The sequence below is a fragment of the Jatropha curcas genome, chromosome 11, assembly GCF_041381405.1.
Source record: "Jatropha curcas cultivar XTBG-Jc1 chromosome 11, XTBG_Jcur_1.0, whole genome shotgun sequence".
In the NCBI taxonomy this organism is placed as follows: domain Eukaryota; kingdom Viridiplantae; phylum Streptophyta; class Magnoliopsida; order Malpighiales; family Euphorbiaceae; genus Jatropha; species Jatropha curcas.
The window spans coordinates 13,140,170-13,190,856 of NC_143161.1; the positions used below are offsets into that span (position 1 = coordinate 13,140,170).

The 50,687-nt window shown below is 30.1% G+C and overlaps 1 protein-coding gene and 2 pseudogenes across 2 annotated transcripts; all 3 read left to right on the forward strand.

The window, feature by feature from the left end:
* Window positions 1-25,427: 25,427 nt before the first annotated feature.
* On the forward strand, window positions 25,428-26,332 carry LOC149492607 (germin-like protein subfamily 1 member 13). The gene is made up of 2 exons (XM_089715990.1): window positions 25,428-25,590; window positions 25,672-26,332. The coding sequence occupies exons 1-2, from the start codon at window positions 25,467-25,469 to the stop codon at window positions 26,232-26,234; spliced, it is 687 nt and encodes a 228-aa protein (XP_089572116.1). The 5' UTR covers window positions 25,428-25,466; the 3' UTR covers window positions 26,235-26,332.
* A 13,259-nt stretch (window positions 26,333-39,591) lies between these two features.
* Window positions 39,592-40,612, forward strand: LOC149492608 (germin-like protein subfamily 1 member 13; annotated as a pseudogene). Its single transcript, XR_016318868.1, has 2 exons — window positions 39,592-39,714; window positions 39,796-40,612. The product of XR_016318868.1 is annotated as a germin-like protein subfamily 1 member 13 (transcript).
* A 5,802-nt stretch (window positions 40,613-46,414) lies between these two features.
* On the forward strand, window positions 46,415-49,868 carry LOC149492609 (uncharacterized; annotated as a pseudogene).
* The last annotated feature ends 819 nt before the right edge of the window (window positions 49,869-50,687 follow it).

The window sequence follows — 50,687 nt, forward strand, 5'->3', positions numbered from 1 at the left end:
ATTCTTAATCTTAACCCAGAAAAATGATCAACAATGGGTAAATCGAATTTTAATCAAATCAAGTCAATTAATCTATTGTGATTGTGGTATTTTTTAGATTTAATATTTGTTATTCCTTTTAATTATATTACTAAATCCGGTTTGTGGCCCGCCTTTAACCATAAGGCAAGAGCGGGTCTTTTAATTTTATTTGACACGTATGGTGGATGAATGATGGATGTGATGCTTAATTTTTGAATGAATGCAATGGATGAGTTTACTTGGGATGATCAAATAATTTTCCACATAGGAGCTCGTTTCGATTTGTTCGGGTTGGGTTTAAATAATTGGCTTTTCTAAAAATAAAATCAATTAGAAATCGTAGGTTAAAAGAGGCCAGTTTTCCGGGCGTTGGCTTCCAACGGGCCGACGTACCTAACTCCCTTACCTAGAATCGTACTTGGTACGCCTGACCAGTTTTCTTTCAAATGATTCGGCCTTAAATAAAATTGGGTTAAATGAAGTCACTTTTATAAAATAAAATTTGGAAACGGTCCCATTGCCGAAATAATGGGTGGCGACTAAAATGATTTATAAGACCGATTTATCGGCATCGCACATCCAAAAAAGGTTTTATCACCTCTTTTTCCAAAACGAAATAACAACCAAATAAAACCAAACCAAAAATTTTCGTGTTTTTTTTTGGGGGAAAACAAAGACAAGTTTAAAAAGTGTTATTGTGGATATGTTTAAATGGATATAAATGGGAAAAACTTGTTGGAAATTTCGGGAAAAAGTGTGAAATTGGTTTAGATAATGCATGATGAGGATTGAAATGGATACTTTGGTGAATAAGAGTTATGTTAGCATGATTGATTGGAGAAGAAAATTCCTCCCCTTGGTTTTCATTAAGAGGTCGAACCACCTTAGGGTAGTAAGGTTTACTAAACTACCCTTTAGTTGCTTTATATGTCAACTCCTCAATTATTGAGCAACACTTTTTCTTTTCTTCTTCTCCATGTTAACGCCAACTCCCTCTTCTTCTTCTCTTTGTTTTTCTTCACTCCCTACTCACTAGATCCACCAAATCTTTTCCACCCAACTTGATTTAAGTTATAAATCCTAGAGAATTAAGGTTGAGAAGTGGTTTTTGGTGACTAATTTCAAGAAATTTGGAGATTATCTACTTGAGCCAAAGGTTGAGGAAACCTTCTACCAAGGTGTAAGGCAAAGCTAAGGTTTAGGCGGTTCTAGGACTATTGTGTATATAAGTAGGAATTTATCTGTTTTGAAGTGAGTGTATAATTTAAGTTAAATACATACCATATTGGTTTGAATTGGAAACAACCAGCCATTGGAGAAAGGTGTCGAGGTAAGCAGAGTATATATGGAGGCTACTACTGATGATTAATGGTTATATCTTTCTGGATCATTTGAATGAATTATTCATGGAGGAAATTGTCAGAGAATAATGGATAGGGATTCGATGTAGTGGTTATTGGAGCTGAGATATTATTAAGGCGTTAGGGATTTATGTTCTTTTTCTTGAGTTGATATAATTTCTAAGTGTTATAAGTATATTTGAGATTTGACTTTTGAAATATAAATTTTAATTTTGAAATTGATTTGTATCCATGCTATTGATAGCATGAGTCACTTGTGGAAAGGTTTGTTTATTTTGAATCCATAAAAAGCATGTTTCTTTTATGTTGCTTATGGATAAATGATTTTGCTATGAGGATTTTCCCTTATTTTGAACACTTTGGAGTAAAAAAAAATAAATTAAATTTTCAAGTATGGTTTTATAAAGTTTTGATAAATGAAAAGATTGTTTTATAAATGAAAATGAATTCATTTGTATAGATTCATGAATTGTGAAGTATATTGGTTTACGAATTAAACATGAAAATAACATTTACATATAATTTAAGTGTGTAAGATGAAGTGTGAAGTTGTATTGTTGTGTGCACAAGAAGATATGTTAAGTTATGCATGATTAAGGTTATAAATGTTAAGGTGAAGTTAAATGATGAAAGCATGCTATTTTTATTGAATACTTGTTGAATGTGAAATGCATACATCAAATACATGAATGTATGTACATGAGCCTGTGGAAGGAGTATGTTGAGAATGAGTTGCTATTATTATCTAATAAGAGAACTCAATAATTTGGACTCAAGGACATTAGAATTTATTTAATTAGAGTATTGATTTTAGTATATGTTCATGACTATTGAGATAAGCATTTTTCTAGATAGAATATATATATTAATTGGTGTATTTACATAAATGATAATTATAAGGTTTAAATGATGAATGATTTGATGTGCTTTGCTAAAATAATGGGTGATGAGTAGTTTTCATAAGAAATAATGTTGGTGGAATGAAACATTATTTAAAGTCATTTATGAGAAGTGATTTCTATTTATGAGAAATAATTACTACTTGGTGGATTAGAGTATGTTATGGTATTCATCAGCTATTTTTCAAATGTATGAATATCGGGAATAATATGAATTACTATGGTTCTAAGAAAATTAAATTGTGATTCGTAGTCAGAAATAAATTGCTTTAATCTTGATGTGCCTAGTAGTGGATCTTGTATGAATTGTGACACCTTATGGTTTAATATGGTATAATTAATAATTAAATTCAACGAGATTTAGTCTTTTGATGTTTAAAGTATTTTTTTAGTCTTTTGATCCGAGAAAAAGTACATGACTCCTATAAAGAAATGAAGAGAATTATGTTATATAAATATTGGACCATGACAGTTAAGTGAATTGAGTAATGACATCGGACATGGAGAGATAGTTGTCCAATTATTGAATTGATTTTATACCAATAAATTAGATAAGTAAGAATGGATCTAGTCATGTTATTGCATGAATATTAAAAAAAGAATCAATGACAGAAATGTGAAGGAGTATGAATTAGTATGATGGAAATGAGATGAGAGTCATTATTTAGAGTTTTTGAAAAATTAGGAATCATGGTTATTAAGATTTGATGGCAATAGAAATAATGATGCATCATAGTATTTACATGATAAGAATTTCTATACTTTGGGATTTCATGAATATGTAAAAAAAATTGTGGTTCGTGTTGATCTCACTCTGCTTATATGAGAATAAATTCTAAGCCAAAATGATCAAGAGTTTATAAGTGATCATTGTAAGATAGAAAATTTTCCTTAATAGTTAATAGAAGTATTTACAAGTCATAGAAGGTTTATGGATTTATGTGAGATATCTATGATTAAAAAAAAAAAAGTGGAACTGCTATGACTTAGTGAGCTCTATTTGGATGGAACTACCAAATCATTAGGAATAAATGGTCAAGTTGAGATAGTCTATATGGCACATTGCATGATTTGCATAACTTCGTGATTGTGTTTTTATGTATTGAGATTTGGACCTTTGGTTTAATTTTTTTTCTCATGAGTGGAACGTGCAAGTATGCATGTATGAATATATGTATATATGTATGCTTTATGAGAATTTACGTTATGCAAATCTTTGAATATGATATTTAAATGAAATGCCTTGATATGTATCTGATATGACAATATATTTGGTATGGGAGTTATATAAGTTATTGGATTGAGTGCTAGATAGAATAAGAGACGTTTATGGATTTTTCTTGTAAGGGAATTTAAGAGGATATTAAGGATCTAATCGGTTTGTATGCAAAATAAGTTTATGCTATAATTATGAGATTAAAATTTTTAAATATGGAATGGTTAAATTTGCTATTATGGATGTTCATTTGGAAGAATCAAGTATAGAATACAAGGATAGCAAGTGCTAGCCGATTAAGGAAGAATAAATTAAGTCAGAAAAATATTATGAGATTTGTAATTGCTTAATTCAAGTGAATTTCGAGGAGGAAATTCTTTAAGGGGGGTAGAACTGTAACGCCCCATTTTTCTATGTCTAAAATAATAGTTTTACCGGTCTGTGAATAGTACCACCGGTTTGTGAATAGTACCATCGGTCCGGGAATAAGTATTATTTTGGTCCGAAAAAATTAATATCTATGTGTCATATTTTATTTAATATTTTTGAAGTATGCATACATGATTTTTATGGGTAGAAAATAAGTAATGAATATTTTTGGAGAATTTAGATAATTAGTGAATAGCGAATTATGGTGTTATATTAAGTAAGGAAATTTAATGTCAAAAAAAAAAGTAAGGAAATTTGAGGAATTATTTTTAAGGATTAAATTTGAGAATTTTATGGAGATAAATAATATTTTGAAGGAATTTAATTGGAGATTATTTGTAGCCATTAGAACTTTCGTATGTTTAGAGTTTTAAAAAAAAAAAGGATATTTAAGGTGTACGTGCTTTAATTTTGAATAAGGAAAGTATGATTTTATATGATAAGAAATTATTTATGATAAATTTCATTATGACTTTAAAAAAAAAGTTTTAAAAGAAAAGGAATTTATGAGAAATTTCCTATATTAAGTAATTCTGTTTAAGAATGACGTTTTCATGAGTCTAAAGTAAGCTTACATTTATGATTTCATATGATAAGAAATTTTCTATATTAAGTAATTATGTTTAAGTATGAAATTTTTATGAGTTACTTACGTTCTAAAGTAAGCTTAGATTATGAATTTAAGAAGACTAAAGAATAAGACAAGTTTTATGAGAAGTGTTATGAATTAAGAATTAAAACAAGGATTTTGGGCTCTAATATACTTGGTGTGAATTTGATGCGTGATTTGATTTTATGATGTATGATGAGCATGCTCGGCATTTGATGCCATTATGATAAGAAGCTATGATCATATGCTAGGCACGTGGGTGTCTTATGTTAGGGCGGACACCTTCTATATGTTATGAAAAGGTTGGCAACCTAAGGCCATTATGAATAAGTTATGAAAACCTATCTGCTTCTCTTTCTCCAAAGTGTATGCGAGCCTTTAGAAAATATTTGTAAGGCAATTAAACAAATGAGATCATATTCTTTTAGTAAACCTTACTTTGGAAATTTATGATTATGTTATTAAATGAATTTTCAAAGAATGATATTTCGGTACATGGTTTTAAAAATAAATAGTATATGTATTGGTATAATAAATGTCCAAGTAATGAATTCATGATTTGGAAGAATTAAATTAGTTATGTTATTAATTATAAGTTTATTTGATATTTCTTTTGCTATAAATATTAATGTATGTTCTTTTGCTGAAAATTTATATTTTAAGTGTGTTGCCAGTGCAACATTGGTAAGTTTGTCATTTATAAGCACCACTAAGTTTTATACTCAGCGCATTGATTTTTATCACGCGCAGGTTGAAGTCCGTGGTTGCTACTTGAAGATCAGAAGAGTAGCTTCAGAACAGAAGAGACTATTTTAGTAGTGGTAGAATTAGTTTGATGTACTTAAGAATCATGGCATGTATAATTATTACATTTTCGGAGATTATGTTATTTGAATTATAACTTAAGCATGTAATGATAAATTAGTTTGGTGTATATATTTGGAGATAAGGATGAGATTTTATTTAATGTTTGGATATAAAATATGTTTAAGATAGTTGGTATGATTAAGAACATAAGGACTTGATATATAGGTATATATATATAATGAATGCATTTAATTGATGATCATTAAAATGCTATTGAGGGTTTCTATAGTTATGAAGGTATAGAAGTGTTGTTGTGTTCCTATGATGATTACTGGAGTTTGCTGGGGGTTTAGAGTTTAAAATTAGGAGTGTTTTGTATTCACATGTTTGGCGAGCTTGGTTTTTAAAGGGAAACTCTTGCAGTTTTGCTATAAGATTTTTCCTAAATTGTTTTCATAAGTTAAATATATATATTTGAATAACAAATATAAAAAAATTACTCATTAAACTTGTAAATACTTAATCACTTCCAATTCATAATCTAATTTTATGATTTATATGTTATGTTAGGACGGTGTCTCCGACACCGAATGTGGCATCCACCGTCGGGTCTCTTGGGGCTAAACGGTGGGTGTTACATTGGTAGTTTAGAATCACTTAGCATGGTTCTGGCCATTTCTTGAAGTGTTCTATTCTTGCGTTCCACTACTCCATTTTGCTGAGGTGTTCTAGTGCTGAGAAGTTATGGAAGATTCCTGACTCGTTGCAAAAAGCATCGAATTTCTGATTTTCAAATTCTCCTCCATGATCACTTCTAATTGCCTTGATGTTGTATCCTTTCTCATTTTGTATTCTCTTGCAAAGATGAACAAACATGTCATATGACTCATCCTTATTTCTAAGGAAGAGTGTCCAGGTGAATCTAGAGTAATCATCTACAATAACAAATGCATAGAATTTTCCTCCAAGACTAGAAGGAGTAATTGGACCGAATAGATCAAGGCGTAGCAATTCTAAAGGTCTAGAAGTAGAAACCATGCCCTTGGATTTAAAAGATGTTCTGGTTTGTTTGCCCATTTCACAAGCATCACAAATGTGATCTTTTTCGAATTTCAACTTTGGCAAACCTTGAACCAAATCTTTCTTAGACAATTTAGAAATAAGGTGCATGCTTGCATGTCCAAGTCATCTATGCCATAACCAACTAGAATCATCAACAGAAACTAAACATATATCCTAGTTATGCATATCAGAGAGATCTACTAGGTATATATTTCCAAACCTTTTTCCAACGAATAAGGTTTTATTATCATACATGTTCTGAACTTCACAATGAGAAGGTTCAAAGATCACTCTTCTATTTTTATCACAAATCTGACTAACACTTAACAAGTTATAATGTAATCCTTCTACTAAGCATACATCTTCTATTGAGGGATTAGAACCTACCACACCAATACCAACGATTTTACCTTTTGCTTTGTCTCCAAAGCTTACTGTACCTCCCTTTTTCTTTTCTAATCTGGTGAACTTCTTTCTGTCACCAGTCATATGCCTAGAGCAAGCGCTGTCCATGTACCACATTTCTGTTTTCAGCTCACTCCTTAGGCACACCTGAAATGATCAAGCAGATTTAGGTACCCAACTCATATTGGGTCCTGGAGGGTTAGTGGTAACAGGTGCATTTAGCTTACTATGATTTTTCTTTATGTTGAAACTTTGATATTCTAAAGTCACAACATTAGAAACAGCATTTTTCTTATTTGAAACACAATTCAGTTTAGAATGTTATCATAGCTAGAACTTGTCTTTTCTTTAGAAAACGATTCTGAAATTGATTTTAGAATTCTAATCTCAGTTTTCAAAGATTCATTTTCAAAATTCAGATTTTTACATTTTTCTTCAAGATGTGTCAGATTTTCAGAAAATCGATTATTACAATTTTTAAGATCTTTGATTTATGTGATGAGATCTTTGCATGTAACTTCTTGATAAAAAGCATCTTTTAAATTATTACTTTCAGATTTTAGCTTTCTGAAATCTTTCTTTAGAACTTTATGCTTTCTAACAAGCTTTTCAAACTTATTGCACAGATTGTTGTAAGTATTTAGAAGATCATTTCTGATTCAGTTCAGAAATACTTACAATGCTTTCTTCATTCTTCTGGACCATTGCATTTGTTTCATTGATTTCAGCTTTCTGTGTTGAAGTCAGAGTACTGATTTCTTTGGAGTCAGAATCAAGAGTAGCCATTAGACAGATATTAGCAATTTCTTCTTGATCACTGTGGCTTTCAGAATTAGAATTATCTGAATCACTCTAAGCAGCTATGAAAGCCTGCTTCAGCTTCTCTTTCGTTGACTTCTTTTTCAATTTAGGACAATTAGGCTTGATATGTCCAGGTTTGTTGCATTCATAACAAACCACTTCAGAAGGTTCTTTCTTAGGTAAGTTACCATTTTTGGGTGGAAAGTTCTTTTTGTTAAACTTTTTCTGTGGCCTTCCACTCTTTCTATAGAACTTTTTGAATCTTTTAGCAACAAGTGCTAAATCAAGATCGGAAGAACTTTCTTCACTAGAATCTACTCTCAAAGCCAGTCCTTTCTTTTTCTTATCTTCTATAATCAAAGAAGATTTCATTTCTTCTGAAACAAGAGCTCCTATAAGATAATCATAAGTGACAGGAGTCTCTTTGTAATTCATGACAGTTCCTATAGAATCTCATTTTTTAAGTAGAATTCTAAGGATTTTCTTAACAAGCTCATCTTCTGAAATTTCCTTACTGAGAGTTCTCAAAGGATTAACTGTATTAGTAAATCTAGAATTTAACTCTGCAATAGTTTCTCCTTCCTTCATACTAAACATTTCATATTCTCTCCAAAGGATATTTATTCTGAATTCCTTTACTCTATCTGTACCCTCATAGGTAACTTTAAGTTTTTCCCAAACTTCTGTCACAGATTTACATCTAGACACTTTGTTTTATTCAGTTGCATCTAAAGCACAATGAAGAATATTAATAGCTTTTGCATTTATAGCAATATCATTCCAATCAGCATCTGTATATTCTTCTTCTGTTTTTCTAACACTCTCATCTCCTACAATCTTCATGGGAATACGAGGACCAGCAATAACATTCCTCCAACAGTTTATATCAACTGATTTCATGAAGTTTTCCATTCTAGTTTTCCAATAAGAGTAATTAGAACCATTGAATAAAGGAGGTCTAGAAACAGATTGACCTTCTAAAGAAGTAAGAGGAAGTGGGGTTGCCATGGGATCTTATCTCTTAAGCAGTTAAGCTTCGGTAAGTCAAGAGCCAATGCTCTGATACCAGATTGTGGGTCCCGTATATGTATGGCACAACCCAAGAGGGGGGGTGAATTGAGTTTTCTAAAAATATAAATTTTAGAATTTAAAACAAAATATAGAATTCTAAGTGCAACGAAAAAATAGAGAACTTGTGAGAATAAATTATGGATTAGAACTTCCTCATAATGTTCTATTCATAAAAAAAATAGAAAGATTATGCAAAGTACAGCTATTAATTAGAACTACTTCACAATGTCTTATTCAATATTAGAACTGCTTTATGACGGAAAGCTATTGTAATTAGAACTTCCTCATAAAGTTTAAAAAATCATATAAGACTGTGTGAGAGACAGTTATTGAAATTAGAACTGATTCACAAAGCTTTAATCAAGTTTAGAAAATTGATTAGAAACCCAAGTAGTGAAATATACTGTAAATAGAAGAACAGTTTAGAACTTGGTATATTCACTTATCAAAATTCCAGAGTTCTAATATTCAAAGAAGATAAGACTTATTTCAGTTTTAGAACATTAAATCCATTAACACTTTTAGCATTTCTAAAATATAAACAAAAGTGTAAGTAAAGTAGTATCAAGCAAAACTTCAGAAATCAAAAAGATTAACATAGTGATTTATAGTGGTTCGGCACTAACTCGCCTACATCCACTCCCCAAGACTCATCTTGAGATCCTCAACTATGTTATCTCTTTTCAAGGGTAAGAGACAAACCAACAGTACAAGGCAATAGATCAACACCTAGATCTACCCTTTATCCCACTAGATTTTCCAAAGGTTCTAGTTAACCTCAACCCTTTCTGTTTTTGGCAGAGTACAGAAACTCAATTCAAGACATTAGAATCTCTCTTACGGAGAAAGTTGCTTGATAACCTCTTTCACAATACCTTTTCACCTAAGCTATTACACAAATGTTTATCAAATAAAAACATGTCTACTACAGATTACAGAATCTAAATAGACGGATAGAAATGCAAATATAAGCACAGAAAAAACAGTTTTCAGATTAGAAAAAACGTTTAGAACACAAAACCGTTTTTCAAAAGTAGTTATAAAATTCTTTTCTCTTTAAAGATAAAAACGTGAAATGTAAAGATGAAAAGAAAAATGGGGGTAGAGAGTAAGTTTTGAGAGATAAAAGATGTTATCAATAGGTGAATACTCTTAAAACGAAAACTCTTTCTTCCACTTAGTTCAAAGCGTGAAAGCTCCTTTTTATAGAGAGATTTGTGACTCTCATTTTTAGAAAGTGGATATTTTATTTTGAAATCAGAATATTTGCTTTCCTTATTTAGAAGATATGAAAATCTTAGTTATCAAAAATTTGTTCTACCCTTTTGGTAAGAAAATAAAAGACGATCTTCCTTTCCTTTAAATATAAAGATTTTTTGAAAGCAATTTATTTGAGGAATATTTTTCGAAAAGATACTACTTACCAAAACAAAAAGATAAGATCTTCGTTCGTTTTAGGTAAGAGAATAAATTAAAATCCTTTAGATCTTCAAAGAGAATTTCCGAAAAAGAAAGCATACGATTTAATTTTAGGTAATTGAATCATTTTTATTTTTAAAGAATATTTTCAAAAACGAATTTTTGACAAAAGAATTTATTTTTGAAGAATCTAATTTCGAAAAATATTTTTGATGAGAGAAAGATTAGTTTTTGTGCTTATAGATGAATTTTCTCTCTATCCTACAATGTATCCTAAAAACCTAACCACTAGGATCTTCGGATATCTTCACACACTATGTAGGACTTGCCTTGTTCGTTTTCTTTCCATTAGAATTCTGCATAAAATAATATTAGCAGAAATAATATAATTTAAATTTATTTGTTTTATTTTAATCATCAAAATTCTGAGATTAGAATTTGACTCTTGAGCTAACAAATTAGTTTCATAAAAAAATATTTATTAATGAATAAAAGTTTGGACCTATTTATTAATGAATAAAACTTTTAATTTTCACCTATATTAATAAAAACTATTTATTATAATATATAATTTCTATCTATACTGTGTATAATGTGGAATATGGGGAAATAATGAGATTTTCGATATCGCCCTTAATAAAATTTGAAATATCTAAAATAGCATTAGTCATAGTCAACTAAAAAATTAAAGTTTATTAGTTGATTGGATATAATTTATAAAAAATACTTTTTAAATAAGTACATATAGATAATTAAGAATTTCAAAATTTTAAGTTTTATCTTTTTTAAATTTATTTTTTAATAAATATATATGATAATGAACTTTTAAAAAATTTTATATTTTATTTTTTAAATATTTTGATTATAATTTAAAATATTTTATTTAGGGGAGAGATAAGAAGAGAAAAAAGTATATATATATTTTTGTTTATGTTTATATAATTTGAGATATTTTAAAAAAGAAATTTCAAATCGAATATATATAATATTTTATTTATGAGAGAGATAAAAAAGAAAAAACTATATTCATTTTTTTTTTTTTGTATGATTGGAGGGAAAATTGAGGACTTATTTGGAAAGAATAGAATGTTTCTTTTATGTAATTTTTTTTATTAATTAACATATAGATAATTAAGAATTTCAAAATTTTAAATTTATTTTTTTAAAATTTATTTTTTTAATATATATATGTGTGTGTGTGTGTGATAATGAGACATTTGAAATTTTCTATATTTTATTTTTTAAATATTTGATTTTATTTTGATTATATTTAAAATATTTTATTTCGGAGAGAGATAAAAAATAAGAAAGTGTATTATTTTTTTAATATTCTTTTTTTTTTATGTACATATGGTTTAATCGAATATAATTTTTAAAAAATAAATTTTCAAATAGAATATACATAATATTTTATTTAGGAGAGAGATAAAAAAGAAAAAAAATATTTTTTTTGTATGGTTGTAAGGAAAATTGAAGGTTTATTTTGAAAGTTTATTTGGAGAGGATAGAACGTTTCTTTTATATAATTTTTTCATCAATTAATTAACTTATTTATTTATTTTAACTTATAATTTAAAACGATAAAGAAACAAAATATTTGAATAAACTCATTAACTAACTAATAGTGGATCCTACTATGATTTACTTTGTAATTTCCATGATTTACTCATTAGCTCATTAAATTTCAGCAAATTATGACATTTCCAGTTGAAGGAGGGGTTAATTTTTGAAATTCAAATTGGTAATTTTTTAATATAATTTGTTTCTTATTATATGTTGAGTTATAAAAAGAGTTTTATTCTTAATATTAATTTTTTCTTTTTTATTTTATTTTTCATTACTAAATTAATTTTTAACTACTATCACTTTAATTTAGTAAGAGATTTATATCTTCCTTCCCTGATGATTAAGTATTTTTAATTTTCTTAATATTTTTCTCTTAAATTCTAAATCTGTTTGGCTTGAAAGAAAATAGTATTTATGAAATTGGAAGAAAAACTAAAACTATGTGTTTCTGTTTTTGTCACTTTTTGAAGTTTCAAGATTTTGTGTATATGTGCATGTATTCCTTCCTCTAATGCACTAGGTAATTAATACTGCCACTACAACAAAGTAATTATCATTATCAATTCATATCATCTTTGCATTTTTTTTTTTTTTAACCTTTGTATAGAGATATTGATTTGAGGTTGAGAGCAGGAGGTTAGAGATGAGAGATGCCTTGATTTTTTTTTTTTTTTTTTTGGACACCTGTTAGGGTTTTAAGAATCTGCATTCATAAATTAGGGACTGAATGATTAGGTTTAGGGATGGGGTTAAAGTTTATTTTGAGATGACTTTCATTATATAAAAATAAATTAAGTATATAAAAAATAACATTACAAGTAGCTTATACGATAAAGTTTAATAGAAATTTACCAATTATATTTATTTTAATCTAAACAAAAACTTATGTTGTAATATTATATAGATAAAAAAAATTAAAAGAGTTTTACAAAATAAGTATATAACGAGCATAATAATCAATCATGTACGTCATAAAAAGACTAGTGTGTATGTGTGTGTATATATATAAGGGTGAATAGAGAATATTGAGTTCCTAAAATGTCCCTGCTAAGTTTATAAATTGTCAATAATATCATTGATGACTTATATTTTATTGGTTTTGAAAATTTTATTTTGATTGGTTATGTTAATTTCCTATTTAAATCTAAACTCTATTGGAAAGTTTAATCAAATCATATTCTAATTATAATATCAATTTATTATTTTTATTATATTAATATTATAAGTTTAATCTCATTCTAATTAGAAATTTGTCTTATCATATTAGTTTATATATGTTTAGTTTTAATTGCTTTTAACTATCAAGAATTTGTTCATTTTAACTATCAATAATTTGTTCCTTTTCACTATCAATAATTATTAAATCAATAATTTAGAATTATTGAGTTTGTAATCATGTCTTCTTGTTGCAACAAGTATAATCTTAACTCTCTCTATTACAAATTGGCTAAATCATTAAAAATACCCCAAACTTTGTAGGTGGTTTTAATTGTACCCTAAATCCATCTTTCTTCTCTTCGTACCCTGAACTTCAATTTTAGTTATAATAGCATCCTAATTTCAAATTGTATTTAATTTAATGAATAAAATATTATTTTCGTTGGACCTATACTCTCTCTTATAGTCAAGTTAACTAAAAATTTACTGTTTAACCAGGCTCTAATTAATATTGGTTAGGAATGCAAATTCCTAAAAATCTAAGTAAAACAATAAATTTTAGTTAGTTTTTATTTTGCTATTTTTAAGCTTGAAATTCTGTTTATACTCAGGTTAAATCTTTATAAAAATAGATTTTATTCATTATGGCGTCATTTTATTTTTAGAAAATCATTATTTGTGGTCAAGATTAAATAAATAAATAAAATTATTTTGTTTTAAGATGAATAGATTATTTTTATTTTAATATTTATATAAATAAATATAAATATTTATTTTATGCATGGTGGTGGAAAATGAGCTCAATTTGGGGAAAAGATTAAACCAGGTCCTACAAAATAACATATTATTCATTAATTTGGGTATAATTTGAAATTAGGTTGCTATTGTAACTAAGATTAAAGTTTGGGATACTAAGAGAAGAAAGTTGAATTTATGATACGATTAAAACTACCCGCAAAGTTTAAGGTATTTTTAATGATTTAGCCTTACAAATTAATAATGGAATATTTTTTATTTATATTTCTTATAATTTAGTAATCCCTTATTATGTTTAGATTTATAGATTAAACTTTTTAAATTCGTTTACTGTTTGGGAGGTTTTTGAAGCGTTGAACTTTTGAATATTTACTTTTCCATGGTTCTTGTAATCATTTATCTATGAGAGAGTATAATAAATTCTTAGAAACAAATATACCAAATTATAAAATTTGATTCAGATTATAAATTCTTTAGATTGAAGGCTCTCAAGGTTGAATTTTTCAGCTTTTTTAGTATTTATTTTCCTCAAAAAATTTTTGTAAATCTTTAATAATCGTGAATAATTATCTACCATGGGTAAGTGTTACCATAAAAATACCTTTGATCTCTGTTCTTAACTTACATGCACGTTGGAATATTTAGTTAGTATAAATTCTTCAGTTACAAATTTGAACACCATTTATGTTTCTTTAGTTATAAATTTAAACACCACGTGGAAATTCCTATTCTAATTACATTTTATTTTTAGGAAGTTTAGTACCATTTTAATTATGACACTAATTAATTTATTTTTATTATTTTAATGTTAGAAATTATTTCTATTCTAATTAGGAAGTTGTTATGTCATACCATCATATATACGTTTAGTTTTAATTGCTTTTGACTATCAAGTATTTATTTCTTTTGACTGTCAAAAATTATTATATCAAGTTTTTGTCAATTTTGAATTATTGAGTTTGCAACCATATCTTTTTTTGCGCTAAGTATAATTTCATTGCATGAATTGATGATTTTTTTTCTTTAATTATAGAATTGTGAGTTTGTTTTTGTTCTTTGTTCATTTATTTATAATCTATCTACTATAGTATATATAAAAATATGAATACAGAACATTGGTTTCCTCAAACGCCCCTACTAAGTTTATAAATTGACAAAAATGTCATTAAAACTTTTAATTTGATTGGTTGAAAAATAAAGACATTCTAATTTTTTATCGGCCATATTAATTTCCTACTTAAATTTAAATTCTACCGGATAAAATAAGAAATTATATTACATAATATGTAAGGTATATATTAAATATGATATGAAAAATATAATATATTTAAGGATTTTGATTTTATTGGTTAAAAAAATAAAAAAAAAATTCTTTAATTGAATAAACTAATAATTTAGATGAAAATACATTCCTTAAAGATATATTATGAGTTTTTTATAATTGATTTGGGTGAATCCAATCATATTCTTCACTAATAAAATTAAAATTAAATAGTCAAAATAAAAACTAATAATTCGTACACTTATTTGGATCTCAAATTAGGAAATAATAGCAACTAATAATGATGGGTTTATTTGATATAATTATTGCTATTAATTTGTATAACTTTTATTTTGATTAGGAATTTTTATTTTAATCAAGACTTTAATTATTATAAAACTTCTCAATTAAATTACAAATTAATTGAAATAAACAAATTATTTTATAAGGACTTAGATTATGATTTTAATAATTATTCACTAAGATATTCTTATTATATTAATTAAAAGAGTTTCTATTTATATTTAAATTAGGAATTTTACTCTATAATAATAATAATATATATAAAAGTAGGAATAGGAAAGGGAATGTTGGGTGACTAAGATACCCAATTGAATTTAAAGATGATAAAAATATTGTTAAATATTGTAATTTTATTATTTGAAAAATTAAAGCATAAATAATAAAAAATAAAAACTTGGTAAAAATAATTAAAGAAGGTATTCCTACTTATATAAGAAATAAACCCGAATCGTAATTAATTATTTATACTACTTCTACAATGAGTTTATTTCATTTTGACTAATATAAATAGATTGTTTAATGACTTAGACCTGATTTTTTTAGACTCTTTTGAGCCTAAAGAAAAAAGATTCTTCTACGCAACCATGGAATACATAATCTCTAAGTCATGACATATATTATTTTTTTAGGCGGCAATGAACATTATGTAAAATGCATGTAATATATAATTTTTATTAATTATTATAATTGAATTCTCTCTTTTTCTTGACTATTATATATATTTTGATTTGTTCCAGTTTGTTTTTTTTTAAAAAAAAAAAAAGAAAAGGAGAGCTACAGTTCTAAGTAGAGATACAAAGCCTAGGATAGGCTACCCTTATAGAATCATGCATAATCCATTGACATGGCCCATTGGGAGGATCTTGCAGAAAATGAGATCCAAAAGGAAAACTTCCTGCAAACTTTGACAACTAGTCTGCACACCAGTTGGCTTCCCTGTAAACATGAACAACCCGACATTGCCAATCACTGTTGAGAATGTTTTGAATTGCAAGCACTAGTTTTTGAACAACACCAGAGGACTGAGTTTGGCCCTCAGCTAACTGGACTGCGACTGTGTTATCGCACTCAATAAGAAGATGAGATACACCCTGGCCCTTAGCTAGATACAAGCCCTCTAGCATCCCCCACAGCTCAGCGACTGTGTTATCTATGAGAGAGTATTATTATTATTATTATTATTATTATATTATTTTGCTCAAACAAAAACAAAATCTCCATTCAAAAAGTTTTAGGAAAGCAGCCAATGATGACTCGGCCACAAAAGCTATCCAATCAAATGTTTAATTTCTCCATTGAGCTAATAATATAATTGCTTAAAATAAAACCTTCACCAGGTAATCAGATGACATTATATATATAAATATTTTATTTATTAATGTTTCAAACATACATAAATAGAAACTTAATGAAAATTTGAAAATAAAAGGTAAACTATTGATGTGGAATCTAAACCACTTGTTCTTTGTCCAATAAATAGGCTAAATACCTAAATTTACACTTTAATTTTTTTTAAAAAAAAATCAGTGATATTATCCTTTAACTTTTAGATTCATCTGATAAATCTTTAGTTATTGAATTTACACTTATTATATACATTAACTTAAAAAATTATATATATTGAACGTAATTTTAAATAATTTTTCAATTATTAAATGGATTGTTTAATAAATACGGTGCTTTATGCATATATTTATAAATTATTGGATGATAATTTTATATTTGCAATAACCAATAAGTATATATATATATATAAAATACAATTTCACACATTAAAGTGCTCAATAGTTATAATTTTGTAAGTTAAAATATTTAAAAAGATGTAATTCTAATAATTGAAGAGTTGAACAAATTAAGCTAAAAGTTGATAATGCCACTAAATTTTTTTTATAAAGTTCTTTTGGCCCCAAGAAATGGATAAGAAATTATAATAAGGGTGCACTACAAAATGAAATTAAACCAAGTACACAAAATTCAGTATCCTATATTTGTTGCAAAAAAATTGTAACACTCTAAATTTTATTGGAGATCTATTATATCTTAAAGTTATGATTTTTGCTAATATTGCATATCTCTTGATACTAATAAAGAATTTTGATTTTTATATGCAAAATATTGATTTGATATGTGGTTTGCAAAATAATAATTTTCACATATTTAACTATTTAATAAGTATTTAATAAATTGATCAAATTGGAATTGAAGTGTTTAATAAACGATTTTACGAGTTGATTTTTTAATATGTGCAACTTTATTAATAGAGGTTTTCAACTCATCAAAGTAAAAAATTAAGGGTGTCATAAATTTTTGCAACAAATATAAATGATGAGTTTTACATAAATGTGATAGAGTTAAATAACTTCTCATGGAAAATAGATTTGGGAGATTGTTTCACATGAGTTGCTTCGGAGACAAATGACAACTCACATGTTTAATATATAACCCATCAACATTTAATCTTTATTTTAAACTGTTTAGTAATACTCATTTTTATATTATTTAAATATTTTTATTATTTTAAAATATATTTAAAATTATAACCAAGTGATAGATTTTGATAAATCCATCCATAAAAGCTACAAGAAATGAACGGAAAAAGGAAAGAGGAGAAGAGTTCTAGGCTTGAAACTATAACGGATATGTGATGTGTCAGCAACTATTTGCATTTTGTATTGTAATCCCGTTAGAATAGCTCTCCTAACTCCCGTTAGAATAGCTCTACTAACGCACACTCCTCATCTGTTAGGACTGTGTCTAATTATGTATAAGTAATCATAATAGCTTGAATAGAAAAAGGATAGAAATAAAAAAAGAACACAGAGGTAGCTTTCAAGTGGGCTCCTCTTTCATAAATGAATTTAACTTTATACTGGCTGCTTTAATCCTCATAATGGTATCAGAGCCTGGTTGGTAAATTTTGATTTCCAGTTTTTTTTTCCCTTCTTTCTTTCTTTGATCCACGATTTCAATATGATGAGTCCAGACGATCTCGCGAAAATTCTCGCAGCTATTACTACAAAAAGTAGTGCAGATGATCCGTATTATGTGAGCAATTCTGAAGCTCCTGGATTTAGTTTGGTGAGTGTACCTTTGAAAGGGCCAAATTACCTTTCTTGGAGTAAGTCAGTTCAAATAGCTCTTCGAGCTAAGAAAAAGCTAGGGTTTATTGATGGGAAGATTAAGGCTCCGGCGACTGATTCCGATGACTATGATAAATGGTTGACAGCAGATAGTATGGTGGTGTCTTGGTTATTGAATGCCATGTCAAAGGATATATCTGATGCCTTCGTATTTTGCAAGAATGCCAAGGCTCTTTGGGATGAATTGAAGCAGCGTTATGGTGAGAGCAATGGACCAATGATTTATCAGATTGAACGAGATATTGCTAGTTACAGACAAGGTAATAATTCAGTAACTGAATATTATACTAATTTAAAGAAGCGATGGGACGAGTCGTTGTGTTTAGCTCCGTTACCTATTTGTTGTGATACCGGCACTGCGATTACAGATTATGATAATAATCGTAGATTGATGCAGTTTTTGATGGGATTAGGAGATGAATATGATAACGTCAAGAATCAAATTCTTCTCCAAGATCCGTTGCCATCTATCAATAAAGCCTATTCAATGATCATGAGCATTGAGAAGCAGAGAGAGGTGCAGACTGATAGCACAGCCTCTACTGAAACAGCTGCAGTAATGCTTGCTCGACGGAATACCACAGGAGGTCGAAGTAGTGGCGGGTCTGGAGGTAATCGGAATTATTCTTCTTTACGCAAAGAAGATAAAAGGAAGCAGTACTGCACTAAATGTAAAACAGGGGGTCATACTGTGGATGATTGTTTTCTTGTTCATGGGTATCCAGACTGGTTTCTTGAATTATAGCAGAAGAAGGGTATTGACATTAGTAAATATCATAGAGCAAACAATGTTATTCGTGGTACAATAGCAGAAACACCTTTGCAGGTTATGCAGCAGCAGAAGGGCACCGATAGGATAGATAAAGGAATGACTGATTTTCTACATCATGAATATCAGAAATTTATTCAATCCAAGAGTAGCAGTGCAGATCACGAAGATGGAGATATCAGAAACGTGAATTTTGCAGGTACTTTACTCAATTCTGTATTTACTAGCATCAATTTTAATTGCAAGGACAATTGGATAATCGATACTGGTGCAACTGATCACATCACACCCCATCTTCATTTTTATGACCAAGTCATTAAATTGAACCCTCCTAAGACTATTCGCTTGCCTGATAATTCAACCAGATTGGTCATCTACATTGGTACTATTAAGCTCAACTCTAGAATCATTTTGTATAATGTTTTATATGTACCTTCGTTTAGGTGCAATTTGTTGTCTGTGAGTTTGCTTACTCGGACCTGTGGAATGTCAGTACACTCATTTCCTGAATATTGTTTGTTCCAGGATTTATAGACTGAAGAAGTTTTGGCCAAAGGAACAGTGATTGAAGATCTTTATTATTTGAGAAAAGAGTCTTTTAATAATATCAGCTCTTGTAATTCTGTTAGTCATTGTTCTAAGCATAATAAACATTTAGCAATGTTTTGGCATGCTAGGCTAGGACACGTCTCTTTCAAGAGACTGAAACATGTGGATGGGGTAGTTAAGTGTGATTATACAGAGTTAATGTGTCCTGTTTGTCCAGTTGCAAAACAAACTCGGTTATCATTTCCTACTAGCATTATTGCTTCTAAGACTGCGTTTGATCTCATCCATGTTGATTTATGGGGGCCTTATGGGTTGAAATCAATTACAAATGCCGTTTATATGCTCACAATTGTCGATGATTTTAGTCGTTTTTGCTGGACATATATGTTGAAAACGAAAGACCAAGTGTTGCTTGCTTTGAAATCATTTTTCAATTATGTGCTTACCCATTTTGACAAGAAAGTTAAGATTATTCGTACTGACAAAGGGACTGAGTTTGTCAATTCAGCATGTAGTTCTTTTCTACAGGAACAGGGCACCTTACATCAGCGAACTTGTGTTTACACTCCACAACAAAATGGAGTCGTTGAACGGAAACACCGAACCTTGTTGAATATAGCCAGAACCTTGTTTTTCCAATCCAAACTTCCTTCTTATTTTTGGTCTGAATTGTTACTAGCTGCTACCCATATCACAAACCGATTACCATCAGAAAATTTGCAGTGGCTAACTCCTTTTGAGCGGTTACATAATAAACCTGTCATATATGATTATTTTCGGACTATTGGTTGTCTTTGTTATGCCACCAATACCATACCACACAAGAAAAAATTTGATCCTTGAGCTTTCCCATGTGTCCTATTAGGATATGCCCAAAACCAAAAAGCATACAAACTTTATTGTCTCACTACCAAGGTTATTATTTATTCTCGTGATGTTGTTTTTATGGAAACTGTTTTTCCTTTTCACCATGCTAAACCCACAGATGTCACTACTTTTGCTTTACCCACTTGTCTTTCCCATGCTGATTATACATCTCCACCACTTCTATTAAATTCACCTACACCAGTTTCTGAACCTCGTACAGACCCTTTATTCTCTTCCATTGAATTCCAAGATTTGCCTTTGGATAATGACCTTCCTGTGGATAATGATACTGAGCTGCCATTACAGGTTCCTGATGTTTTACCGCTGGCTCGGCGTAGTACAAGGGTTACGAAAACACTTGCTTGGTTTGATGATTATGTTACTAATCCCACTACCAATTCTCGTGTCAATTTTTCCTCTTCTCATATAACCTTTGTTGCACAATTATCTAAAATTAAAGAACCTTGCAATTATAATGATGCTAAAAATAATGTGAATTGGGTGAATGCTATGCGTGATGAATTAACTGCTTTGGAACAAAATAATACTTGAACATTAACTGTTTTGCCTCCTAATACTAAACATGTTGGTTGTAAGTGGGTCTACAAGGTTAAATATAATGCAGATGGAAGTGTTGATAGATATAAAGCAAGGCTCGTCGCCAAAGGGTACAATCAGTTACTGGGCCTGGATTATAATCAGACTTTTTCTCCGGTTGCCAAGCTTGTTACTGTAAGGGTTTTCTTTCCTGGTCTGTCAAGCAACTTGATATTAATAATGCTTATTTACATGGTTTCATTGATGAGGATATTTATATGCAAGTTCCTCCTGGTTATGATAAAGCTGAAACAGGGCAAGTTTGCAAATTGCAGCGCTCACTTTACAGGTTAAAGCAAGCTGGTAGACAGTGGAATAAAGAATTAACTTCGAGTTTATTATCCCAGGGATTCAAGCAATCCTCTTCTGATCATTGTCTTTTCACGAAAGGTACTGGGAAAACTTTTATTGCCTTGCTGGTTTATGTCGATGATTGTCTGATAACTAGTCCATCTGTTACACTTATTTCTGATCTGAAGCATTATTTAGACAAGAAATTTTCTGTTAAAGATCTTGGTGATATTAGATATTTTTTGGGCATTGAAGTGGCACGTACAGACGCTGGTATTATGTTAACTCAACATAAGTTTATCTCTGATATTATTTCTGATACTGGCTTGCAAGATGCCAAGATTGCAGCTAGTCCTTATATACAAGGTGTTAAGTTAACAGCAGATATGGGACACCCATTGTCCGATGTAGAAAGTTATAGGCGGCTTGTTGGTCGGTTACTTTATTTGTCTATGACCCGGCCTGACATAAGTTATGCAGTCCAGCAACTCAGTTAATACATGCAGGTTCCGCATACTCAACATCTCAAAGCAGCTCTTACAGTTTTGCGCTACCTGAAGGGTACTAGTTATCTTGGTTTGTTTTTACCCGCTACAAATGATTTAAAGCTTCGAGCTTTTTCTGATGCTGACTGGGCATCTTGTACGGATTCTCGCCGCTCAGTTACTGGTTATTGTATTTTTCTTGGCACTTCCTTGGTTTCTTGGAAGACTAAAAAGCAGTCTACGGTTAGTCGATCCTCTGCTAAATCGGAATATAGAGCCATGGCTACTACGGTTTGCGAGATTCAGTGGTTATCTTCCTTATTGACTGATTTTCATGTTCCTGTTCATCGACCTATTCCTTTTCATTGTGATAATAAGGCAGCTATTCATATAGCTGCAAATCCGGTGTTTCATGAACGCACCAAGCACATTGACATTGATTGTCATGTGGTTCGGAATCAAATTCAAGCTGGGTTCCTTAGCACTCCTTTTCTTCCTTCTACAATGCAGCTGGCTGATATGTTTACTAAGTCTCTGCCATCTTATTCATATCGTGATTTTGTTCTCAAGCTTGGGTTAGTTGATTTCTCACCAACTCCAGCTTGAGGGGGGGGGGGGTATAACGGATATGTGATGTGTCAGCAACTATTTGCATTTTGTATTGTAATCCCGTTAGAATAGCTCTCCTAACTCCCGTTAGAATAGCTCTACTAACGCACACTCCTCATCTGTTAGGACTGTGGCTAATTATGTATAAGTAATCATAATAGCTTGAATAGAAAAAGGATAGAAATAAAAAAAGAACACAGAGGTAGCTTTCAAGTGGGCTCGTCTTTCATAAATGAATTTAACTTTATACTGGCTGCTTTAATCCTCACAAGAAACTACGTTGATGCTTAAGTCAATAAAAGAATAATAAACAATCGTAATTGAATAGATGACCTGTCACATCTTGCGTCCCTGAATAGGGAGTTTGATCCCCTTTATATAGAGGTAAAAAGACTTTGATTAGACTTGGAGTTAGAATTATTGTTGGATACGTATTTGGAATTACTAATTAAATAAGTATTTTGAAATGATGACGTCAATTGAGTGTTTGTGGAGGAATAGAAATGAAATATTGTAATCCTATTCTCATTCTATGGAAAATATAATATTTGATCCTAAAGTAAAATTAGATCTTATTGAATCACGGTTAAGTCTCTAATAAATATTTATATTCTATCACCAAGTATTTTAACTTAAAACTTGCACTAAATAAATCTGTTGTATTAATTATAATTTAGAGGGACATTTTATTTTTCTATTGTTCAACTCCTTTCTTCTAGCCGACTATCCCTTTCTTTCAAACCCTAGATGCTCTCTTTTCTTTTTCTACTGGCGGCCACCGTTGAGCTCTCACTGGTGGTCACCCATTTCTCTTTTTCATTTTTTTTTTGTTTGTTTCTTAAATAATCATCAGATCTATAGATTTGTGTTACTATTGCTAAATATTGGGATTTATTATTACTCATATTTTAGGATTTTATTCTTAGATTTAGTTTTAAGTTATTCTTGTCACCATTATGGTGATTTTGTCTAGTGTGTTTTGTTATTTGGACAGTTATGCAGAAAGAAGTGCAAATCTCTTCTCTAGTAGAAGGAAGAAATTTGAAAGTGACCAGATCAGATCAGACTTGTAGAAAGACTATGGAGTCGAACAATGGCCATGAATCGCTACTAAGTAGAGTAAGCGATCACCTATGGCATAAGTACTCTGTCAACTTAATCAGATACTTCAAATCAAGATTGTCTGTTTTTTTTTTTTTTTTTTTTTTTTTTTTTTTTTGTATAAGTGGTTATTATTAGACTTTCTACATAAAAGTATAGAAACATATTGATCTGTATCTCATATTTGTATACAGTTTTCACTTAAGGAAATTTCTAGTTTGATTTCTTTAAAAAAAATTGCACTAAATAAACAAATTGATAGATTGTTAAATAAATATGATCAGGAATTTATGTTCAAGTTTTCTGATCCATAAATATATAATGCATATTCTTTCATAATATGGTAACATTTATGCCTTATGAATGGTAGAATGTTATACAAATCATCACTTATTTGCCTCTCATTGTTGTTGTGGAATAATAAATCTATATGGAATTTACTTTATTGAAAATAAATTTGGTAAAAACTTTATTTGTAAAATGGAATTTTATATTTAATAAATTATAAAAATCATTCTTAATATATAGTTTTACTCCTCTGTACTTAAAAAATTAGCCATTTGCAGTCACGATGAATAAAAGAGCTCAGAATTTGATGATTATGGGCAATTCCAGTTGGACAGCAGAGACTTCTGTGAGTGGTGACGTGTCAGCGATCAGCAGGGAAATTCGATTTTGATTAAGGTCTCATAAGTCAAAGAAAACTGCATTGAGCTATTTACTAGTATTGGATATTATATAGCTTTCAAAGCCAAGTTAATTAAGCTGCCTGATTGGTGGTTTGTGATTGGATAGCAAAATCAAACTTTAAATAATATTAAATATTTTTAAAATTAACTCTTAGTTATTTTTAAAGATTAAAAATCTATAAATTAAACCAAACAGAATTGAAAATATTATTTGATGAATTCTCAAAATTCAGTTTACTGTATAAATTTTTTCAATCTTTCTAGAAATATTCAATGAATGAGGAACTGAATTCAACTCTTCACTTACCATAAAATTTACTTTAACAATAAATATAGCTAATTCAGTTTACTCAAAATTTTCTAATTTTTACTTGAATAATAAATTAACTAAAAAATAATATGAGATATTTTATAATAGCAACAACAGTCTACTTTGAGCTCAGTAACAATTAAATCAAATAGTCCGGCATTTAGTTTAATTAATTCATGCAGATGATAGTTTATTTGTACTTAATAACTAATTAAGTTTTGGGTGTTTGATAAGCACATTTTGGAGTTTTTTTTTAATAGTTGATGACTGATTTGTATTTATATTATATTTGAATTTCATTACTATCATACAAATAATTGCTAATAAATTTATTCTTTTAAAATTAATATTTTTTATGACAATTTAATCGTACTTATTTAAAAATAAATTTTTTATTAAGTATTATTTTAAAAAATTTAATTAATATTTTTATTTATGGAATACAGTAAAGTAAAATAATACATTCACCTTAAATTAAAAGAAATATAAAAAACAATTATGCTTTGTTGTTTTATATTTTAACAATAACAGCTGTCAAAATTTTACCAAATACGAACATTTATCAATTAACCACTATCAATTATAAGCATGAAAAACTAACTCATGGAGTAATGGAACACCAATATACTTACCCAAACTCCCTACTAATGGCTTGCACTGTCAAACAAATACAAATCGATTACCTTTGGCGGCCGTAAAGTTACAGTACTGTAACTATTTGTAAAGCAGCCCACGTACTTTGAAAATCTAATTTTAGCTTATCAAATATGGCGACAATTGTCTCTTTGCTTATCAAATATTTATATTAAAAAAAAAAAAAAAGAACTAAAAGCCTTCATCTATAAATAGCCATGCAAGATTTCTCACACCTCATCGAAGCAAATAACAAGTTGTAGAATTATAATTAAGCAAAAATGAAAACTGCTAATTTCCTCGTAGCTCTTGCAGTCTTGGCTCTGGTATTCTCTTCTGCCATGGCTTATGACCCTAGTCCTCTCCAGGACATTTGTGTTGCAACCAATGATACCAAACATGGTGGTAAGTGTGAGCTAATTGTGTTTCTTTCTTTCTTTTTTCATTGTCTCTAAGTATATAACTAACTCCATTACTTTGATGCAGTGTTCGTTAATGGAAAATTTTGCAAAGATCCAGAGAAAGTGACAGCAGACGATTTCTTTATTACAGGGCTTAACGTTCGTAAACAAACCTCAAAACAATTAGGAGTACGTCTCACCCTCTCAACCGTAGATCAAGTTCCAGGACTCAACACTAATGCCTTATCCATAGTCCGCATTGATTTTGCTCCAAATGGCAGTCTAAACCCACCCCATATTCACCCTCGAGCAGCAGAAATACTGACTGTCTTAGAAGGAACTCTTTATGCGGGTTTTATTAGAGGAAATCCTGATCACCGCCTTTTCGCCAAAATCTTAAAGCCAGGAGATGCACTTGTGTTTCCACATGGACTCATTCACTTCCAGTTAAATATTGGCAAGACTCCTGCAGTCGCTCTAGCTGTATTGAATAGCCAAAACCCAGGAGTTGTTACTATTGCAAATACAATTTTTGGAGCTACCCCATCAGTAAATCCTGATGTTTTGACAAGAGCATTCCATCTTGATAAGGATTTAGTGACTAAACTTCAAAAAGAAGAATGGGTTGATCCAGATCAGCTTTATTAATTGAGTTTTTCTCCAAGCAGAAAGTTAATTAATATCCTCATAATAATTCACTACATTGTAGTAAATAAAAAGAGTTTCTCTTTTTCTTTTTCTTTTTCTTTTCTTTTCTTTTTTTTTAATCTCAAAAGAGAGTATTGTAGCATAATAAGGATGAGTATGGTTAATATATGCCTCTCTCACCAAGTTCATGTTACATTAAGTGATGTGTACTATTGCAAGTTATTTAATTAATATATATTTGAATTTTTGGTTTAATATGACTTGATTAGTTGATTAGTAGCTCGCCCAAGCTCAAAAAAGAAATCCAAATTTATTATATTAATTCAGTTGGACTTTTGTTTTTTTTTTTTTTTAACTCTAACATAGTAACATTGAATTATTGGTTATGGCAGTGATTATTTCAAAACTTATTAAGTGTATGGCATAAATATGTAAAAAGAGTAATGAAAATATATGTTAAAATCACTATTTAGAAAAAAGAAAAAAAAAAAAAAAAACTGAACATCTAAGATTGATTGAAAATGGTGGACTAACAAAGGCAAAAGAGATAGGGAATGTAAAACTTAAAAATAAGATTAGTTTCATACCAAAAGAGTACAAATCTGGAAAGAAAAATAAAATGACAGAAACAGCTTTTGCCCCAATAGTAATTTGTATTTGTCATGGAACTTATGCCTAAGCTCTTGATTCGTATTTCTGATACATTTATCTTTTAATAAGTTGAGGATTATGAAGACAAAAACTAATAGCAAATGGTGTATATTGACTCTTGAGGCCTTGGTTGTAATGTTGTCATAAAAATGGTACTTTCCTTCTTCATTTAATTTGGATCAAGATTCCACAGTTTCTTTTTTCATTTTTATTTTTTTTAGAAAAATCAATATTATGATCGATGATGGCCCAGCTCTGAATGTATGTCCATTTAAACTTCTGTCAAAGTTTAAGTTTGAAGTGTCAGATCTAGAACTATCAGATGTTGTTATCAAGGCTTACAATGATTCCAACAGACAAGTAGAGGGCATATTCAAGGCAGTTGTTAAAATTTCTATTTTAACACTTTTGGATTGTTTTAGGAAGAATCATTAACACAAAGCTGATTTTAACATTTTAAGAGGGCTTTTTATCAAAGATTAAACATTCTAATTTTAGTGTTTCACATAGATTAATTAAATTTTTTTTGACAATCACATCCATTTTTTTCGTTGAATTCAGCTATTTAAATATCTAATGTTTTTCGTTTGTCATTTTAAGTTAAATAGCTAACTAAACAACTATTTTATCAATCACTTCTAATTTAAACAGCTACAAGCTAATAACTAATAGCTAATATTGCCGAAGCCCTAAGTTGAGAATAAATTTATGCTTTTATTGCAATTGCTTAATTCAATAATCAATATGTAAGAATGCAGTCGAATTGTCGAAATTCTTTGTTGTCATACGTGGTTAAGATTCATATTTACTTGTTCTCTCACATTTAAAATTTATATATCCTTATCTTTGAAAGTTTATTTACTTGGTTAATCAAATGTCAGGCATGATCGTTGGAAAATTTTGTCCGAAGATAAACCATCTTGATTCTCTACTTCACGACGTTATTATGCCTTAAAGCATGCTTTATGGGTCTGATTTTTTATTAGTAAATAAAGCTAATTCTATGGCCTATTTTGAGTTCTTGGAATCTTCTTAGTTGTATGGCTAGGGACGGAAGTGAGACAAATATTTTAGGGTACCCGTTCCGCTCCGATCCGTTGGATGAGAGTACCCATTTATTAGTAAAAAATACATTTTAAATATGTTTGGATTTAGATAGATTAAAATGTAAGGATATCCTACTCATACGGGTAGTAAAATTTTAAATAGGTTCAGATATTTAAATGAATATTTAAACAAGTTTGGAACGGATACAGATAATAAAATTCTAAACGGATATGGTTACGGGTAGTTCAAAATTTGCGAATAGTCATTGCGCTTCCATCCCTATGTATGGCGTATTTAAATATTATGTGTTCTTAAAATTGTAGCGACTCTTTGAATTTTTTGTATGCAGTGTTGTCATTAAGTGCTATATTGGGTTTTCAATCTTTTTTATTTTTACTTTTTAAACAAAGAAGAGTTTTTAATTAAGTTTCTTATTGTGCCCCTGTATTATTGCTATTAATAAAGTCATTATTGTTGCCATTGATATTAGCCAATTTATAACTTTTACTCTCTTGACTATTACATTTTTTTTAATAAATATAATACAGGAAAGACATGACCACTCTTCTGAAGACCAGATATATAATAAAACTATTATAACTAGAATAATTATTGTTCGCTGATGTAATAAGAAATCCTAATGAAAATTAAAAGAAAATAAGTTGCAAAGGTGCAATGTAACAAAACAAAAAATTAAAGTTATTGGAAATTATTTTCTTTTACATATAATTTAATATATTTTGATTGAATAAATTAAATTGCAATATAAAATTATGGGTATTTTGATCTTTTTAGTGATTTTTCATTCTATTCTTCCCATTCTTATAACAAAATATAAGAATATTTTTATTTTTATCTTGGTGGTGATGGAGTGGTGCATGGTAGTGTGATTGTTGGTAGTAGCAGTGTGTTAATTACATTACATATTCACAAACAAATATAAAAATGAGATAATGATGATTATATTTTATAAATTTTTTCAATTACATGACTAAACATAGTAATAGAATGTTAATTACATTTCATTATAATATCTTTTTCATTACATTATACCTTTGATTAAATCACGTTATATTTAAATATATATGTTAAGGACAGAAAACATAATAGGTTATAAGAAAATCACAAACATGAGATATGAGATAAAGAATTTGAATGAGCATCTTAGAAGAATGTGTTAGAAACCCAAGCCTAATCTTAATCCTACTTCAACTTGTCACCGGTAGTTTTTGGATTGTAAATTTATTTTAAATTCTAGACCGAATATTTCGATCAAGTGAGTTAGCAAGCAAGTAAACGGGATAGGAAGCAAATACATGGGAGCGCTCATACTCTTACTAGGGCCTCCTACCAGTATGCTCGGTTTCAAATTTGAGATAGCATTCCAAATTATATGTAGATTATTATTCCCTAAGACAATGAAGATTTCGTTCTTTCTTTAAGAAAAAAAAATTGTACAAGTGGCTTTTGTAATTTCCAATTTTTAAAAGATCTTGTCATTACATTTTTATTAATTATATTTATACATATATATGTTTTTTCCGTTTTGTAATTTCCGTTTTTTCACATTTTGATTTCTTGTTATTACATCCAAGTATCTAAAAGGGCAAATACATAAATGAAAAAAAATATATATATTTAATTAAGAGAACAATTAAACTTAGCAAATTTGTATGAGAGAGCAAACTTAGATTAAGTTAACTGAAGGTCCAAGTGTGGTTCCAATAAAAATATATTTTGTATTTGCAATTTAAGTTCTAATTACAATTAAGAGTGTTATTGTTACAGAAGATTAAAGTTTTGGATAAAATTGACATAAAAATTAAATTAGGATGAGATTGAAATATAATAGAAAGTTAATGGTGAAACAATCCATCAAAGGCTTATCCAGTTGAATTTGTTAAATTATAAAATTATTAAATATTTTAATTTGTAAAATTGCTCTATTAACATTCCAACTTATGAAAGTTGCACTAATTAAATATTTACTGGATATTCAATAATATGTAAATATCATTGTTGAAAACTTGTGCTAAATAATGCGTAAAGAGTTAGATTTATTGATTACACATTATGCATTCGAAATATTTAAATTTATGTTTCATTAGCAAAAATTTATTATAAGTTAAAATTTTTAATATATGTAATTTTATAAATTCAATTATTTAATTAATCAAAAATAAAAATTACGCATCTTTTTCAGTTCTGAATCCTTTAAGTTGGGATATATATGATATTTCTTGGTATAAGTCCATGTCTAGTTAATCCTTTGAGAGTTTATTTATATTTCTTTTGGGTTTCATCCCTTCCTCTATATTCAAAAAAAAAAAAAAAAAAAAAAATTAAAGTTGTGTTACTCAACTTTTATAAAGTTACAAACTATGAAGAAAAATTATTAGATGAATGTATAATATAATATTACAGACTATTTGACTATGACCATTGACCAATACAAATTATAATATGAATAGAAATATGGATACAATATTATTATTATTATTATATTATTTTGCTCAACAAAAACAAAATCTCCATTCAAAAAGTTTTAGGAAAGCAGCCAATAATGACTTGGCCACAAAAGCTATCCAATCAAATGTTTAATTTCTCCGTTGAGCTAATAATATAATTGCTTAAAATAAAACCTTCACCAGGTAATCAGATGACATCATATATATAAATATTTTATTTATTAATGTTTTCAAACATACATAAATAGAAACTTAATGAAAATTTGAAAATAAAAGGTAAACTATTGATGTGGAATCTAAACTACTTGTTCTTAGTCCAATAAATAGGCTAAATACCTAAATTTACAATTTAATTTTTTTTTTAAAAAAAAATCAGTGATATTATCCTTTAACTTTTAGATTCATCTGATAAATCTTTAGTTATTGAATTTACACTTATTGTATACTTTAACTTAAAAAAATTATATATATTGAACGTAATTTTAAATAATTTTTCAATTATTAAATGGATTATTTAACAAATACGGTGCTTTATGCATATATTTATAAATTAGTGGATGACAATTTTATATTTGCAATAACCAATATATAATAATAATAATAATAATAATAATAATAATAATAATAATAATAATACAAGTTCACAAATTAAAGTGCTCAATAGTTATAATTTTGTAAGTTAAAATATTTAAAAAGATGTAATTCTAATAATTGAAGAGTTGAACAAATTAAGCTAAAAGTTGATAATGCCACTAAATTTTTTTTATAAAGTTCTTTTGGCCCCAAGAAATGGATAAGAAATTATAATAAGGGTGCACTACAAAATGAAATTAAACCAAGTACACAAAATTCAGTATCCTATATTTGTTGCAAAAAAATTGTAACACTCTAAATTTTATTGGAGATCTATTATATCTTAAAGTTATGATTTTTGCTAATATTGCATATCTCTTGATACTAATAAAGAATTTTGATTTTTATATGCAAAATATTGATTTGATATGTGGTTTGCAAAATAATAATTTTCACATATTTAACTATTTAATAAGTATTTAATAAATTGATCAAATTGGAATTGAAGTGTTTAATAAACGATTTTACGAGTTGATTTTTTAATATGTGCAACTTTATTAATAGAGGTTTTCAACTCATCAAAGTAAAAAATTAAGGGTGTCATAAATTTTTGCAACAAATATAAATGATGAGTTTTACATAAATGTGATAGAGTTAAATAACTTCTCATGGAAAATAGATTTGGGAGATTGTTTCACATGAGTTGCTTCGGAGACAAATGACAACTCACATGTTTAATATATAACCCATCAACATTTAATCTTTATTTTAAACTGTTTAGTAATACTCATTTTTATATTATTTAAATATTTTTATTATTTTAAAATATATTTAAAATTATAACCAAGTGATAGATTTTGATAAATCCATCCATAAAAGCTACAAGAAATGAACGGAAAAAGGAAAGAGGAGAAGAGTTCTAGGCTTGAAACTATAACGGATATGTGATGTGTCAGCAACTATTTGCATTTTGTATTGTAATCCCGTTAGAATAGCTCTCCTAACTCCCGTTAGAATAGCTCTACTAACGCACACTCCTCATCTGTTAGGACTGTGTCTAATTATGTATAAGTAATCATAATAGCTTGAATAGAAAAAGGATAGAAATAAAAAAAGAACACAGAGGTAGCTTTCAAGTGGGCTCCTCTTTCATAAATGAATTTAACTTTATACTGGCTGCTTTAATCCTCATAATGGTATCAGAGCCTGGTTGGTAAATTTTGATTTCCAGTTTTTTTTTTCCCTTCTTTCTTTCTTTGATCCACGATTTCAATATGATGAGTCCAGACGATCTCGCGAAAATTCTCGCAGCTATTACTACAAAAAGTAGTGCAGATGATCCGTATTATGTGAGCAATTCTGAAGCTCCTGGATTTAGTTTGGTGAGTGTACCTTTGAAAGGGCCAAATTACCTTTCTTGGAGTAAGTCAGTTCAAATAGCTCTTCGAGCTAAGAAAAAGCTAGGGTTTATTGATGGGAAGATTAAGGCTCCGGCGACTGATTCCGATGACTATGATAAATGGTTGACAGCAGATAGTATGGTGGTGTCTTGGTTATTGAATGCCATGTCAAAGGATATATCTGATGCCTTCGTATTTTGCAAGAATGCCAAGGCTCTTTGGGATGAATTGAAGCAGCGTTATGGTGAGAGCAATGGACCAATGATTTATCAGATTGAACGAGATATTGCTAGTTACAGACAAGGTAATAATTCAGTAACTGAATATTATACTAATTTAAAGAAGCGATGGGACGAGTCGTTGTGTTTAGCTCCGTTACCTATTTGTTGTGATACCGGCACTGCGATTACAGATTATGATAATAATCGTAGATTGATGCAGTTTTTGATGGGATTAGGAGATGAATATGATAACGTCAAGAATCAAATTCTTCTCCAAGATCCGTTGCCATCTATCAATAAAGCCTATTCAATGATCATGAGCATTGAGAAGCAGAGAGAGGTGCAGACTGATAGCACAGCCTCTACTGAAACAGCTGCAGTAATGCTTGCTCGACGGAATACCACAGGAGGTCGAAGTAGTGGCGGGTCTGGAGGTAATCGGAATTATTCTTCTTTACGCAAAGAAGATAAAAGGAAGCAGTACTGCACTAAATGTAAAACAGGGGGTCATACTGTGGATGATTGTTTTCTTGTTCATGGGTATCCAGACTGGTTTCTTGAATTATAGCAGAAGAAGGGTATTGACATTAGTAAATATCATAGAGCAAACAATGTTATTCGTGGTACAATAGCAGAAACACCTTTGCAGGTTATGCAGCAGCAGAAGGGCACCGATAGGATAGATAAAGGAATGACTGATTTTCTACATCACGAATATCAGAAATTTATTCAATCCAAGAGTAGCAGTGCAGATCACGAAGATGGAGATATCAGAAACGTGAATTTTGCAGGTACTTTACTCAATTCTGTATTTACTAGCATCAATTTTAATTGCAAGGACAATTGGATAATCGATACTGGTGCAACTGATCACATCACACCCCATCTTCATTTTTATGACCAAGTCATTAAATTGAACCCTCCTAAGACTATTCGCTTGCCTGATAATTCAACCAGATTGGTCATCTACATTGGTACTATTAAGCTCAACTCTAGAATCATTTTGTATAATGTTTTATATGTACCTTCGTTTAGGTGCAATTTGTTGTCTGTGAGTTTGCTTACTCGGACCTGTGGAATGTCAGTACACTCATTTCCTGAATATTGTTTGTTCCAGGATTTATAGACTGAAGAAGTTTTGGCCAAAGGAACAGTGATTGAAGATCTTTATTATTTGAGAAAAGAGTCTTTTAATAATATCAGCTCTTGTAATTCTGTTAGTCATTGTTCTAAGCATAATAAACATTTAGCAATGCTTTGGCATGCTAGGCTAGGACACGTCTCTTTCAAGAGACTGAAACATGTGGATGGGGTAGTTAAGTGTGATTATACAGAGTTAATGTGTCCTGTTTGTCCAGTTGCAAAACAAACTCGGTTATCATTTCCTACTAGCATTATTGCTTCTAAGACTGCGTTTGATCTCATCCATGTTGATTTATGGGGGCCTTATGGGTTGAAATCAATTACAAATGCTGTTTATATGCTCACAATTGTCGATGATTTTAGTCGTTTTTGCTGGACATATATGTTGAAAACGAAAGACCAAGTGTTGCTTGCTTTGAAATCATTTTTCAATTATGTGCTTACCCATTTTGACAAGAAAGTTAAGATTATTCGTACTGACAAAGGGACTGAGTTTGTCAATTCAGCATGTAGTTCTTTTCTACAGGAACAGGGCACCTTACATCAGCGAACTTGTGTTTACACTCCACAACAAAATGGAGTCGTTGAACGGAAACACCGAACCTTGTTGAATATAGCCAGAACCTTGTTTTTCCAATCCAAACTTCCTTCTTATTTTTGGTCTGAATTGTTACTAGCTGCTACCCATATCACAAACCGATTACCATCAGAAAATTTGCAGTGGCTAACTCCTTTTGAGCGGTTACATAATAAACCTGTCATATATGATTATTTTCGGACTATTGGTTGTCTTTGTTATGCCACCAATACCATACCACACAAGAAAAAATTTGATCCTTGAGCTTTCCCATGTGTCCTATTAGGATATGCCCAAAACCAAAAAGCATACAAACTTTATTGTCTCACTACCAAGGTTATTATTTATTCTCGTGATGTTGTTTTTATGGAAACTGTTTTTCCTTTTCACCATGCTAAACCCACAGATGTCACTACTTTTGCTTTACCCACTTGTCTTTCCCATGCTGATTATACATCTCCACCACTTCTATTAAATTCACCTACACCAGTTTCTGAACCTCGTACAGACCCTTTATTCTCTTCCATTGAATTCCAAGATTTGCCTTTGGATAATGACCTTCCTATGGATAATGATACTGAGCTGCCATTACAGGTTCCTGATGTTTACCGCTGGCTCGGCGTAGTACAAGGGTTACGAAAACACTTGCTTGGTTTGATGATTATGTTACTAATCCCACTACCAATTCTCGTGTCAATTTTTCCTCTTCTCATATAACCTTTGTTGCACAATTATCTAAAATTAAAGAACCTTGCAATTATAATGATGCTAAAAATAATGTGAATTGGGTGAATGCTATGCGTGATGAATTAACTGCTTTGGAACAAAATAATACTTGAACATTAACTGTTTTGCCTCCTAATACTAAACATGTTGGTTGTAAGTGGGTCTACAAGGTTAAATATAATGCAGATGGAAGTGTTGATAGATATAAAGCAAGGCTCGTCGCCAAAGGGTACAATCAGTTACTGGGCCTGGATTATAATCAGACTTTTTCTCCGGTTGCCAAGCTTGTTACTGTAAGGGTTTTCTTTCCTGGTCTGTCAAGCAACTTGATATTAATAATGCTTATTTACATGGTTTCATTGATGAGGATATTTATATGCAAGTTCCTCCTGGTTATGATAAAGCTGAAACAGGGCAAGTTTGCAAATTGCAGCGCTCACTTTATGGGTTAAAGCAAGCTGGTAGACAGTGGAATAAAGAATTAACTTCGAGTTTATTATCCCAGGATTCAAGCAATCCTCTTCTGATCATTGTCTTTTCACGAAAGGTACTGGGAAAACTTTTATTGCCTTGCTGGTTTATGTCGATGATTGTCTGATAACTAGTCCATCTGTTACACTTATTTCTGATCTGAAGCATTATTTAGACAAGAAATTTTCTGTTAAAGATCTTGGTGATATTAGATATTTTTTGGGCATTGAAGTGGCACGTACAGACGCTGGTATTATGTTAACTCAACATAAGTTTATCTCTGATATTATTTCTGATACTGGCTTGCAAGATGCCAAGATTGCAGCTAGTCCTTATATACAAGGTGTTAAGTTAACAGCAGATATGGGACACCCATTGTCCGATGTAGAAAGTTATAGGCGGCTTGTTGGTCGGTTACTTTATTTGTCTATGACCCGGCCTGACATAAGTTATGCAGTCCAGCAACTCAGTTAATACATGCAGGTTCCGCATACTCAACATCTCAAAGCAGCTCTTACAGTTTTGCGCTACCTGAAGGGTACTAGTTATCTTGGTTTGTTTTTACCCGCTACAAATGATTTAAAGCTTCGAGCTTTTTCTGATGCTGACTGGGCATCTTGTACGGATTCTCGCCCGCTCAGTTACTGGTTATTGTATTTTTCTTGGCACTTCCTTGGTTTCTTGGAAGACTAAAAGCAGTCTACGGTTAGTCGATCCTCTGCTAAATCGGAATATAGAGCCATGGCTACTACGGTTTGCGAGATTCAGTGGTTATCTTCCTTATTGACTGATTTTCATGTTCCTGTTCATCGACCTATTCCTTTTCATTGTGATAATAAGGCAGCTATTCATATAGCTGCAAATCCGGTGTTTCATGAACGCACCAAGCACATTGACATTGATTGTCATGTGGTTCGGAATCAAATTCAAGCTGGGTTCCTTAGCACTCCTTTTCTTCCTTCTACAATGCAGCTGGCTGATATGTTTACTAAGTCTCTGCCATCTTATTCATATCGTGATTTTGTTCTCAAGCTTGGGTTAGTTGATTTCTCACCAACTCCAGCTTGAGGGGGGGGGGGGGTATAACGGATATGTGATGTGTCAGCAACTATTTGCATTTTGTATTGTAATCCCGTTAGAATAGCTCTCCTAACTCCCGTTAGAATAGCTCTACTAACGCACACTCCTCATCTGTTAGGACTGTGGCTAATTATGTATAAGTAATCATAATAGCTTGAATAGAAAAAGGATAGAAATAAAAAAAGAACACAGAGGTAGCTTTCAAGTGGGCTCGTCTTTCATAAATGAATTTAACTTTATACTGGCTGCTTTAATCCTCACAAGAAACTACGTTGATGCTTAAGTCAATAAAAGAATAATAAACAATCGTAATTGAATAGATGACCTGTCACATCTTGCGTCCCTGAATAGGGAGTTTGATCCCCTTTATATAGAGGTAAAAGACTTTGATTAGACTTGGAGTTAGAATTATTGTTGGATACGTATTTGGAATTACTAATTAAATAAGTATTTTGAAATGATGACGTCAATTGAGTGTTTGTGGAGGAATAGAAATGAAATATTGTAATCCTATTCTCATTCTATGGAAAATATAATATTTGATCCTAAAGTAAATTAGATCTTATTGAATCACGGTTAAGTCTCTAATAAATATTTATATTCTATCACCAAGTATTTTAACTTAAAACTTGCACTAAATAAATCTGTTGTATTAATTATAATTTAGAGGGACATTTTATTTTTCTATTGTTCAACTCCTTTCTTCTAGCCGACTATCCCTTTCTTTCAAACCCTAGATGCTCTCTTTTCTTTTTCTACTGGCGGCCACCGTTGAGCTCTCACTGGTGGTCACCCATTTCTCTTTTTCATTTTTTTTTGTTTGTTTCTTAAATAATCATCAGATCTATAGATTTGTGTTACTATTGCTAAATATTGGGATTTATTATTACTCATATTTTAGGATTTTATTCTTAGATTTAGTTTTAAGTTATTCTTGTCACCATTATGGTGATTTTGTCTAGTGTGTTTTGTTATTTGGACAGTTATGCAGAAAGAAGTGCAAATCTCTTCTCTAGTAGAAGGAAGAAATTTGAAAGTGACCAGATCAGATCAGACTTGTAGAAAGACTATGGAGTCGAACAATGGCCATGAATCGCTACTAAGTAGAGTAAGCGATCACCTATGGCATAAGTACTCTGTCAACTTAATCAGATACTTCAAATCAAGATTGTCTGTTTTTTTTTTTTTTTTTTTTTTTTTTTTTTTTTTGTATAAGTGGTTATTATTAGACTTTCTACATAAAAGTATAGAAACATATTGATCTGTATCTCATATTTGTATACAGTTTTCACTTAAGGAAATTTCTAGTTTGATTTCTTTAAAAAAAATTGCACTAAATAAACAAATTGATAGATTGTTAAATAAATATGATCAGGAATTTATGTTCAAGTTTTCTGATCCATAAATATATAATGCATATTCTTTCATAATATGGTAACATTTATGCCTTATGAATGGTAGAATGTTATACAAATCATCACTTATTTGCCTCTCATTGTTGTTGTGGAATAATAAATCTATATGGAATTTACTTTATTGAAAATAAATTTGGTAAAAACTTTATTTGTAAAATGGAATTTTATATTTAATAAATTATAAAAATCATTCTTAATATATAGTTTTACTCCTCTGTACTTAAAAAATTAGCCATTTGCAGTCACGATGAATAAAAGAGCTCAGAATTTGATGATTATGGGCAATTCCAGTTGGACAGCAGAGACTTCTGTGAGTGGTGACGTGTCAGCGATCAGCAGGGAAATTCGATTTTGATTAAGGTCTCATAAGTCAAGAAAACTGCATTGAGCTATTTACTAGTATTGGATATTATATAGCTTTCAAAGCCAAGTTAATTAAGCTGCCTGATTGGTGGTTTGTGATTGGATAGCAAAATCAAACTTTAAATAATATTAAATATTTTTAAAATTAACTCTTAGTTATTTTTAAAGATTAAAAATCTATAAATTAAACCAAACAGAATTGAAAATATTATTTGATGAATTCTCAAAATTCAGTTTACTGTATAAATTTTTTCAATCTTTCTAGAAATATTCAATGAATGAGGAACTGAATTCAACTCTTCACTTACCATAAAATTTACTTTAACAATAAATATAGCTAATTCAGTTTACTCAAAATTTTCTAATTTTTACTTGAATAATAAATTAACTAAAAAATAATATGAGATATTTTATAATAGCAACAACAGTCTACTTTGAGCTCAGTAACAATTAAATCAAATAGTCCGGCATTTAGTTTAATTAATTCATGCAGATGATAGTTTATTTGTACTTAATAACTAATTAAGTTTTGGGTGTTTGATAAGCACATTTTGGAGTTTTTTTTTAATAGTTGATGACTGATTTGTATTTATATTATATTTGAATTTCATTACTATCATACAAATAATTGCTAATAAATTTATTCTTTTAAAATTAATATTTTTTATGACAATTTAATCGTACTTATTTAAAAATAAATTTTTTATTAAGTATTATTTTAAAAAATTTAATTAATATTTTTATTTATGGAATACAGTAAAGTAAATAATACATTCACCTTAAATTAAAGAAATATAAAAAACAATTATGCTTTGTTGTTTTATATTTTAACAATAACAGCTGTCAAAATTTTACCAAATACGAACATTTATCAATTAACCACTATCAATTATAAGCATGAAAAACTAACTCATGGAGTAATGGAACACCAATATACTTACCCAAACTCCCTACTAATGGCTTGCACTGTCAAACAAATACAAATCGATTACCTTTGGCGGCCGTAAAGTTACAGTACTGTAACTATTTGTAAAGCAGCCCACGTACTTTGAAAATCTAATTTTAGCTTATCAAATATGGCGACAATTGTCTCTTTGCTTATCAAATATTTATATTAAAAAAAAAAAAAAAGAACTAAAAGCCTTCATCTATAAATAGCCATGCAAGATTTCTCACACCTCATCGAAGCAAATAACAAGTTGTAGAATTATAATTAAGCAAAATGAAAACTGCTAATTTCCTCGTAGCTCTTGCAGTCTTGGCTCTGGTATTCTCTTCTGCCATGGCTATGACCCTAGTCCTCTCCAGGACATTTGTGTTGCAACCAATGATACCAAACATGGTGGTAAGTGTGAGCTAATTGTGTTTCTTTCTTTCTTTTTTCATTGTCTCTAAGTATATAACTAACTCCATTACTTTGATGCAGTGTTCGTTAATGGAAAATTTTGCAAAGATCCAGAGAAAGTGACAGCAGACGATTTCTTTATTACAGGGCTTAACGTTCGTAAACAAACCTCAAAACAATTAGGAGTACGTCTCACCCTCTCAACCGTAGATCAAGTTCCAGGACTCAACACTAATGCCTTATCCATAGTCCGCATTGATTTTGCTCCAAATGGCAGTCTAAACCCACCCCATATTCACCCTCGAGCAGCAGAAATACTGACTGTCTTAGAAGGAACTCTTTATGCGGGTTTTATTAGAGGAAATCCTGATCACCGCCTTTTCGCCAAAATCTTAAAGCCAGGAGATGCACTTGTGTTTCCACATGGACTCATTCACTTCCAGTTAAATATTGGCAAGACTCCTGCAGTCGCTCTAGCTGTATTGAATAGCCAAAACCCAGGAGTTGTTACTATTGCAAATACAATTTTTGGAGCTACCCCATCAGTAAATCCTGATGTTTTGACAAGAGCATTCCATCTTGATAAGGATTTAGTGACTAAACTTCAAAAAGAAGAATGGGTTGATCCAGATCAGCTTTATTAATTGAGTTTTTCTCCAAGCAGAAAGTTAATTAATATCCTCATAATAATTCACTACATTGTAGTAAATAAAAAGAGTTTCTCTTTTTCTTTTTCTTTTTCTTTTCTTTTCTTTTTTTTAATCTCAAAAGAGAGTATTGTAGCATAATAAGGATGAGTATGGTTAATATATGCCTCTCTCACCAAGTTCATGTTACATTAAGTGATGTGTACTATTGCAAGTTATTTAATTAATATATATTTGAATTTTTGGTTTAATATGACTTGATTAGTTGATTAGTAGCTCGCCCAAGCTCAAAAAAGAATCCAAATTATTATATTAATTCAGTTGGACTTTTGTTTTTTTTTTTTTTTAACTCTAACATAGTAACATTGAATTATTGGTTATGGCAGTGATTATTTCAAAACTTATTAAGTGTATGGCATAAATATGTAAAAAAAGTAATGAAAATATATGTTAAAATCACTATTTAGAAAAAGAAAAAAAAAAAAAAAAAACTGAACATCTAAGATTGATTGAAAATGGTGGACTAACAAAGGCAAAAGAGATAGGGAATGTAAAACTTAAAAATAAGATTAGTTTCATACCAAAAGAGTACAAATCTGGAAAGAAAAATAAAATGACAGAAACAGCTTTTGCCCCAATAGTAATTTGTATTTGTCATGGAACTTATGCCTAAGCTCTTGATTCGTATTTCTGATACATTTATCTTTTAATAAGTTGAGGATTATGAAGACAAAAACTAATAGCAAATGGTGTATATTGACTCTTGAGGCCTTGGTTGTAATGTTGTCATAAAAATGGTACTTTCCTTCTTCATTTAATTTGGATCAAGATTCCACAGTTTCTTTTTCATTTTTATTTTTTTTAGAAAAATCAATATTATGATCGATGATGGCCCAGCTCTGAATGTATGTCCATTTAAACTTCTGTCAAAGTTTAAGTTTGAAGTGTCAGATCTAGAACTATCAGATGTTGTTATCAAGGCTTACAATGATTCCAACAGACAAGTAGAGGGCATATTCAAGGCAGTTGTTAAAATTTCTATTTTAACACTTTTGGATTGTTTTAGGAAGAATCATTAACACAAAGCTGATTTTAACATTTTAAGAGGGCTTTTTATCAAAGATTAAACATTCTAATTTTAGTGTTTCACATAGATTAATTAAATTTTTTTTGACAATCACATCCATTTTTTTCGTTGAATTCAGCTATTTAAATATCTAATGTTTTTCGTTTGTCATTTTAAGTTAAATAGCTAACTAAACAACTATTTTATCAATCACTTCTAATTTAAACAGCTACAAGCTAATAACTAATAGCTAATATTGCCGAAGCCCTAAGTTGAGAATAAATTTATGCTTTTATTGCAATTGCTTAATTCAATAATCAATATGTAAGAATGCAGTCGAATTGTCGAAATTCTTTGTTGTCATACGTGGTTAAGATTCATATTTACTTGTTCTCTCACATTTAAAATTTATATATCCTTATCTTTGAAAGTTTATTTACTTGGTTAATCAAATGTCAGGCATGATCGTTGGAAAATTTTGTCCGAAGATAAACCATCTTGATTCTCTACTTCACGACGTTATTATGCCTTAAAGCATGCTTTATGGGTCTGATTTTTTATTAGTAAATAAAGCTAATTCTATGGCCTATTTTGAGTTCTTGGAATCTTCTTAGTTGTATGGCTAGGGACGGAAGTGAGACAAATATTTTAGGGTACCCGTTCCGCTCCGATCCGTTGGATGAGAGTACCCATTTATTAGTAAAAAATACATTTTAAATATGTTTGGATTTAGATAGATTAAAATGTAAGGATATCCTACTCATACGGGTAGTAAAATTTTAAATAGGTTCAGATATTTAAATGAATATTTAAACAAGTTTGGAACGGATACAGATAATAAAATTCTAAACGGATATGGTTACGGGTAGTTCAAAATTTGCGAATAGTCATTGCGCTTCCATCCCTATGTATGGCGTATTTAAATATTGTGTTCTTAAAATTGTAGCGACTCTTTGAATTTTTTGTATGCAGTGTTGTCATTAAGTGCTATATTGGGTTTTCAATCTTTTTTATTTTTACTTTTTAAACAAAGAAGAGTTTTTAATTAAGTTTCTTATTGTGCCCCTGTATTATTGCTATTAATAAAGTCATTATTGTGCCATTGATATTAGCCAATTTATAACTTTTACTCTCTTGACTATTACATTTTTTTTAATAAATATAATACAGGAAAGACATGACCACTCTTCTGAAGACCAGATATATAAAACTATTATAACTAGAATAATTATTGTTCGCTGATGTAATAAGAAATCCTAATGAAAATTAAAAGAAAATAAGTTGCAAAGGTGCAATGTAACAAAACAAAAAATTAAAGTTATTGGAAATTATTTTCTTTTACATATAATTTAATATATTTTGATTGAAAAATAAATTGCAATATAAAATTATGGGTATTTTGATCTTTTAGTGATTTTTCATTCTATTCTTCCCATTCTTATAACAAAATATAAGAATATTTTTATTTTTATCTTGGTGGTGATGGAGTGGTGCATGGTAGTGTGATTGTTGGTAGTAGCAGTGTGTTAATTACATTACATATTCACAAACAAATATAAAAATGAGATAATGATGATTATATTTTATAAATTTTTTCAATTACATGACTAAACATAGTAATAGAATGTTAATTACATTTCATTATAATATCTTTTTCATTACATTATACCTTTGATTAAATCACGTTATATTTAAATATATATGTTAAGGACAGAAAACATAATAGGTTATAAGAAAATCACAAACATGAGATATGAGATAAAGAATTTGAATGAGCATCTTAGAAGAATGTGTTAGAAACCCAAGCCTAATCTTAATCCTACTTCAACTTGTCACCGGTAGTTTTTGGATTGTAAATTTATTTTAAATTCTAGACCGAATATTTCGATCAAGTGAGTTAGCAAGCAAGTAAACGGGATAGGAAGCAAATACATGGGAGCGCTCATACTCTTACTAGGGCCTCCTACCAGTATGCTCGGTTTCAAATTTGAGATAGCATTCCAAATTATATGTAGATTATTATTCCCTAAGACAATGAAGATTTCGTTCTTTCTTTAAGAAAAAAAAAATTGTACAAGTGGCTTTTGTAATTTCCAATTTTTAAAAGATCTTGTCATTACATTTTTATTAATTATATTTATACATATATGTTTTTTCCGTTTTGTAATTTCCGTTTTTTCACATTTTGATTTCTTGTTATTACATCCAAGTATCTAAAAGGGCAAATACATAAATGAAAAAAAATATATATTTAATTAAGAGAACAATTAAACTTAGCAAATTTGTATGAGAGAGCAAACTTAGATTAAGTTAACTGAAGGTCCAAGTGTGGTTCCAATAAAAATATATTTTGTATTTGCAATTTAAGTTCTAATTACAATTAAGAGTGTTATTGTTACAGAAGATTAAAGTTTTGGATAAAATTGACATAAAAATTAAATTAGGATGAGATTGAAATATAATAGAAAGTTAATGTGAAACAATCCATCAAAGGCTTATCCAGTTGAATTTGTTAAATTATAAAATTATTAAATATTTTAATTTGTAAAATTGCTCTATTAACATTCCAACTTATGAAAGTTGCACTAATTAAATATTTACTGGATATTCAATAATATGTAAATATCATTGTTGAAAACTTGTGCTAAATAATGCGTAAAGAGTTAGATTTATTGATTACACATTATGCATTCGAAATATTTAAATTTATGTTTCATTAGCAAAAATTTATTATAAGTTAAAATTTTTAATATATGTAATTTTATAAATTCAATTATTTAATTAATCAAAAATAAAAATTACGCATCTTTTTCAGTTCTGAATCCTTTAAGTTGGGATATATATTTCTTGGTATAAGTCCATGTCTAGTTAATCCTTTGAGAGTTTATTTATATTTCTTTTGGGTTTCATCCCTTCCTCTATATTCAAAAAAAAAAAAAAAAAAAAATTAAAGTTGTGTTACTCAACTTTTTATAAAGTTACAAACTATGAAGAAAAATTATTAGATGAATGTATAATATATTACAGACTATTTGACTATGACCATTGACCAATACAAATTATAATATGAATAGAAATATGGATACAATATTATTATTATTATTATATTATTTTGCTCAAACAAAAACAAAATCTCCATTCAAAAAGTTTTAGGAAAGCAGCCAATATGACTTGGCCACAAAAGCTATCCAATCAAATGTTTAATTTCTCCGTTGAGCTAATAATATAATTGCTTAAAATAAAACCTTCACCAGGTAATCAGATGACATCATATTATAAAATTTTATTTATTAATGTTTCAAACATACATAAATAGAAACTTAATGAAAATTTGAAAATAAAAGGTAAACTATTGATGTGGAATCTAAACTACTTGTTCTTAGTCCAATAAATAGGCTAAATACCTAAATTTACAATTTAATTTTTTTTAAAAAAAAATCAGTGATATTATCCTTTAACTTTTAGATTCATCTGATAAATCTTTAGTTATTGAATTTACACTTATTGTATACTTTAACTTAAAAAAATTATATATATTGAACGTAATTTTAAATAATTTTTCAATTATTAAATGGATTGTTTAACAAATACGGTGCTTTATGCATATATTTATAAATTATGGATGACAATTTTATATTTGCAATAACCAATATATATATAATATATAATATAATAATACAATAATAATCACACATTAAAGTGCTCAATAGTTATAATTTTGTAAGTTAAAATATTTAAAAAGATGTAATTCTAATAATTGAAGAGTTGAACAAATTAAGCTAAAAGTTGATAATGCCACTAAATTTTTTTTATAAAGTTCTTTTGGCCCCAAGAAATGGATAAGAAATTATAATAAGGGTGCACTACAAAATGAAATTAAACCAAGTACACAAAATTCAGTATCCTATATTTGTTGCAAAAAAATTGTAACACTCTAAATTTTATTGGAGATCTATTATATCTTAAAGTTATGATTTTTGCTAATATTGCATATCTCTTGATACTAATAAAGAATTTTGATTTTTATATGCAAAATATTGATTTGATATGTGGTTTGCAAAATAATAATTTTCACATATTTAACTATTTAATAAGTATTTAATAAATTGATCAAATTGGAATTGAAGTGTTTAATAAACGATTTTACGAGTTGATTTTTTAATATGTGCAACTTTATTAATAGAGGTTTTCAACTCATCAAAGTAAAAAATTAAGGGTGTCATAAATTTTTGCAACAAATATAAATGATGAGTTTTACATAAATGTGATAGAGTTAAATAACTTCTCATGGAAAATAGATTTGGGAGATTGTTTCACATGAGTTGCTTCGGAGACAAATGACAACTCACATGTTTAATTATAACCCATCAACATTTAATCTTTATTTTAAACTGTTTAGTAATACTCATTTTTATATTATTTAAATATTTTTATTATTTTAAAATATATTTAAAATTATAACCAAGTGATAGATTTTGATAAATCCATCCATAAAAGCTACAAGAAATGAACGGAAAAAGGAAAGAGGAGAAGAGTTCTAGGCTTGAAACTATAACGGATATGTGATGTGTCAGCAACTATTTGCATTTTGTATTGTAATCCCGTTAGAATAGCTCTCCTAACTCCCGTTAGAATAGCTCTACTAACGCACACTCCTCATCTGTTAGGACTGTGTCTAATTATGTATAAGTAATCATAATAGCTTGAATAGAAAAGGATAGAAATAAAAAAAGACACAGAGGTAGCTTTCAAGTGGGCTCCTCTTTCATAAATGAATTTAACTTTATACTGGCTGCTTTAATCCTCATATGGTATCAGAGCAGGTAGTAAATTTTGATTTCCAGTTTTTTTTCCCTTCTTTCTTTCTTTGATCCACGATTTCAATATGATGAGTCCAGACGATGATCTCGCGAAAATTCTCGCAGCTATTACTACAAAAAGTAGTGCAGATGATCCGTATTATGTGAGCAATTCTGAAGCTCCTGGATTTAGTTTGGTGAGTGTACCTTTGAAAGGGCCAAATTACCTTTCTTGGAGTAAGTCAGTTCAAATAGCTCTTCGAGCTAAGAAAAAGCTAGGGTTTATTGATGGGAAGATTAAGGCTCCGGCGACTGATTCCGATGACTATGATAAATGGTTGACAGCAGATAGTATGGTGGTGTCTTGGTTATTGAATGCCATGTCAAAGGATATATCTGATGCCTTCGTATTTTGCAAGAATGCCAAGGCTCTTTGGGATGAATTGAAGCAGCGTTATGGTGAGAGCAATGGACCAATGATTTATCAGATTGAACGAGATATTGCTAGTTACAGACAAGGTAATAATTCAGTAACTGAATATTATACTAATTTAAAGAAGCGATGGGACGAGTCGTTGTGTTTAGCTCCGTTACCTGTTGTTGTGATACCGGCACTGCGATTACAGATTATGATAATAATCGTAGATTGATGCAGTTTTTGATGGGATTAGGAGATGAATATGATAACGTCAAGAATCAAATTCTTCTCCAAGATCCGTTGCCATCTATCAATAAAGCCTATTCAATGATCATGAGCATTGAGAAGCAGAGAGAGGTGCAGACTGATAGCACAGCCTCTACTGAAACAGCTGCAGTAATGCTTGCTCGACGGAATACCACAGGAGGTCGAAGTAGTGGCGGTCTGGAGGTAATCGGAATTATTCTTCTTTACGCAAAGAAGATAAAAGAAGCAGTACTGCACTAAATGTAAAACAGGGGGTCATACTGTGGATGATTGTTTTCTTGTTCATGGGTATCCAGACTGGTTTCTTGAATTATAGCAGAAGAAGGGTATTGATATTAGTAAATATCATAGAGCAAACAATGTTATTCGTGGTACATAGCAGAAACACCTTTGCAGGTTATGCAGCAGCAGAAGGGTACCGATAGGATAGATAAAGGAATGACTGATTTTCTACATCACGAATATCAGAAATTTATTCAATCCAAGAGTAGCAGTGCAGATCACGAAGATGGAGATATCAGAAACGTGAATTTTGCAGGTACTTTACTCAATTCTGTATTTACTAGCATCAATTTTAATTGCAAGGACAATTGGATAATCGATACTGGTGCAACTGATCACATCACACCCCATCTTCATTTTTATGACCAAGTCATTAAATTGAACCCTCCTAAGACTATTCGCTTGCCTGATAATTCAACCAGATTGGTCACTACATTGGTACTATTAAGCTCAACTCCAGAATCATTTTGTATAATGTTTTATATGTACCTTCGTTTAGGTGCAATTTGTTGTCTGTGAGTTTGCTTACTCGGACCTGTGGAATGTCAGTACACTCATTTCCTGAATATTGTTTTCCAGGATTTACAGACTGAAGAAGTTTTGGCCAAAGGAACAGTGATTGAAGATCTTTATTATTTGAGAAAAGAGTCTTTTAATAATATCAGCTCTTGTAATTCTGTTAGTCGTTGTTCTGAGCATAATAAACATTTAGCAATGCTTTGGCATGCTAGGCTAGGACACGTCTCTTTCAAGAGACTGAAACATGTGGATGGGGTAGTTAAGTGTGATTATACAGAGTTAATGTGTCCTGTTTGTCCAGTTGCAAAACAAACTCGGTTATCATTTCCTACTAGCATTATTGCTTCTAAGACTGCGTTTGATCTCATCCATGTTGATTTATGGGGGCCTTATGGGTTGAAATCAATTACAAATGCCGTTTATATGCTCACAATTGTCGATGATTTTAGTCGTTTTTGCTGGACATATATGTTGAAAACGAAAGACCAAGTGTTGCTTGCTTTGAAATCATTTTTTCAATTATGTGCTTACCCATTTTGACAAGAAGTTAAGATTATTCGTACTGACAAAGGGACTGAGTTTGTCAATTCAGCATGTAGTTCTTTTCTACAGGAACAGGGCACCTTACATCAGCGAACTTGTGTTTACACTCCACAACAAAAATGGAGTCGTTGAACGGAAACACCGAACCTTGTTGAATATAGCCAGAACCTTGTTTTTCCAATCCAAACTTCCTTCTTATTTTTGGTCTGAATTGTTACTAGCTGCTACCCATATCACAAACCGATTACCATCAGAAAATTTGGCAGTGGCTACTCTTTTGAGCGGTTACATAATAAACCTGTCATATATGATTATTTTCGGACTATTGGTTGTCTTTGTTATGCCACCAATAACCATACCACACAAGAAAAAATTTGATCCTTGAGCTTTCCCATTGTGTCCTATTAGGATATGCCCAAAACCAAAAAGCATACAAACTTTATTGTCTCACTACCAAGGTTATTATTTATTCTCGTGATGTTGTTTTTATGGAAACTGTTTTTCCTTTTCACCATGCTAAACCCACAGATGTCACTACTTTTGCTTTACACCCACTTGTCTTCCCATGCTGATTATACATCTCCACACACTTCTATTAAATTCACCTACAACACCATTTCTGAACCTCGTACAGACCCTTTATGCTCTTCCATTGAATTCCAAGATTTGCCTTTGGATAATGACCTTCCTGTGGATAATGATACTGAGCTGCCATTACAGGTTCCTGATGTTTTACCGCTGGCTCGGCGTAGTACAAGGGTTACGAAAACACTTGCTTGGTTTGATGATTATGTTACTATCCCACTACCATTCTCGTGTCAATTTTTCCTCTTCTCATATAACCTTTGTTGCCAATTATCTAAATTAAAGAACCTTGCAATTATAATGATGCTAAAAATAATGTGAATTGGGTGAATGCTATGCGTGATGAATTACTGCTTTGGAACAAAATATACTTGAACATTAACTGTTTTGCCTCCTAATACTAAACATGTTGGTTGTAAGTGGGTCTACAAGGTTAAAATATAATGCAATGGAAGTGTTGATAGAGTATAAAGCAAGCTCGTCGCCAAAGGGTACAATCAGTTACTGGGCCTGGATTATAATCAGACTTTTTCTCCGGTTGCCAAGCTTGTTACTGTAAGGGTTTTCTTTCCTGGTCTGTCAAGCAACTTGATATTAATAATGCTTATTTACATGGTTTCATTGATGAGGATATTTATATGCAAGTTCCTCCTGGTTATGATAAAGCTGAAACAGGGCAAGTTTGCAAATTGCAGCGCTCACTTTACGGGTTAAAGCAAGCTGGTAGACAGTGGAATAAAGAATTAACTTCGAGTTTATTATCCCAGGGATTCAAGCAATCCTCTTCTGATCATTGTCTTTTCACGAAAGGTACTGGGAAAACTTTTATTGCCTTGCTGGTTTATGTCGATGATTGTCTGATAACTAGTCCATCTGTTACACTTATTTCTGATCTGAAGCATTATTTAGACAAGAAATTTTCTGTTAAAGATCTTGGTGATATTAGATATTTTTTGGGCATTGAAGTGGCACGTACAGACGCTGGTATTATGTTAACTCAACATAAGTTTATCTCTGATATTATTTGATACTGGCTTGCAAGATGCCAAGATTGCAGCTAGTCCTTATATACAAGGTGTTAAGTTAACAGCAGATATGGGACACCCATTGTCCGATAGAAAGTTATAGGCGGCTTGTTGGTCGGTTACTTTATTTGTCTATGACCCGGCCTGACATAAGTTATGCAGTCCAGCAACTCAGTTAATACATGCAGGTTCCGCATACTCAACATCTCAAAGCAGCTCTTACAGTTGTGCGCTACCTGAAGGGTACTAGTTATCTTGGTTTGTTTTTACCCGCTACAAATGATTTAAAGCTTCGAGCTTTTTCTGATGCTGACTGGGCATCTTGTACGGATTCTCGCCGCTCAGTTACTGGTTATTGTATTTTTCTTGGCACTTCCTTGGTTTCTTGGAAGACTAAAAAGCAGTCTACGGTTAGTCGATCCTCTGCTAAATCGGAATATAGAGCCATGGCTACTACGGTTTGCGAGATTCATTGTTATCTTCCTTATTGACTGATTTCATGTTCCTGTTCATCGACCTATTCCTTTTCATTGTGATAATAAGGCAGCTATTCATATAGCTGCAAATCCGGTGTTTCATGAACGCACCAAGCACATTGACATTGATTGTCATGTGGTTCGGAATCAAATTCAAGCTGGGTTCCTTAGCACTCCTTTTCTTCCTTCTACAATGCAGCTGGCTGATATGTTTACTAAGTCTCTTGCCATCTTATTCATATCGTGATTTTGTTCTCAAGCTTGGGTTAGTTGATTTCTCACCAACTCCAGCTTGAGGGGGGGGGGGGGGTATAACGGATATGTGATGTGTCAGCAACTATTTGCA

Coding starts and splice junctions, on each gene's coding strand:
- LOC149492607 (XM_089715990.1), top strand. CDS start 25,467: ATGAAAACTGCTAATTTCCTCGTAGCTCTTGCAGTCTTGGCTCTGGTA. Junction 25,591..25,671: donor CAATGATACCAAACATGGTG/GTAAGTGTGAGC, acceptor ACTTTGATGCAG/TGTTCGTTAATGGAAAATTT.